The sequence below is a fragment of the Mytilus edulis genome, chromosome 13, assembly GCF_963676685.1.
Source record: "Mytilus edulis chromosome 13, xbMytEdul2.2, whole genome shotgun sequence".
NCBI classification, from domain to species: Eukaryota; Metazoa; Mollusca; class Bivalvia; order Mytilida; family Mytilidae; genus Mytilus; species Mytilus edulis.
This window is the reverse complement of record NC_092356.1, coordinates 59129017-59201105: the sequence shown is the minus strand read 5'-3', so window position 1 is coordinate 59201105 and position 72089 is coordinate 59129017. Positions and strand designations below refer to the sequence as shown.

At 33.5% G+C, this 72089-nt stretch overlaps 1 protein-coding gene and 1 long non-coding RNA gene across 2 annotated transcripts; both read right to left on the bottom strand.

The window, feature by feature from the left end:
- Positions 1-39542: 39542 nt before the first annotated feature.
- Positions 39543-50242, bottom strand: LOC139502261 (uncharacterized). The gene is made up of 4 exons (XR_011658765.1): positions 50147-50242; positions 40202-40387; positions 39925-40006; positions 39543-39643 (listed from the first exon to the last, which is right to left on the bottom strand). It is a non-coding gene; the product is annotated as an uncharacterized lncRNA (long non-coding RNA).
- A 3629-nt stretch (positions 50243-53871) lies between these two features.
- LOC139500439 (GATA zinc finger domain-containing protein 14-like) lies at positions 53872-56304 on the bottom strand. The gene has a single exon (XM_071289177.1). The coding sequence runs from the start codon at positions 56302-56304 to the stop codon at positions 53872-53874; it is 2433 nt and encodes an 810-aa protein (XP_071145278.1).
- Between the last annotated feature and the right edge of the window lie 15785 nt (positions 56305-72089).

Below are 72089 nucleotides of genomic sequence, written 5' to 3'. Positions count from 1 at the left end.
GTAAAATTTGATATCCTATGTTAATTATAAAATCATATTATTTTGGAATCTCACGGCATTTATACTTGTGTGTTAGCGTTTACCTAACAAGGAAAGCAGGAAAAATTAGAAAGTGCGCGTGTTTCCAATTTAACGTCAGTTTTCTGCCCTTAATGGTAGCATTGTCCGTGGCCACGACACATGACCGTTGTCAAGACTTACTTGTCCGTGGCCACGGCTTGCTTATCCGTGCCCACGACTTATTTGACCGTGGCCACGACTTATTTGTCCGTGGCCACAAATTACTTGTCCGTGGCCAAGCCTTATTTGTCCGTGGCCACGATAAGTTATTCTTTGCCACGTTTTACTAATTCGTGGCCACGACTAACTTGTCCGTGACCACGATTTATACTTCTCCATGGCCACGACTTACTTGTCCGTGGCCACAATTTACTTATTCGTGGCTACGAATTACTTATTCGTGGCTACGAATTACTTATTCGTGGCTACGAATTACTAAGTCGTGGCCGAGAATTACAAAACTGTTGCATGAAATTGTTAAATATATATATATACTTATATACAAGGATCCGTGTTGAAGGCCGTACATTGACCTACAATGGTTTACTTTTATAAATTGTTATTTGGATGGATAGTTGTCTCATTGGCACCCATACTACATCTTCCTATATCTATATATATGTTGTGTACATTTTATTATTTTGTACAGGTTATTACTTGTCCAAAATATTTGTACAAGTAATGCCATCATACAAGTCATTACTTTACAACTATAATTGTACAAGTAATTACCTGTAAAATTTTTGTGGAGAAAAAGATAATAACTTGTACAACTCACTATCTGTTAGTTATATGTGTTTCTTCTCATTCAAAAGTTTCTCTCTTTGGGTTTGTTATTCTGGATTTTTTTTTTTGACAATTTGTTGTGTGTTTATCTTTTTTTTTTTTTTATGGACTTGTGCAATTGTATTTTTACAAGTAATACATTGCATGATGGCATCATACAAGTAATTACTTGCATAAAATGTTTGTACAAGTCATAACCTGTACAAAATAATAACATGTACACGACATATATAATCATTATTAAAATGCTATTGTATTTTTATAAGACATACTGTATTACATGATCTGGGCCTTTGACACCTATCTTTAAGTCCAAACATTTAGTAAATTATTGTATGAATATGTTTATTTTTTTAAGTCCCACATATCATGCTATGCATGAGTCAACATTTATCAGGACATGAATGGGGTTTACATAGAGCATGGAAGTATTATATTGACCGTCATATAATACTTCCATGCATAGAGATAATAATGTGCAAAAATAGGTAAGGAGCGGGACCAAACCTATAGATAACATAATAAAAAAGGATGAAATATAAAGAATACGTTGATTGGGTTTTTTTTTTTGGTTGCCTATGACCAGTGGCAAATATTTCACGCATGTTTAGGACAAATATAATAGAGATCAAAGGATAAAGAATAAAGTGAATTGGTAAAAAATAAAAGATAAAGAATTATAGAAACGATGATAATAATTCCCAATCCCGCTTTCCGAACACACACACAACATAGCCATTACTGCCAATACTATTGATGCCAAAGTTAAAAACGTTAATATTGTTATACAATTAGACAGGCAAATACGAAAAAAAAATGAAAAAAAAAACATAGATAAAAAACTGTTAACCGAGTCCCTGTGATTTATTGTACATAAATGAAGCCGTTATTTTTGTCGTTTAAAATGTCTTATGCATATGGTGTATATATAGCAGTCATATTTACGATATTTGAGATCTAGAACAGTTCTGAAGTACGTGGTACCCAACACCTTCACTAAAAATTAGTTTGGCTCATTTAATTTTCATAAAATTTTGACAAAGTATTTACTTTGACCATTTGACAAAAGTATAAAAATTTCAGAAACTTTGAACCAACCATGTTATCAGAAAAATTACACTGGTTATATAGCATTTTGACAAAGACTAATTTTGATCATTGAGAAGTAGGGATGTCAAAACATCTGAAATTTAATACTCGGATACTCGATCATGATACTCGAGTACTCGCAAGTACTCGGATAAATCTGAAACGTCTATTGAAAAGTTTAGATTTTAGTAAGGATGCAGTGTTTTGTTACCTTTCATAACATATTAACGAAAGACAAATGTACTACAAACATTGCTTGATCCTCTTTATGTCATTTAAACAATGATTTACCGACCGCCGGTTTTTTTTTACAAATAACCTATCATAACAGCAATCATTGTTTGTTTGCCTGTTCATGAACCAAATTCCAACAAAATCAAAAATATTTGCATGTAAAGTCCGTCAAAGAACACAATGTATGTGTCATCTGTTCCTGATGAGTTGGTATTTTTTATGATACAACATATGTCCATTAATTTGTCAACAGCAATGTTGGACTTAAAATTACTTGTGCTTTTTCGTTTTGCTCAGTCTTACTTTTGCTGTGTTTTGTTTTTTTGAACTATCGTTTGTCTGATTTTCTTTTTTTATTTTAGCCATGCCGTTGTCAATTTATTTTCGACTTTTGGGATTGAATGTCGCTCTCGTGCTTTTGCCTATCTTGAAATTGTAAATTAAACAATTATAGATAAGCTTCAAATACAGAGCAATTAGATTAATTTAAATGTACATCTCATACCAATCACGTTTACATAGAAGTCTTGATTAACAAACAAAGGTAAGTTTGTTCGGCTTGTGGTGAGTTAATTTTTACTCCAAAGTGTTGATCCGTGTACAAACACCGTTAAAAATGTCTCTAATCAGTTGCATAGGATTCCCCGCAGTTCACTTTGATTTTGTTCTTGTTTGGAATATGTTCTAGTCAACAATTTCAGACGAAAAACTGTATGACTTTTTATTTTGTGTTACAAGTTGTGCACATGAAAAGGACGTTGCTGGTATTATTAAAACAAATAGTATCCACAAGATATACATATTTATGTTGTAAATTAGTTTTAATTAGTTTTTCGAAGGGGATATTTCAACGGAACCAAAGTGATTGGAAATGTGAAGAGAAATATCTCAAGATGTTTAACAGGCAATCATTAACAATTCAACGTAATTAAAACGTTTAGCTGATTTTAAAGAGTTATCTCCCTGTAGTGTTAGGTACCACCTTAAAAACACCGTAGACATCAAATGTGGGTTCGTGGCCTAGTAGTTAAGACCGATGGCTACAGTGCTGAAGGTCCCGGGTTCGATCCTGACTCGGGGCGCTGGAAATTCAGTACCATTAGTAGGGTGATTTTTACCCTCCCACACACATCTCTGAGACCTAGCTAGACCGGAGATAAAACTAGAATGGGTACTTTGGGGGCCTTGGTTGGTCAAAGTGGTCCCCGACTTTGACCTGGAGATCGATCTAAGGTAGCAATACACAGTTAGGAAAAAAACTTAAAATTGACACTCAAAATTTTTAAACACCCTCTTTCCCCTCCTGTTTAACAAAGAAGGCTTTATATGTGTGTTATGCATGTATATACTTATAGAAAGAGAATCTTCCATAGATTTGATTTCTAATGGTCATAAGGGTGAAATATAATCCCTCTTGGGTGTAACCATGGCAACAATCTGCATTTCTTAGATACAAAATATAGCAAAAAAGGGGGTGAACATGTCACAGAAGTCTCCAAAATTTGGTCTAAAGGAAAATTTCAATCAATTACAGTAATACCTTTCCTGAATCCATAAGTTTATATCTATCAAGTGGTCCCAAAAAAATCATATGCTTATCTGCTCGTTTTTCCATAAAATTGAATTGAAAAGATCGAGCGCAAAATCTTTGTTGATAAACACTACAATAATGAATGGACCTAAAATTATCTAAAAATCAATTTTATTGTACAAAAACTTTCATATTTAAAAAATTCACAGGAGCCATAATGCGAAACTAAACTTCTAACTGTGTATTGCTACCTATAGATATCTCATCGGTTTGTCTGTTCCTGCCGAGAAGCCCGGTGGTTTTCTCCGAGTTCTTCGGCTTCCTCTACCACAATAACAGACTGCCCTGTGTCTCCTAACACCCACCTGTGTTGGGTTGGGGATTGTCCTGGTGGTGGGTTGTATATACATACATTGTACTAAATTAAATATGATCCGGAACATTACCAAACGAGTATAATTCTCATATGGTCCAACCCGGTACGCGTATGTCGGACTATAATAGTATTCGCATAGTAGCTATGAACATACGTATGATTCATGTACTCAGTTTTATGGTCCGGAAAATATTTTTTTTTATCTTCCATATCCCCTGCGAAGACCGAATCCCTGGCCCGAATACCCATCTAATTATACTCGAGTGTCTTTCAACAGTAAACATATATTCTTGCGTCTGTCCCAAGTCCAGAGCCTCTGGCCAGTAGCGGATCCAGAAGTTTTCATAAGTGGGGGCCCACTGACTGCCTAAGAGGGTGCCCGCTCCAGTCATGCTTCGACTCAAAAACCAGTTGTTGGCATGACACGGGTTATGTTCTTCTCATATATGTTATGATGGTATGATATTAAACCCCTAACGGGAAGGATTGTGCCTGATGTTCATATGATGAAATCATAATCTTTCAGTCAGTTTAATTGAAGTCTGGAGCTGGCATGTCAGTTAACTGCTAGTAGCCTGTTGTTATTTATGTATTATTGTCATTTTTTTTTTTTGGTTACATCTTCTGACATCAGACTCGGACTTCTCTTCAACTGAATTTTAATGTGCGTATTGTTATGCGTTTACTTTTCTACATTGGCTAGAGGTATAGGGGGATGGTTGAGATCTCACAAACATGTTTAACCCCGCCGCATTTTTGCGCCTGTCCCAAGTCAGGAGCCTCTGGCCTTTGTTAGTCTTGTATTATTTTAATTTTAGTTTCTTGTGTACAATTTGGAAATTAGTATGGCGTTCATTATCACTGAACTAGAACAAAAATGCAAAATATGGATAAAAATCACTATTCATTGGAAATAACTTCTACATGGAGTCAGTTGACAATTTGTCTGTCTGTCTGTCTGTCTGGAAGCATATTTTTAAAGCCAAAAAAAATCAATAGAATCTAAATTTGAGTCAACACCAAATTAAAAAGTGTTGGGTATGTGTAGATAAACCATAGGAGGGGCTAAATTTCACGAGAAAGCTTTGTACTAGACTAATAAAGGCAAGCAGAGGTGGATTTAGAGAGTTTTTCAGGGGGCCCGGACCCCCTTTTTTGGGGAAAAATTGGTTGATTATATAGGGAATCACTGAATAAAATTGAGAATGGAAATGGGGAATGTGCCAAAGAGACAACAACCCGACCATTGAAAAAAACAACAGCAGAAGGTCACCAACAGGCCTTCATAATAACATGCGGACTGATTCTAACTGTTATCAACATAAGTGCTGTGGTACTTACTGTTTCTCTCTTTGTATATATGAGGGGGAGGACAGGGGGGTACCCTTCTCCCTTCTCCCACCCCTCTTCTCCTTTCTCCTACCCCCGTTCTCCTTTCTCCCATTAAAATAAAACATCTCCTTTTGAGATATTTTTTCTTGAAATATTAGAAATTTTTTTAAAAGAAGAGATATTTTATTTTTTCTCCTTTCTCCAACTTTTTCTCCTTTCTCCCAGCCTTCCTCTCCTTTCTCCTACCCCCTTTCTCCTTTCTCCCACCCCCTTTCTCCTTTCTCCTACCCCCTTTCTCCCTTTCTCCCTTACCCCTGTCCTCCCCCTCATCTATTATAGTTTAAAGTGTTTTCAAAAACTTAAACCAGATGCTCCACAGGGTGCGGCTTTATACGACCCCAGAGGTGGAACCCGGAACAGTTGTGGCAAGTATGGACACAACATTCAAGCTTGATACAGCTCTGAATTTGGATTGTGATTAAATAGATTAAATACAATGTAAGAGAGATCCATACAGTAAAACATAAGTTACTGTCCTAAAACTTCAAAAATGCTTGTTTTTGGCCCTTAATTCCTAGACTGTTTGCCCCATAACCCTTAAATTAGATCCCAACCTTCTACTTAATGGTATGGACATTGTGGTACAATTTCAGAATAATTGAAATACTTGTACACAACTTATTGTCCTGAAACTAGATAAATGTATATTTTGGGCCCCTTTGGGCCCCTAATTTCTAAACCGATGGGACCATAACCCCATAAATCAATTACAACCTTCCTTTTGTTGTTATAAACATTGTGTTAAAATTTTATTGATTTCTAATTACTTATATTAAAGTTATTATCAGGAAACCATCCGTCTTCGGATGACGCTAACGATGACGACGTGATACCAATATATGCGGTCGTATAAAAAGTCTAAAGAGCCTGTGTTGTACACCGTATTCTATTATAGTTAAACAGTTGACAAATATTGTAGACAAAAAGTAGAATTTATGACAAAATTTATAAGCTTCTGTCCAAGTTTGGTACAAATCCAGAATAGTTTAAGAAATTTATAAAAAAAAATTAAAACTTTAACCATAGTGAATGTATTTGTAAACTGGCAGAAAAATAAGTAATTCTAATACTGATAATCAGGATTTTTTTTTGTACAAAATTTACTTCCTGATACATTCTTATGATTGTATCCAAGTTTCTATCCAAGTTTGGTAGAAATCCAAGATATTTAAAAAAGAATATAAACATTTCGAAACTTTAACCACAGAGTGAATGTGATGTTTGTTGGCAGAAAAACAAAGACCATTTATAAATAAAATGCTGATACACAGGATTTTTTTTAACAAAATTTACCTCTGGATACTATCTTATGATCTTAAACAAGCTTCCGACCAAGTTTGGTAGAAATCCAGGATAGTTTAAGAAAGTTGTTAAAATTTCAAAAACTTTAACAATAGCATGAATAATCATGGAACCCGCCGACACAGAATGTAGGCATGGTAGGATCGCTATGTCTCGCTTTTACAACAAAAGTAACAGGCTTGACAAAAAATGCAAATACATATATAAATAAATTTGGACAGTCTATTTGATAAAAATTCAATATATAACTACGCAATAAGCATGGTAAGATTCAGTATTATATACCAAGGAACTCCATAAAATAAATTTTTGCTAAAAAAATAGAACAAAGTTTAATATGGACCCTGTGGACCAATTTATAGGTAAACAAGAATGTGTCTATAGTACAGTGATACCCCACTTGCACTATAATTTTTCATGTTCAGTGGACCGTGAAATTAGGGTCAAACCTTTGCTTTGGCATTAAAATAAGAAAGATCATATCACAGGGAACATGTTTCAAGTTGGTTGGACTTCAACTACATCAAAAAGTACCTTCAACAAAAAACTAAAACTTCAACCTGAACTTCACACTATGATTTTCTATGTTCAGTGGAAAGTGAAATTGGGGTCAAAATTTTGATTCAGCATTGATTTAGAAAAATCATATCATGGGGAACATGTGTACTAAGTTTTAAGTTGATTAAAATTCATCTTCATCAAAAACTACCTTGACCAAAAACTTTGACCAGAAGCAGGACAGACGGTCAGGAAAAAAAAACCCAGCAAACAGAATACCCTTCTACTATCGTAGGTAGGGCATAAAAATCAAAAATCTAACAACATTGTAAGAATCAGCATAATAGTTTAAGTTTTTTTTTCGGCACCTATTTAACCCTCAAAATTAAATCAATCCTAACATTCCTTTTTTGGTTGGGAACCTGTGGTACAATTTCATAACGATCCATAGACTTTTGCTCAAGTTATTGTCCCCAAACATGAAAATCATATTCCTAAATGGTTTGGGCCATAGCCATGATAGCCCCAAAATTCAATCATAACCTTCCTTTTGAAGTTTGGAACAATTTCAGAGGAACATTCACTTATACACCAGTTATTGATATGAGTTACATGGCTGTGATATAATCAAAGAGCTGAAAGTTCTGAGGAAAAATGACGCCACTGCCTCTAATATTGGGATATTTTTTATGCAAGTCTTGATTTTCACATACCCTAATAAGTTTAACATTGCAACATGTCTCGTTATCATATAATTGATATTCGTATATGTGTGTGTGAAGTGAAGATGACAACTGACTGTTTTTTTTTAGTACAAATGAATAGATCAAGAGTCAAGACTACCTGAATGATCTTCAGTATCCAATGACCACTAGCTGGTTTTTTTTTGGTACAAATAAATAGGTCAAGACTACCTGAATGATCTACAGTATCCAATGAGTACTGGCTGATTTTTTTGTACAAATAAATAAGTCAAGAATACTGGAATGATCTACAATATCCAATGATTATTAGCTGTTCTTTTGTACTAATAAATAGGTCAAGACTATTTAAATGATCTACAATATCCAATGACTACTGGCTGTTCTTTTGTACATACTAAATAAAGACTACCTGAATGATCTAAAGTATTCTAAGTAATGTGTAATTTTGTTCTTGCAATTACAATTTTCTAAATCAAGAATACAGACTACTAGTATCCTTTTCAAACCAAATAAATATGAAGAGCCTGTTGTAACAAGCTCTTATACCCCACTAGTCCTATAACATATGACTTCGCATTCTCATTCAATTTTTAACGTTTTTATACTGATATTTTCATTTTTTAAATTTTTTTTTGAATGCAAAGTGTGGCACATTGATAGTATTTTTTTTTTTATCAGAACAGTAAATAGATATAATAAATAATGCTCCCGAGGTCATATGTTATAGGACTGATTACCCTCATACTCATTAAATAAGTTACTAGTGACAGTTATTTCTGTTACTTGAAGCAAATTCTATTTCTGTAGATTTACACAATAGCATACTATTGTTATACTTGTTTTATTTCACCTTGAAGATTAGTCAAATAGGGATACTCCTTTGATTTTTTATTTCATGTCAGTCAGGTCACTTTATATGAAACTTGAAACCATTCTCTGCCATATTGATATTTTATAACAACTCTGCCCATGACCCATATAATTGATATTCATTCTTTAATCATATATCATAGTAAAGCTAGTTTTTTTATTTTACACTAATCCACAATCTTTCATGTCAAATTTTTGTCTCCATTTAAGTTTATGCCATTGAACCATCATGGTATTAAACACAATTCCAAGTAATTAATATGCTGTTATAGTGGGTCACCATATATTCAACTTGGGTGGCATTCCAGTTATTGAAATTTGTGTCAGATTGGATAATGAACTAGACCTTTAGGAATTGATCTCATAATTTAATATGGAGCCATAGTATGCAACCCCTACCCGGTAACAAAAATAAACATGTCAAGCGGCAAAATTTATCACCAGAAATTACAAGTCAAGATAGGATGGATAAGTCTCCAAAATGCTTGCCAAACTGGAACTACAACAAGATCTCCAGACAAGGACGAACAAGGCATTGAAGCCAAAGTTACTTTTTATGTGAAAAGTAGTTCAGGGGCTGATTCACGCTATTGAACCAGATGAATTCCTCTAAAAAGCATGACCGAAGAGAACCATAACTGCCGAGAAATTCAAAGAATACCACGCAACAATTATTGTGGAAAAGCAAGTGAAGAATAACTCTAACTGTGAGTGTATTGACATTCCATCAAGTAAAACACCGTACAAAATTCAAACTCATCCTTTGTAAGACAGTGATCGCACCGAATCAGCTAGACGACACTGTTTTGCACGCATCAAACGTAGAGAGCTTCAAATCTGTTCTCCCGCCCCGCCAATAAATGAATCCAGGTCCGTTCGCCCCCTACATGTTCGCGCCCAATTTTAATTGGTTTGATGTTTAATAACTTTGTAATCAAGATTTGGCAAGTAGTATTCTTATAAGTATAATTGTTTTCATGGTCTCAAAATAAAGTAAGACAGCATTTTTTTTTGTGTTGAATAAATCTTAATCATGTTTTGGATAGTGTATTGTTAAAAAAAATTATATTCCTTTCTAAATAAAAAGGGATTCTGTCAACGTTTTATTTTGTGTTGAATAACTGTTTATCATGTTTTGGTTAGTGTATTGCTATAACTTTTGTTTCATTGACTTGTTTCAAAATGAAGTGAGATTCTGACTACGTTTTTTTTTTTTTTTTTTGTGTGTTGATTAAATTTTATAATGTATAGTAATATATAATAGTGTATTGTTTCATTATTTCAGATCAAAGGGACCAAGCTGTTAAAAACAATTATCTTTTGTGTTTTTCATTTAAAATCTTCAATCTTTTACTCATACCAAGCTATAAATACATTCAGTATTTACACGAAAGCAATTAAAAACAACAATCATGATTTTCCAATTATTCAACTCGAATTTGAATTAAAATTGGGCGCGAACCTGTAGAGTGCGAACGGACCTTGGGTGCGAACGTGCGAGGTGCGAACGTTTAGGGTGCCAAAGTATATTGGGCGCGAACAGACCTGATACCCCAATAAATCGGCGGCACTCTCTCAAACCGTTGTATTAAACCCAGCATCGATATCGATAACTTATTCACATGTCATACAGATTCAGTCTGTTACAGACTGTTGTAACTTTGTAAACAAAGATTGAGTCGGTACTTACTTCTGTCTTATAACCAGTAGAAAGTGGACCAACACGGACACATTATATTTTCTTATAATAAAGGCAATTGTTTGTAAAACGAAAAGACTATCAAGTTTTCCCTGATTAATTATATATCTTTGTTTTTACAATATTTTAGTTTTACTTCACATAATCAATAAAGTTATAAAAATAGATTTATGAGTATCTTAACAACATCGTGTTGGTACACTTCGATCTTTTTGGTAATAAGAAGGAGCGGAGACCCTGTGTCATCAGATGATTCGTACGCACTGCCTTGGTATTAATTTCCGATTATTCAAAACTTCGTAAATCTGGATAAAGACCAGTATCTATCCAATGGATGTCAAGATGATTCTGATTAATACTTTCTTAATGGTTGTTAAGTGGAAAGGGTAAGAAAGGCTGACATTATTTAGGAGAACTATTTTGTCTAGAAAAGTCCAGAACCATGTCAATACGGATCTATTTGTTTATTACGTTAAAAGCGAAAGCTTGAATAAATATGAAAAATATAACTAAGGGAAAGCTCAAAATACAACTGTGGTAACAATAAACATATGAACAGGTCAAAATGTTTTATTCTGTAAATAAAGTATGTAAACTGGTTCCCGGTTGATTACTACACAATAATGATAATACAAGCAGATTCCAGTTTGTATGTAAAATAGTAAATACGAAACCAAGTGCGGTAGACAGAGAAATGTAATGGAAAGTAAATACGAACCAAGCGCGGTAGGCAAAGAAATGTAATGGAAGTTCAGGTCAATAGTATCGGAAACATGCCGCTGAAAGCGTCATTTTCCAAAAAATCCAATTGAGACATTTACTTTTATTAACAAGTAAAATGCATCTACTGTACATGTACATGAAGCTGTAGCCTTTTGCTAATGATGTTCATTTCCAGCATGATTTTCTGTTCTGCTAATCCACCAATCGTCTATGGAACTTTGCTGTATTATGCATACCAGTGGATTGAGAAAAGTGCAGCAGATTTTACAACAATGCTGACTGTCACCATGCTCAAACCAGTGAATTTGCATTTCATTGATACACAAAACTTGAAGTCTCAATCTGTTGAAAAATTAAAATCATCATTATAAACAACTTAAATAAAATTTACAAAAAAATACTGTAGAAGATTCTATTTATACATATATGTACAACAACAACACTTTAAGAATGCTCCAGTTATTTATTGGGATCAACATGTTTTTAATGGCTAGACAACACTCATTAGCATGATTAGGATGAAACAAATAATAAAATCCTGATGATGTACAAAATCCGGTTGAGAAAAATTAAAACCTCACAATCTTTCTATAAATAGCAATCAAAAGAGAAAATGAATGTAAGTTAATATATACTGATATATGGAAGTAAACTATAAAAAAATAAATAAATATATTTATCATATGTTTAGTAGTAAATACAGTAGTTTTGCATATTTGATAAATAGCCTGCTGATAAATCAATATCGCGCAACTTTGATGCGCACCCTATATCGCATACCCTTTATCTCACCCCTACTTTTTTTTTTGCTTAAGAAAAATTTTCCTCAAAAAGGTCAATTTTTTGAATGACGACATTGTTTGGTATGTGACGTCACGAATGTCAAGTTTTCATATTGTATGCGACATCACGAACGTCAAGTTTTCATATTTTTTGGCACACTAAACATGCTAAATGCAACTATAAAAATACAAAACACACAAATAAATACAATAATAAACAAAATATTATTAAAACAACAGCACGCAAAATGTAAGGTACCCATGGTGCTTCGGATAAGTACATGAAGTAATTGAGCAGTTCTTTTAAGGCCTTTGAAACAAGACAAAAGTAGAACTGAAGGTAACCCAGTGCTATGGATCAGAAAACAGTTCATATAATATAATACTCGTCTGTTGAAATATATGATAAAGCGTATTTACTACTAAACATATAAAATAAATTATTATCAGTTGTTTTCTGTCATGTCTGTGTAAACTTTGTGTGTTCAATCAGGAACCAATTAAGGTTCATTATAAGGAATTGAAAAATATGGCTGTGTTTACACCTCAAAAGTTACTATGAGTACAGACAAACTGCAACGTCTAGGAAAAATTTAAGGCATGGCAGGAACTAGATATATACTAGTATATAAGTTAAATATAGTATACGTTTCAGAAAATTAAAAACTTACTTGGATTTTTATGTGCAGTTTTTTTCCAGTCTGTAGAAGATAGCAAAATAAACAAACATCTGAGTTTCATTTGATACAGTCAACTCATTTACAAAGTTTAAATCACTTGGGGGCCAGGTGAGCTAAAAAAACCATAAATAAAAACAAAAATTGTCTTCATATCAAATTGTTTTCACGGAAAGTGTCTTGCAAGAAGCAAGTTCTCTTCACTCTCTGATGTCGTCCCTGCATGTTTTTCGTGATCCATGTTTCTATCTTACTTTTAGTTTTCAGAGTGGATGGTCTATTGTTTGTACTTCTGTGTCCCGGGGTTTGTCTTTTGTTCATTTATTGTCCTTCTTTATGACTATAGCTATAGTCTGGGTGTTGATTTTTGTCGAGCCTTCGACTTTAGTTGAAAAAGCGAGACTAAGCGATCCTACATTCCGTCGTCGTCATCAGCGTCCACAAATATTCACTCTGTGGTTAAAGTTTTTGAAATTTTAATAACTTTCTTAAACTATACTGATTTTCTACCAAACTTGGACAGAAGCTTGTTTATGATCATAAGAAAGTATCCAGAAGAATATTTTGTAAAAATAAAATTCCATTTTTTCCGTATTTTACTTATAAATGGACTTTGTTTTTCTGCGAGGAAACATTACATTCACTCTGTGGTTAAAGTTTTAAAAATTTTAATAACTTTCATAAACTATCCTTGATTTGTACCAAACTTGGACAGAAGCTTGTTTATGGTCATAAGATAGTATCAAGAAGAATATTTTGTAAAAATAAATTTCCACTTTTCCGTATTTTACTTATAAATGGACAGTTTTTCTGTGAGGAAACATTACATTCACTCTGTGGTTAAAGTTTTTAAAATTTTAATAACTTTCATAAACTATCCTTGATTTGTACCAAACTTGGACAGAAGCTGGTTTATGATCATAAGATAGTATCAAGAAGAATATTTTGTAAAATAAATTTCCACTTTTCCGTATTTTACTTATAAATGGACTTAATTTTTTAGCCAGAAACAAAACATTCACTCTGTGGTTTAAGTTTTTAAAATTTTTATAATGTTCTTAAACTATCCTGGATTTCTACCAAACTTAGACAGAAGCACAACATTTATTAGATTCATAAACTATCCTGGATTTTTTACCAAACTTGGAAGCTTCTTTCCATCAAAAGACAGTATTGAGAGGGAAATTTTTTATTGATGTTTTCCTCATTTTGTTGAGTCTGCGATTAACAGCAAAAGTAGGCGAGACACTGGGTTCCGCGTAACCCTTACAAATTTTTATTTTTAAACGTGTGGTTTTGCAATGTTGCATGTCCACCGATGTCCAGACATTGTGCTAGAAAATATTTGAAGAAATACGATGCTACTGGACACAGAAAAAAATGGTCATTTCTGCATGGCGTTGGCCGCGTCAGTTCATACCCCAAATTGATGTCATGATTGCGGCCAAGTGTGGATAAATTTGGGCTAGTGGTTTCAGAGAAGATTTTTGTAAAATTTTACAGACTACGACGGATTATAAACCACGACGGACGCCAAGTGATGAGAAAAGCTCACTTGGCCATTTGGGCCATTTAAGCTAAAAATGGCTACAAAAGGGGTCATAAACCTTACTGATTTAAGGAAAATGATGAATGCCTTCTGTGTGTTGTATAAAATGTGAGTTTATATATTACATGTAGTGATGCTGGGGGTGTGTATTTTGAGGTGTAAAAAGCTCCACGTGGACATTAGTCATTAAAAAATTATCATATCTGATACACATACATGTATAAATCATTGTCATATGAAAATATATGAACAGCCGACTGATCTTTGAAATGTTATAGTTTATTCCCTGCATCTAAAAAATATAGCTCAGACGATCGTCTAGTCTTCTTTTAAATTGTCTTCAGTTAAAATTCGCAGATAAATTACTTCCATGTTGTCAATCGCCGATCCAATCATGACACTTATTTGATTGCATCCAAAGGGAAATAACTGGAAATGGTATTACAATGTTCTAAAAGATAGCTAGCAGAACCGATCTTAAATTGCGACAAGTTTTAGCTTTCTAAAAAACTATAGACTGCTTCGCTCTACACTAATTTAAGGTTATATGTGTGCATGTGGTTGTTAAATTAGTATTGGAAATGTGGTATTTTTAGATATTGATTGATATTAAATGGCTGTACTTTAAGAGTGTGCGTTTTACACCCATGCTTTTGCAATGGCCACTCAAAAGATATATAATCTTCTACATTTTAAAAAATACTTACATTGTATTTTCTGAATTTCATCTTCAAGTTGAGATCTTGCATTGGTCAACAGTAAACATTTGGAGCAGTAATTCTGATGTTGATGGTCACATTTTTCTTGAAGCAGAACATTTCCTGGATTGCTCAATGCATACTTGATACAATGGGTTTGGCATGAATTAGACATAGTTACATGGAACTTGTACTCTGTTTTTAAATATAACTTGAAATTTGCCAAGGCTGTTTTGAGGGATGAAAGTACTGTGTTATTTGATCCCAACCTTTAGAGTTTCTGTCATTCTGATAAGATTTTCAATTGCAAAAGTGCCATCAGTAGTAATATTATCAAGTCCACATAAATTAGACCGTTTTGCTGCTGAACAAGTAGTCAAAATTTTGAAAAGAGTACTGTCTGACAGAGGAGTAAAATCAGCTTCTGTGCATACTGTCTTGTACATATGTATCAGTGCAGAATGACAAGTTCTTCGTACAACTTGGGGTATATTTATGACATCTCCATTATCAAATTGCAAGTCCTTATTTCCAAAGGAACAAATTTGCATAAAATTAGGATCCAGAAAAAATGCCATTGCATGCTTCAGTTTTTCCTTATCCATCTTATCTCTGTAGTTTGGGGTCTTTTCAGTTTGTATTGTCCCAACACCAAAGCGTGTTGCATGGCTTCTACTCTGGTCAACTTTCCATTTTGACATTCCAGGTTTTAATTCTAGCAGCTGTGATTTACTGTTTAATGATGTGGTTGATATTATTGAAAGTAATTGCATTTTTAATGCATTACTGTCAGCTTCATCATATAATCTCAGTATCAAATTCAATAATTCATCTTTGCTCTCATTTTGCTTGTCAACAGCATTATTATTACAGATGTCTTCCACGAGTAGATCAAGAAGTTTTGATGACTGTCCAGGTGCAATATGGTCAAGCACTGTACAAACTGCTTCTGAGGCTTTTCTTCTTACATACCTGCGATTGAAATTAAAAAGGAGTTAGTATTACAAAATAAATGGGAATGGGTCTATGAGACACAGATGATGCCCCTGCTTGCATATTGTATGCATAACTCAGGAACAGCTAAAAAAAAATTGTAATCTATATTTTGTGGTACTAAGCATTGTGTATTCATAACATTTGGTTGAGGCAAATTTTAGTTAACTCAGAGAACAGGTAAAAAAAACCTGTTTTTCCATTTGTAAAGGGGCATAACTCTAGATTAATATAAGTGACATGACCAAAATTCAATCTTGATCTGTATTTTGTGGTAATAAGCATTTTGTATAAGTTTCATAGCATGTGCGATTTGGTTGAGACAAAATAAAGTTCAAGAATGGATACGAGGATTTAGCAATTTTTGAATTTGTAAAGGGGCATAACTCTAGAACAGTTAAAGTGACACCACCAAAATTCAAACTTGATCTTGCATTGATAAGCATCGTGTATAAGTGTCATACCATTTAGTTGAGGCATTCAAAAGTTTTAGAACGGAAATCAACTTAGACAAGGGTGTAACCTAATGCCCTTCTTTTTGAGTTATTGTCGAAAATTGGAAAACTACCCACAATTTCATGAATAAAATCCCACAACTCCATGAACTCAGCAACCTTAAATTTAAAATTAATAAAAATGAAAAGGGAGACAACATTAATAAATTTAAACAATTAACCAAAGTTTCATGAAAACTGCTCAAACATTTTTGAGTTATTGTACTAAAAGTGGAAAATCCCACCTTTTGTAATGAATAATAACAAGGCAATGTAAAATAGAAAGTTAATAAAAATGGAAAAGGGAGCTGACGTCAATAGATATAAACGATTTACCAAAGTGTTATGCAAATTGGTTTAAGTAATTTTGACATGTTGATGACAGATGGACAACAGTATACCATATTATTGCATAGCAATATAATATTTCTCACAAAAAGTAACCAAAAGTTAGCGTGCAATAAATTCTAATATTGCACTAGTGCAATAAACGTCAAAATTCATGACATCATCAACGACAAAATCTTAGTTTAAACCAATTTTTACTTCCAAATATCATATTGCTATACAATAAAAGGGTTATTGCATGAATATTGGTGAATATTGTCCCTCGCAAGCTCGTGTAATATAAAATTCTACTCGGGGCAATATTCCCCAATATTCATGCAATAACCCTATAATACTTCACGTAAACAGGCATATACAAATAAAAAGAACTGTCCTTGGACAGATGAGAAAATTATAGATCTTCTTTGCCCTGTTCAAGTAAAAATAATTCAGGACTGTGTGTATAGTTATTTTCCATTAAAAAAAACTGTTGTTATAAATGTTTATTTAATCCTTGGCTATTGCTCTGTATGAAATTTAAATATAATATATGCAGTCAATGATTATATGATTTATATGCCATGAATTGTTTCTATAATGACATCTCTGTTGTTTAAGAACTCTTAAAAAATACCTATTAGTACTATCTTGTACACATTCCAATGGCTGTTGAAGTATGTATTTGATAGGACTCATGTGTCCACTACTTAGATTTTGAAGTGGCTCATTCAAAACATGTATTCCGCTGTTGAGATGCTTTTGACCATCTGAAGTTAGGCTCCAACTGGATTCTTGTGACAATGATGGTTCAGACTGAAAAACAAATGTTTACAATTTTGCTTTCTATCAAATTTTGACAACTGTTAACCATTTCAAATACTAAGAAATAAAACATTTTAATGGACATAATAGTTGTTGGTACATATGAAGGGACAGGTTTTAAAATATTCAAATCAAGTTGAACTCCATGAAATATTTATGTGCCTGCTGTAGGCCAGGAACATTTATATTTTTTTTAGTGTTCCTCATTGTTTAATTATGAAACCAAAACTTTTTTTAAAGCTTTTATGATGAACAATTTTTTAATCGAATCTCTTATCAGATTTCATCAAATTTTTTAAGAGCTTATCAGACTTAAGAATTATTTTTTAATTTTGTGGCAATAGGGCCTAGCTGGCAATGATTGATCACATTTTCTTTGAACCTCAGTGGTCATTAAGTCCACTCACATTTAAACCAGCCTTGCAGTAGTTTATTAAATAATAATTTGTATAAAACCTTCAATGCGGCTTCATTGGTCGTGTGGTCCAATTATTAATAAAAAAAAAATTTAAGGGTCCCTGGAAACCAGTGTCTCGCCTACTTTTGCTGTAACCACAGAGTGAATATTTGTAGATGTCACCGCCGCCGCTGCAGGGCTCACACTACTTCAGAATTATAGGGAGAAGTGACTTCTCTTTTTGAAACTGATAGGGAGAAGTGGTGAGATTTGAAAGAGAAGTGCTCATTCGCGCGGTGCGATACAATGTTTGGATTTTACAATAGTATAAAGGGCCATATGTAAATAATGTTCTTTTTATACTGTTCAATTCATATCTGAGTAAAAAAATTACAATTAAAGTAACATTTGAAATTAAAAGTTGTTTAAGCTTGTGAGAAACTACCAACTAAATATCTAGCACTAAAAAAATAAAAAAATATTTAAAAAAATGTAAAGAAATTATAATATATCAATTACAATTTAATTAAAAATTATCTTGTGTATGACATTCAGTGTTTCTCATAAAAAAATATAAAAGTTATTAAGCTGGGCCATAATATATTGATATTAGTATAATAGTCTCAGAGTTAAGCAACTTTAATCAATAGTTTGAAACAATCCATAAAAAATATAAGGAATTATATACACCAAACAATTAGATGTAACCAAAAGTCTCTTAATGCGTGTGGAATGCGTAATTTTTCCCTTTGGGATCAATATTCTTCTGTCAGCTGTTCCATCCGTGCGTCCGTAGTAATTATTGTAAAAGTACGGATTTCGGTCATAGCTGGTCCGGTTCAGATCCGGAGATTAGAAATCGGTCAATGGCGGACGAATGCAAGAAAATTTACAAAAATAAACAATGTTTGACAAGTTATTTGGAAAGGAACATGACGTTTTTAATGCAATAAATGGATTAAAATTTACTGGAGGCAACTTTTATCACGTTTAAATGAAGTAACAAACTTATTTTGCCACCGAAATTGAGGTTGATGTACGTTTTCGAGTAACAAGCACTGGTTCTTGCGGAAATGCACGAAGTGATAAAAAGTTGTATTTTTATCAAATAACCTGCTACACACTGCGAAGACAATGCTTCAACCTCTTTTCAAAAGATAATGAATCGTTTATGTCTGAATTTCTTTAATTATCAATAAAAATTTGATGTTTCATCAACTTGGTAAAAATTGAAAATGTCCGATGACGGAAGCGACTGAAAGCGACTGTCGTCAAGAACAGGGCGACTTGTTTTCGCTTTTGGGGGTCGGGTAAAGCGAAGTGACGGTCGGGAAGGCGACTTCTTCGCCCAAGTCGCCTGGTAGCGTGAGCCCTGCGCTGTAATGTAGGATCGCTCAGTCTTGCTTTTTTGACTGAAGTCGAAGGCTCATTAAGAATCCCAGATCCTGTCTTATTTTACTTGATGTTGACTGTGTAGACTGTGTAGTATTCTTTTTTTTTTTATATTCTTATATATTCAATGTTTTAATTTGTTTTTTGTCTCATGGACATTTTTTCCCCATTACAATATTGAAATGTAAATAACATTTTCACCAAACTTGGGTATGGGAACACTATATTTACCTGTGATGATACTTCATACAGTCCTGGTGTATCAAAACAACTGACAATTTCTCTGCGTGGTCTTTTCAATACAGGCTCTTCATTCTGATAAAATTCAATGTTTGCATTCATGAAATTAAGAAAATCCCTAAACATTAGACATACATCATTATTGATTGAATCAGCTAGAATATTAAGCAAGCTTGCTGGGGCAAGCTGATGAAGTGTATAAATAATAAAATGTCATTATAATTTTGGTGGCAATACGTCTATTTTTTTGTTGAAAAAACAAGTGAAACTGCGAGCTACTGCTCACTGATGATACCCCCGCCGCAAGTGGATAATATTAATAGTGTAAAAATATGCAAGTGTTCGGTAAATAGGAAGTTGTCGAGTGATGAATCTGAAAACGCATCACACGGTATAGCTGACTTATATAAATCCTGAAACCAAATTTCAGAAATCCTTGTATTGTAGTTCCTGAGAAAAATGTGACGAAAATTTTCAACTTGGCTGTCATGTGTAAAATCATACAAGCAGTGATGTCGTTAGAAGCCGGCAGCCGGCGATTTTCGCCGGTTATTGTCCTTTTCCCGCCGGCTATTTTTGCATGAGTAAAAAAAATTAATAAGATAAAAAAGATAATCAGGTTAATATTAAAAAATAATTGTTCAATGCATCAGCTTCCACGATTAAAGTCGCGATAAACAAGGATGTAAATCAGTGTTTAACTTTGACTAAATATAGTTCACGTAAATGCAGTCCGCTGATTGGTCGTCTATTTAAAGTCGGTAAGTATTGTAATGTTTGCAAGGATAAAAAGAGAGACGTTCCGATGGACATTATGACCCTGTTTGGTTTTTGCTTCAAGAGAAGGAATAAGCCAAAGATGACAATAGCATGTTATGGAAATTAATATATCAGTCAAATAAAAGAAAGTATAATATATATAATGTTGTCAAGAATCTGAAAAACAGCACCTTTTGAAGTTCACATTTCAAAGCCCACGACCACGTGGTGTCCAGAGAATGAAGGTCAATAACGAAAGTAGAATATTGTCGACCACAAATAATTTTTAAAAATATCTTTTATAGTTCAAAAGGATTTTAGTTTTCTGATTACTGAACAGTTAACAAATAAGAGAAAATAAAACGACATAGCTTGACAACATGTTTGAAATACGTGTACAAGTCTTATATGAGAAAAAAGGGGGTCATTTGTCACTAAGTACGTACGCAAATAAATCAGTCAAGATATTTAATAAATTCGATTATTTTTGAAATAAAATTATAATATTTCACCTATTATTTCACAGGCACTTGCCTGTGTATTATTTACATATATTCAAGAACAGACTTCCTTAGTTGTCTTATAAAAGACACCTTCCCAGAAAAAAATATAATATAGATTAGCCTTGCCAGGACTACGGATTCTCATTTTAAAAAAAAATCAATGTGATTGAAGTCAACAACAAAAATAAGACAAAATTAACATTTTCCCAAGCATCTAAATCACTCTCAGGTATGCTCAGAATGCAGGAATTTTAGTCTAAATTTTCAAATCTTTTTGGGGATAGCCAAGGACGTATATTATGTTAGTTATACGTCCTTGGGATAGCATACGATTTTATAAAATATAGCACCTCTGTAACAGTTTTAACTTTGAAATCGAAGCTCCAGCTGACTACTAGTCAGTGAATATTGTTTTTAATTTTGTAAAAACAAAACCAACACTTTTTTAATATAAAATTAAAACATAATGTTCTCAATGTTACAATTACAATTTTCATTTAAAACTAAATTATTCAAGTGATAATTCAAACCAGAGACAATATGTTTCTATTCAAACTAAGATTTTTGGATTCTTTCAGTTCAAAAATATTTACTAGCAGTCAACCTGCAGGAAAATGCACAAAAATGTATATTGGTCCATCAAGATGATCAATGATGTGATCACATGTACAGAAAATTTACCCATCATGTTGCTAATTTTAGTTAATCATTTACATTATCTTCAGTAAAAAATGATGTTTTCAGAGGTCTGAATAAGGGTCTAGGACACCCCCAGAATGCAGGATTTTGCACCATTTTAAAAAAAAATCCTGGGGCCCTTGAGCGGGCCCCAGACCCCCCGCCGTAGTAGCGACGAGCAAGCTCGTCGACGCGAACGGCTTCGCCGTCCGCATGTACTTGCCGCCTATTTTAGAAATTCAGCCTGCTTCTTCAAAACTTAGTGACATCACTGACAAGTGTTCGGTAAACAGGAAGTTGTCTAGTGATCAATCTGAAAACGCATCACACGGTATGGCTGACATATATAAATGACAGAAAGGGTGGATGTGTAGTTCCTGAGAAAAATGTGACGAAAATTTTCAACTTGGCTATCATGTGTAAAATCATACAAGTGTTTGGTAAACAGGAAGTTGTCAAGTGATCAATCTGAAAACGCATCACACGGTATAGCTGACTTTGATAATCCTTGTATTGTATTGTAGTTCCTGAGCAAAATGTGACGAAAATTTTCAACTTGGCTATCATGTGTAAAATCATACAAGTGTTCGGTAAACAGGAAGTTGTCAAGTGATGAATCTGAAAACGCATCACACGGTATGGCTGACATATATAAATGTTGATACCAAATTACAGAAAGGGTGGATGTGTAGTTCCTGAGAAAAATGTGACGAAAATTTTCAACTTGGCTATCATGTGTAAAATCATACAAGTGTTCGGTAAACAGGAAGTTATCAAGTGATCAATCTGAAAACGCATCACACGGTATAGCTGACTTAGATAAACCCTGAAACCAAATTTCAGAAATCCTTGTATTGTATTGTAGTTCCTGAGAAAAATGTGACGAAAATTTTCAACTTGGCTATCATGTGTAAAATCATACAAGTGTTCGGTAAACAGGAAGTTGTCAAGTGATGAATCTGAAAACGCATCACACGGTATGGCTGACATATATAATTGTTGATACCAAATTACAGAAAGGGTGGATGTGTAGTTCCTGAGAAAAATGTGACGAAAGTTTCATGGGACGGACTGACGGATGGACGGACTGACGGACGGACAGACAGAGGTAAAATAGTATACCCCCCCTTTTTAAAGCGGGGGTATAAAAAAACAGTTTGCAAAACTACTTTTAATCATGCAAAATATTGTGATAGTTACTAAGCTGTATATATATATATATATATATATATATATACGGTATGTATGTATGCTGCTGTACTATTACGTACATAGTATTGGGTTTACACATTGATATCGTAAAATATCAGCCGTTAGCCACATTGAATGTGAACCTTTTTAGTGATTGAGTGCAGCAACAAATTAATAATCAAAGTACTGAAGTACTGAACATTGGATGACCCAAGTTCTTGTGGATTGTCCAAAAAGTACTTGTCTTAGAAAAAAAATCACATCTCTATTCCTGAGAGTGAGTCTCTCGTGCGTGGATGATAAAAGCCACTTTACGCTGGCGTATTGGGGAGCAGCCATGTGTGTGTACAAATATATATATATATATAATTTCAATTTTTCTAATAGAATGGATTTGGGTAGGCATTTGTATCTTCCTGCAAAAAATCTGTAATCATCCATGCAGAGTTATAGTTCCTTGAGATTGCAAAGATACTTACATTCTTAAGATACTCTTCTGCATGCATGTACATAGATATTAATGTTTTTTTACTTTATAGCAAGCGGTAATGAATGTTTGTTTGCACTTGATGATGTTAAAGCTGTGATATTAATAGAATTTCGGAGCAACTGAGCAGACGACTATAGGAAGGAGGATAAATGACATCATTGCCTAATATTTTCGAAGATTATTGACCTGTAAATGTTTCCTTTTGACATAATCAAAGAACCTTAGTGAGCACGCTCACATACCCCACGTCCCCACATTGTCATTGGAGAAATTAAATAAGTGTAAGAAAAAAAAAATTGTATAAGAAAAAATATTGAATAATAATTTCCTGTCAATATATATGCACATCAACATAGTATGTCCTTATTATCTACAAAATTTCATGAAATTCTGTTGTGTGGTTTCAGAGGAGTTGAGATGACAAACTGTTGCAGAAGTATATTGAAGCAAATAAGTTCAAAGGGGCGTAAATCCTAGAAAAAAAAATTGAATCGTAATTTCCTGTTGATATGCACATCTACATAGTATGTCCTTATTATCTACAAATGTTCATGAAATTCTGTTGTGTGGTTTCAGAGGAGTTGAGATGACAAACTGTTGAAATAGTACCTTAAAGCAAATAAGTTCAAAGAGATGTAACTCCTAGAAAAAAAATTGAATCGTAATTTCCTGTCGATATGCACATCTACATAGTATGTCCTTATTATCTTAAAAGGTTTCATGAAATTCTGTTGTGTAGTTTCAGAGGAGTTGCGATGACAAACTGTTGCAGTAGTACAATAAAGTAAATAAGTTCAAAGGGGGGTAACTCCTAGAAAAAAAATTGAATCGTAATTTCCTGTCGATATGCACATCTACATAGTATGTCCTTATTATCTAAAAAGGTTTCGTGAAATTCTGTTGTGTAGTTTCAGAGGAGTTGCGATGACAAACTGTTGCAGTAGTACATTAAGCAAATAAGTTCAAAGGGGCGTAACTCTTATAAAAAAAATTGAATCGCAATTTCCTGTCAATATGCACAACTACATAGTATGTCCTTTTCATCTGAAAAGGTTTCGTGAAATTCTGTTGTGTGGTTTGAGAGGAGTTGCGATGACAAGAAACAGGACTGACGGACGGACTGACGGGTCAAAAACATTATACCCTCCGCAACGGTATAATAAATTATGACTAGGAGGAAAAGTTGTCTCATTGGGACTTATACCATATCAGTCATCTTCTCATATCTACATGAATATACATGTAATCATGATAATAAAAAAGTTTTAAGTGCATCATCTACAAAAAGTTTGAAATAAATTTGTTTGTAGACCAGAGAAGTTTTACATATTTTGGCAACATAGTAGTGTGTACAATAATGAAGGTTTATACCTTTAATAAGCTATCTGGCTTGAAGTCTTTATTTTCTTCTACAGGATCTGCTCTACTTGGTGCTACAAATATCTGAAAAATAAAATAGAAAAAATATTCTTCAAGGCCTTACAAACATTGAAAATAACTAGAAAAACAAGAATATGTCCATAGATCACATGAGCCCCAATTGCACTATCAATTACTATGTTCAGTGGACAATTTGGCATTGAGATTAAAATATCATATCTTAGGCAAGATTGGTACTAAATTTTAAGTTGATTAAATGTACTTTATCAAAAACTTCTTTGACCTGAAACTGTAACCTGAAGACAGACAAACAGACCAATGGACAGACAGATGAACGGACAGACAAAAAAATATAATGCCCTTTGTCAGGGCATAAAAACCTACAATCATAAAATATTTGAAGAAATGTTTACATTAAATCAATATCATAACAAGCTGATCACTAAAATCAATATATCCGTCTAATGTGCAACTCCTTTTGACAATGTTTGACAGGTCTCAGAATAACTTTTGTTCATTGTTAAAATGTAATACATGTACATGTTACTTACATGTATACTAGTCCTGACATTATATTTTATTGTCATGAAAAAAGCATGATTTTATAAACATGTAATGTAAAACTGGTCCCGGGTTAGAAGTAAGGTTGGGATCCTGCTAACATTTTTAATTTTGACTCATTCTGAAGTTATGTGCCTGTCCCAAGTCAGGAGCCTGTAATTAAGTGGTTGATATATGTTGCTGTGTAACATATATTGGTTTTCCTTAAAAAAAGAAATTTTACCCTAATTATAGGCCCTTATTTTTCTAGTATGAATGGTTTTACATTTGTGATTTCACGGCTTTTTATATCTGACTTTGCTGTATGGGACACGGGGGGTCTCAACATGGGATTTTGGGTACAGGTGTGCAGCTGGGATTTTAAAAACACCCCCCATTCATATATTGAATAATTGTGAAATCCCTACCTATACATATATTTCACAGCGAAATCATAACCCATTCATATATTTATCAGCTCAAATAGTACCTATATGCATATACAATCTTATTATACATCAAAAACACTTTTCAATTACTGTAAATTCAGAAACTATTGCGTGCATTTATTATTGCGATTTTGTCATTTTAGAATTAAATGCGATTTTAATTTTTACGATTTTGAGAAAAATCTTGTTAAATTCATATAAAATATTTCAAAATGCGAGTTTAAATTATTGCGTTTACAACTCAGTCGCATTTTTCGCAATAATAAAAACCTCGCATTAATTTCTGAATTTACAGTATACAATACACTTTAATTTATATGAAACATTGAACTTTTCAAACAATAACAAGTAAAAACACTGTTTTGAAGGTGCAATAGCACAAACAATATGACTTCACAGCTGGTTATAATTATGAGCCAAAAACACGCAGTTTTGAGGAAATAAACCTGTATTTAATGAATTTTTTTTTGCTCTATGAGCAATCAGTTGAAAAGTTAAGCAAATTCTGCACAATTTTTTGAAAAATTTAATTTAACAAACAGTTATAGAAGTTCCGTGTTGAAGGCCGTACTTTGACCTATAACTGTTAACTTTTTATACATTGTGACTTGCATGGAGAGTTGTCTCATTGACACTCATACCACATCTTCTTATTTATAAGTAATAGAAAACTCTTTGGTGGTTTTGCACCTATGTAATGTAGTGGATTTGCTTCTGTATCCTTGAACTTCGGCGATTGTCCGATTCAGAATGTGACGGGATAACAACTTCAGCAAATCTCCCGTCAAAGTCCTGAAATGCATGTTGATGTGAAACTGATCTCTTCTGTCCTGTAGCTCTACCTTCTTTTGTTTTACCATGGTTTGTGTTCATTAACTTTTCGACTGATTGCTCAATAACAGATAATTCTTCTGCAGAAAGAATTAATACACCAGATTGAAATGTTAAATTGACATGGCATATGATATCAGAGGCTGTTATTGAGACTATTTCAAATATGTTAATCTTGTACGTGTCTTCACTTATCCTCTCGTACTTTGAAAATGTAATTTGTAAGTCGTTTAAAAAGTCTGCCGAAAAAGAAACCGTATCTTTATGTCCAACTGCCTTTTGTTTTTAGCTACAATTGTTCTTTGCATCCTTTGGATGCGTCCAATTTGAAAAGTCTTTGCTGTCCTATCAACATAGGCGAAGTCCTCAAAAAGATTAATGCCGTTGTCTGTTCCTAATTGTGCCGATTTGGCCATATTTGGTAAGGCAGCCTGTCGTACACGCACTAACCTGTAACAAATATAAATCGTCAATTTTCGAAATTAAATCCATTTTTGGAGGCTTTTTTTAAGTTTCAAATGCACCTAAAATTTGCCTAAATTAAATATTTCATAAATATTTAAAAAACTAGTTGTCCTATGCATGTAGGAATTCATACGCATGATGCCATGAAAGAGGGTTTATACATAAAAAATATTGGCCTTCTTTTACTTTAGGGATCCCAACCCATAAAGAACTCTACAAAACTATTCTTAACCTCAAACCTCAAACCTTGCCGTAACCCATACTTAAACCTAACACTAGCCCTAACCCTAACCTAAAACAACCCCTAACCTAACCATAACCACGAATGCTCCTTAACTCTAAAGTATAGGGACCCTTAAAGTAAAAGAAGGCCAAAACATTAGATATGCTATGTTGCCAATGACCAAATGAGACACCTCTCCGTCCAAGACCCAAGTTATTTAATGTATGCAATTATAGGTCAGAGCATGACCTTCAATGTTTCGGTTGTCATGATTCTCACAAATCAAATCAAGACAGCCCCAAGCATCGCTTTACTCTGTACTATTGATTAAAATAAACCACAGTTCACCTCCTTGCTCTCTACCCGCCTTTATTCATATGTTTTGCATTGCGACCACAGGAAAATGTTATTATAAATTTGTAAGTCATTTCCGTATGTATTTTAAAAACAAATCGATTATTCCATTGGTTTTTTTTAAAAGGTGTATGCATCAATGACCCACTGCAAGGACCCCTCATCAATCTTTTTGTAGGCAGCTGACATTTTTGCCGGCATCGTGCTATTTTGCCGGCTATGATTAAAATTTCTTATTTTTCCGCTTTGTCAGTTCTTTGTGTATAACGACTTATACATTGTATATGAGTGAATTTGTAAAATTATTTTTTAAATTCTAAGACAATCTGCATTGGTTTTGTTTTTGATTTTTCTTAAAAGGAAGATTGCTTTAGAAATATGCTATTTTGCCTGCTATAATTAGATATTTTGATAAATAGCCACTGCCTTTTTGTATGGCTTATATTTAAGGGCATGAAAGATATCTGACAAAAATTAATGTATCTGTAAGAATTAACTGCATACCTGTCTTTTGATAAATTTGGGTCTTCATTTAGAAGTTTTACAAGAGTTGTCTTATGTTGGATGCCATGTTCTGGAACATGTGGAACCAGAAGTGTTGCGTCTATTCTTTGTCTAAAAAATATTAATTGTCTCTGAATTAAGTGATCTTTTGTACATCTTTCATTAATAGTTGTCATGGTTGTATTCAGTAAAAGTATGTGAAGAATCTTATCATAATTCCCATGCTTAACTATAACATTTATATAATATAAAGATGTTTTTACTTATTGGGTTTGTTTTTTGTGCATATAGCACTGGCTAGCAACACACATTTTCGGGTACTGATGGGGGTGATTCAAGCATAGCTGGTGACAGAATCACACCTGGCAATAATTTGATTGGTTGATTCTGAGTCCTTTGATAACGTTGTGCGAGCCTCATGTAACTTCTTTTAATGTCTTATTTCCTCAGTGTTTGTTACAGTAAAGGTTATCTTTCTTCTTAATTAATTCAGCGTACTCAAACATAAATAAATATAAGCAACAGTAGTATACCGCTGTTCACAAAGTCATAATACGATAAAAAGTGAACAATCCGTGAAACACACCAAAACCGAGGGAAACAACCAACCACAAGAAAACAGCAAACACATAATTACACAAAGCCTAACACCAAAACACAGAAACGGACTGTCTGATTTACAGTTGCCAATTCATGACTTGGCACAGGACATTATTCCGGAAAATAATGGTCGATTTAACCTGGTTTTATGGCCAGTCAAACCTCCCGCATGTATGGCAAGTGTAAAAAATAACACATACATCACACCACTGTAGACTAAAAAACAGACATATCAGTAACATTCACCACAAAGAACAACTGTGACATAGATAAATAATGCGTACATTACATGTGTACAGGTTTTATGAGAGAGAGAAAATGCATTTCCCATGACACGGTAAATCACTATCGCCTTAGAATTCCTGAATATATATATATTAAATATATCAAATTACCGTTTCTGTAAAGAGCTCGGTATACTGTCATCAATATTAACGCTATTCTGGTCAGAGTGTTCTTCAAAATTGTCGATTGCTACATCTATACATTCATGCATTTCCATGAATTCTGAACTTGTTGGTTCAAAAATGTCTGAAATACATTGATAAAGGTTACATTAGATACAAGTAAAAAAAATCATCTCTGTTTTATATTAAGAAGCTTTGATTTTTGGATAAAACAATACATTTGTAGTTGTGTTTGCTTTTATTGTTTTAACAAGTATCCAATCAAAAAAATAGAATATCGAATAATATTAAAAAAATGACAATCAACAATGATATTAAGGTGTTGTTCCATGTCACGATTTTTTCTTCTTAGACATTTCCATTTTCGTGAATTTCTAAGACATCTACATTTTGTATTCACATTATGTAATGAATAAACTTGTGCAATTTAAACCTATGCTATAATAGTCTGTTTTTTTTTAAACATTCAATGGAACTGAGGTCGTGTTGACAAATCTCTTGACTACGGATTTCAAAAAATGTTTTATATAAATAATATATTTTTATATGTTTATTAACTTGTATTTGTTCTTTTTGTCAAAAGGCAAGAAATCATTTTAACACCTATGCATAATTAATTCCACAGAACAAACTATTGTTTAAAGAACATGTAGAACTATAAATTATTGTTATTGGAAACAAGTGACTAAAAATTGTTTCATGTATGATGACATATTGATCGCAAAATTTGTCTAAAAATAGTTCGATCTTACAATTTAGAACCTGAAGAATACTTTTAAAAGAATTATGACCATAGTCTGTCATATATACTTTCAGGCACACGTGTTTTCAGGTGCCTTAAGTCAATAGACTGTTTTGAACATAATGTACTTACTCATTGGCGTATATGTAGAGTTCTCATCTTGACTATCATCACTACTATCATGTATTTCCTGAGTTTCATCCGTAGCAATACATGGATCCAAATCGTCGTCATCACAATATTCATCAGAATCGTGATTGTTGTTGTTACATGTATCCCCTGATAGATTTTTAAACAGTTTATCATGGTTACAATTATCAAAGGGTTTATAAAACCATCCATAATTGTCATCAGTATCGTCGTCATCATCCCCATCATCATCATCCCCATCATCATCATCCCCGTCGTCATCACTCCGTCGTCATCATCAAACCCTAAATCTATGTTGAGGTCACGTGGAATTATTCCAAGTTCCTTTGCAAGATCTCGGGCACGACGTATTCCAATTTTCCATGCAGAAATTTCTTCGCCTAAAGCAGGGTAGTCTCTCAAGGAACATGTTACTCCTCCAGGATACTGACTTTTCCATACATTCTCCTGCTTAATGTGGGCTTTGGCAAACTTTGGGGCATTATCATTAGCTTCAATCTGACTTAGTCAAATCATATGGCTTACATTGCGATACATTTGACCATATGGATACACATGATGGTTGCCTACAAACTGGCCATTCTTTGAAAAGAAGTCTTCGCAACAATCTGACCCTGTTAGATGGAGTAAGCATTGGCTGTTTGGAAAATTATCTCTGTAGAAGCAAATAAGCATTACTGCAAAGTGAACTGAAATAAATATGTCGCAATATGTTTCTCGGGACAAAAAATTGGAGGTCAGAGTAAGTGCTTGATTAAGGTAAACATAATTCCGCCAAATTCCTAGAAAATGTGTGACAAATCCTGCGAGAGAGATACGTTCAGCAAGCGAAGCTTTCGGACTGAAGAAAATGTCAACATACTGATGTACCACATAAAGAAAGGCCTTAGTTCCTTTGACTGAAGGAATAGGAGCACGGTCGTCACTTCCATTAATTAGATCATTGAGACAATCTTGCACCCTCGGAAATGATAACTCCTGTGCTACTTTCCAGTTTTGACGATCACGATCTCTCCGTACATGATCTCGTGTCAACCCGTGCACTAAAACAGGGAATGATCTCATAACCAGCTCAATTTGGTTCATATGTACAAGCAAATCTGGTCCAATATGTAGCATTCTTGATGTATGATCAAGGTGATTTATGATTTTCTTATGGTTATGTATTACGTCTTGATCTCCAATTTCTCTTATTACATAACCATTTTCAACCACTTCTTTCCTAGCTGAAAATATGAAACCAAGATGTCATCCAATAGGTCTGAATCTGTCTCCTGCGGTACATGTCATGAGTTGTAAATGCAGTTTTCTTCGCCTACTGTCACCATCAGAACTATTACCTATAAGCGGTCCTAATTCATGTTCCAGATGTAGCTCATACAAATTTTGTACCTTTTGCCACTGATGGTATACAGTATGATGAGTGAATTGGTTGCATGTTGGCATAAGTAATGCTACTAAATGTGGAATCTTTTCATGCAAAGGATTAAGTAATATAACTCTTGCATATTTACCAATAATGTTCTTGTCAAATGCATTTACACGGTCATAAGCATCACGGTCGTTGCCAACTTTTATGTGATTATTCTCCATGCATTTGTGGTTGTCTTTAGGTCCACAAAACCCCAAAAGTTCATCTCTATCTTGGTGATACATAACAGTACCAACAATAGCTGTCTCATCTTCTGCCGCTAAAACAGGAGTTCGTGGTATTTTGTAAATTTCCATAATACCCTTTACTAGTTTTGAATAGTAAACAAAGTTTTTTTCTTGTATTCCAGGAGCCATTTCAAAGTGGGCAATTTCCGCCATCGATACATGGTATTCAGATTTGGCCCTTCCAAGTTAATTGCAACAAAGTTTGCCAGTTTCGGACCTCCCATGATTAACAGCGCTTTGAAAATTTTTCGTGTACTAGACTTATATCGTTTCCCGTGCGGTCCTTGCACATGGAAATTGTTGGCAATCGATTCAATTGTTTCAAGGAAAACATTTTTGTTGTCCAAAATTCCCTTTTCCTCAGCTTTTACTAGCTTATGGTAAATTGCCTTAATGTCACCTCTTGAACTAAATTCTGTCAATTTCTCTCTAAGTGTTCTTGTACGTAATTTTAATCAAATGTGTTTGTTTTAAGAAAAAATGCATCTGAACGACACTTTTTAAGTTCTTCAGATTTCTTTTGAAGTAAATTAAGTTGTTCTGTTTTAGTCATGTAATCAAAACGAACCTTTGTTAAGTCCCTGTTCCCATCATTTACGTTGAGAGTACGTAAGAGTAACCTCTTTTTGAAGGATGGCAAAGTAGGTATACCTTTGCACAGCTCACATATGTTTCCTTCTTTCATCACATAACCAGTACATTTAACATGCTTAAATGTTCCTTTAAATTCTGTTGTATGTTTCTTTAAATTAACAGTTACAAACGGCAAAGGATACCAGCTTGTTTTGCTGTCGTCTTCTCCTACTTTAACATCATTGATTAATAATTTAACATTGAAAGACTGTTCCTCTCCTGATGCCATGAGATATGTTGTATTATTTAAATAATATCCTTGACACTTTGTCACATCTAGTCAACTGGTTTTCTCTTCATTCAAGTTACCTTTAATGAAAAAGCTTGCAATGTCTCTAGTTTTGTTAGTCTGAAACTTAGCCTGTCGTTCCTTATGGTCTCTGCTGTTTGCATGTTCCCTGGCTCTCTGGACAGGATTTCCTCTGCATCCCAAGTTTATGTCAATTTTGCAGCAGCGACAATGTGCATTCTTTCGATTAAGCAGAAAAATTCCTTGTTCATCCCAACTGCATAAGGCAGATTTTACAGTATTGTGTTCTGTCTCCTACTTTCATGTTGCTAACGTGACGGAGACAAAAATGAGTAACGTTAGCGACATTTGGACATGTCACATGAGCAACAACATCTTTAAAAGTTAAAATGTATGCACACAGTGATGTTTAATATATGCCTGAAGTAATAAAATTGTACAGTCTGGTCTAGAATTTCTAAATATACAGAATGTCATTTGCAGGTGTACTTTATATCAAATGAATACACAAGAAACCAAAAAATTAGTAACGTTAGCGACATTTGGACATGTCACATGAGCAACAACATCTTTAAAAGTTAAAATGTATGCACACAGTGATGTTTAATATATGCCTGAAGTAATAAAATTGTACAGTCTGGTTTAGAATTTCTAAATATACAGAATGTCATTTGCAGGTGTACTTTATATCAAATGAATACACAAGAAACCAATTCGTAATAGTAACATTAGCAACATCTACTATCATGACATTACGTTTTGTTGCGAACGTCTTTTTGATGGACGGAATACATTTAAGGTCCTCTTGTAACGATATTACATACAACTTACCTTCTTTGCTTCCCCATCATGTGAAGGAACTGACTCTGAATCTATTTCTGCAAAGGGCGATATCGTAACTCCTATACAGGAGAGTTACAGATCTAAATATATGTTGCTCACGTGACACTGATTTGGACGGAAACCTCGAGCAGTAACGTTCGCAAAAAATAAAACAGCCAATGATATTGATTCCTCAAGTCCTTTGACCCCCTTACGTCATCCAAATTTAATATGATTGCTATTTTCAATTATTTATAAAACCCGGGATAAAAATAACTACAATAGGCTGTCTGAGAACCAACAAGAAAATTGCGATCGTGACATACCACAATGGACGGAAAAGTCGTGACGTTAGCAACAATATGATTAAATTACCTTTTTTAGCCTTTACCAATAAAAATCTGCCTTAAAGTTATGATTAAAACACAAAAGAAGACTTTTTATTAAAATATAAGTCCATGTTATTAGGCTCCACTTATAAATAATACTTCAAAATTCCACTCCAAATAAGCTGGATGTCAGTAAAGTAGGTCATGATGTCTATTCCATGTCCAATATTTTGAAATTGAAAACCCTCTAATTCTAACAAAAAACACAAACACAGAGTAATTTTTATTTTTATTTACTCAGAAAGACACATTTTATTCAATAACATAATGCATTACTCCATTACACAGTCTGTTTCACAGTTTCAGCAATTGCTTTTTTGATGGATACAAAAAAACAATAATTCCTTCTTATTGTAAAATCTGCCATAAACATTTGCCAAATGTCCCCTTGAACTGGCATGAAATTTAACATTTTGGATTTTCTTTCCAAAATCTCCCAACTTGTAATTTTTGTTGCAAAGAGAGCAAGAAAACATAGATTTTCCATCTTCCTCAACAACTTTAAATTTACAGCTTACATTGAATTTTTCATTTTCTTCTTTCTGTAGTTCACTAATAAGACTCTCCAATCTTGAAATCCCATCATGGAAAATGCTATCATTAACTGCAAAAGAAATAAAATGCATTATTTATAAACACTTAAATAGTAACAATAATGCACGCTGTGTCGTGCTAAGAATACTTCCTCTCTTGATTTAAATGGAAGTATCGGCAGACAGTAGGTCGGTGTCTTTATTATAATCACACTTCATATATACAAAGTTCATGGGACGGACTGACGGACGGAGTCGCTCGCTCGAGTTTTACCATATATTACCAATCAATCGATCTTCACGAAGATCTTATCAATCAAATCATGATTCAAAATAACAATGTAATCAACCATGCATGTTCAGGCATCAATCAACCGAGTACATTGTGTAATACGGGCCACATTGCCGTTTTACAGATTGCCAGTCAATCGATCGAGTTTTACCATGTATTACCAATCAATCGATCTTCATAAAGATCTAATCAGTCAAATCTTGATTCAAAATGACCATGTAATCAATCAATCAAGTACACTGTGTAATACGGGCCCCATTGACGTTTTACAGATTGCCGATCAATCAATCGAGTTTTACTATTAATTACCATTCAATCGATCTTCATGAAGATCTAATCAATCAAATCATGATTCAGAGTAATCATTTAATCATGATTAGAAATTTATTTATCAAGTACACTGTAATACGGGCTCCATTTATCTGTGTTACAGATTGCCTATCAATCAATTTACCAAGTACAATGTGTAATACTGGCCCCCATTTATCTGTGTGACAGATTGCCGATCAATCAATAAAAATAATGATTTTTGCAAAATAACCAACCAACTAACCAATGGGGAAAGACCACCACCATCAATTGTTCTCTGAACAATTGGTTGAAAACAATTGGTTATATCATTTTAAATGACTTCATTCTTTTTATTAAAATGAAATCAAGGAATTGTATATTTTTGATATATAATAAGATTCTGCAGTCATTTTCACAAAAAATCTTACGACTACAGTTGATCGTAAGTCATGAACAAGTCAGTATACTTATGATCAATCTTAGTCTTAAGTTTTTTTGTGAAACTGACTTCTGAACACCAGACATGTACAGTCTTATTTTAATCTTTATATTGACAGTCTTTTACACAGTCTTCATCAGATTATGTTACAATTGTCAGACTTTAAAAGGGTCAGTTAATGTTTATATTATGTAAACATAGTTTTTTTAAAAATGGTTTCACATTTCATCAATCTTGCAAAATTTAACCAAATATCACATAAATAAATTAGTTCAAAAGTCTTTTCTTTACAAAACATCATATTTAATGGAAATATTTAAATTGTAATTGATATATTGCCAAGGAGGGGGAGGAGGATTTTGAAAATAAATAACCTGTCCTGGCAAAAGCTGAAATAAATGGTTGAGCAGCGAAGCCGTGAAAAATAAATAAACTGGTTAAGCATCAAGTGAAAATAAATAACTCATCAGGCAGGATTTTGAAAATTAATAACAGGTTTTGAAAATAAATAACTTGTCCTGGCAAAAGCTGAAAATAAACAGTTACGCGGTGAAAAATAAATAACTTTGGATTGGCATAAAGTGAATATCAAAAGGTCGTCCCCTAAACGTGAAACGTTGTTTATTATGGACGAACAAATAAAAATACAACACTTGGTTGAAATTAAGTTTGCACATACCATTTGAAACTTCTTCTATGCAGTTTTCTTATAAATTCTCGAACCCACTCATCAGTGATGTTAATCCTACATCACTATGACCACTATGTTCCAAAGTGTCCAATTTGAAATGTTTGTTTGATTCATCTCCCGTTATAGCTTCCTCCTCTTGTTATCGAATGTGTTTTGCAGCTACATAGTCACAATAATCACATCTTAAAGTTCCAGTAAATTCCTCACATTCATGACAATTTAAACATTTCCCTCTGTCAATGCCTCGTATGTCTTTCATTTTGGCAATCAAATAATGACAAATTCTTTCAACAAATTAAAAGTGATTAAGCAAGACACACAATGTCAATGAGAATAGACGCAACAAATTAAGTGCAAATAAATCGATGTGTTACGCAACTCATGTGACGCAACTAGTGCAAAAGGTTCAATATCTACTGGGTAATTTACTGAAGATTATTAATTGTGACAGTGTAATTAAATTTAATCAATATCAAAACTTGTGTAAATAAGTTTCAGCAGATGTGGAAATTTTAATGACAAAGAGTTTGGGAAATTCAGTGAAGATCGTTGCACAACAAACTGAAATTTATGACCCATTGATATATCACAATCGGTCAATTACTACCTATTGATATATTTCCTCGGTAAAATTGCACCCCATTGATATATTTGACGGATCAAAAAAGGGACCCATTCCAGCAGCACATATGTATATACCTTTATATAGGAAGAGACCCCCCCGTGGTATGGGATTTGCTCATTTTTGAAGGTTGCGTTTAGTTCTCTGCAGAATGTCTACAATTTATAACCTTCAGGCCTGTTGTTTAAAATTAAAAAAAAATGTTTTGTGTCAATACAAATAAAATGTTTTGATTGTTTTGGTTTTTTTTGGTATGCATTTACATGTATATATATACACCATATCAGTATTTGGAAATCTGTTCCCCTTGACCAAAAAACCTCTTTTGCTTAAACTTATGAGATAATACAACAATAACTTTTCCATTGTGGTGTCAGATATATTATCTATCATGTCAGACGTTTAAATTTTACTGGAATTTTTGCAGTAATGGCAGATAAATAGTGATAAGGTGTATTGCTTTGATTATATAATACATGTACACATTTAAGTTGAACCTCAAAATTTGGCCAGATAAGATTCTTCCATTTCTCTGGTAACAATCTGTCTGCAATTTCTGCACAAACCTATATAAAAAAAAGAAATAATTTTGATACTTGCACTTTCAAGCTAATTTTTGAATTTATAAAAAAAGTACAAATGTGTGTGATAAATTTTAAAATTTTGTACATTTTATTTTAAATTTAATAAGTGTATCATGTCTATGGGCCTAGGGATAATATAATTTTATTACTACAATTGTTTTATTCTGTGAAAAACCAAATCATGCAATGAACAGATTGTCAAGAAATATATAAATAATAAACATGTATATGGGGAAATCATTGTTGCATTCATAAGTTTTGATTGTTTTCTAAATTTTTTACAGTAACACTTGTATGCAGGGATTGAAGTTTAAATTTTGGCACATTCATAAATGTATGACATGTCACAGAAGACCACATCTTAAATTTTGTCCCAACTGTATATATAGTTCTATTCAAGAAAAGCAGACATTTCAGTAGACCCTGTACCATATTTTTGTCTGTATTACATTGTATTATATCATAAAAAACAACCATTTTTGGAGTAAATGTGTACATGGTGTACACATATGGTTTGAAAGGCACCTAAATTACTCCAAAAATGGTTGGTTTAAATGATATAATACAGACAAAAAATATGGTTCTTCAGACCTTGGAAGTTCTATATTGACAATATATTACTTTCATGTTCAGACTTTAAAAAATTGCATACATGTAGCCACTAGTACTAGCAAGACAAAATGTAAACTTACTTAGATTTTTTTTTTTAAAATACATGTTTAGCATAGCTCCCCCCCCCCCCCCCCCCCCCTGAATATCTGAATAAGTTTATTCAACTTCGATGCCCTGAATATTAATATTTTCTAGAAAACGGACTCAGGGCAAATGTGTTATTAGGGCGAACAGACATGATACAGTTCAGACTGAAAATTAAGATTAATTCACTCTACCCCCACATTTGTCCCACATTACTCTTTAAAAAAATTGTCAGTACTACACTGCAAATTAAGGGCTTGGGTTCTGAAGTTTTATTAAGTTATCAAACAGCCTCCTAATTATCTTTAAACTTGAGATGATTACCTGATCCTATTGGAAGCACAACTCCTCTGGTTCTCAAAAGGTGGTGGCTTATCTGAGGCGTGACTGTCCGGTCGAATTCAGGCTTGGATTTACCCTTGTGGTCAGGATGACCACATAATATGCTGCTCCTCCTCCACTTCATACCGAGAGAATACCTGTGGTTCGGACACCCCAAATATTCTCCCATGACAGAAAATATTCCAGCCTGAAAGCAAATTAAATGTCCCTCATTTAAACTTGTAAATTTTCCCAGTTTGTTAGAAATTAGGTGATTTCTTATATCCTTAATGCATTCCTTTTACAAAATCACAGCGTTTTCAGCGGGATAGAAGATTGATGTATCACATTTTACATTACTAAAGCATGAGAAACTGCATCTCATCTCAACGTCTGCTTCCATAGTTGTTGATATGGAATATAAACAATAGACATTTTACGGTTTTCAAGTAAGAGAGCTCCATAATTTTACGGGAAAAGGGAGATAATTTCAGGCAAACTAACAAATTTTCAAATTTCTTTTTCTACACTTTTATTAAAAAAAACCACACTTTTACCATGTTTACATGATAAACATAGAAAAGTTATAAAACTTCAATTTGGTGTATAATTATACTGGGTTCTTAGTTGTTCATCCAAATAAGCATCATTCAATAGTGTGCAATTTACAAAGGAATGATAGGAACAACTAGTGATTTAATATCATTATTTTTATTTGTATTACTATTTGTTGGTGATTTTTTTTTGTATATTCTTATCTTTAATACTGTAGTGAAGATATTTATACACAAAAAACTGAGAATTGGAATATTGGATGAATCACTTTTTTTAAGATCTGCCTGGTTCTAAAAATAGCTGTACTTTAAAATATGTTATTAATAAAAGCTTTAATAACTGTCAAATCAGAAAGAAGTAAATATACACTTTAATGCTACATTAGTTTTATGCACTAAATGTGCATATTTTGAATAGTGCTTGAAAGCAAAAGGATTGATAATCTAAATAAATACACTCAAATTGAGCACTAACAACTGATAAGTGGCTTCCAGTGGACAAGTCAAACCATGGAAAAAAAAATTACCTGCCTGCCTGGTTTGTTTACAAAGAGTAGACCCGGGGGAGGGGAAACAGACATTCTTTTAAATGTGGCCTCAATGGTACAGAACATGCATATTATATACATATACATAAAATTGAGAATGGAAATGGGGAATGTGTCAAAGAGACATCAACTTGCCCATAGAGCCAACAACAGTGGAACGCCACCAATGGGTCTTCAATACAAAGAGAAACTCCAGCATCCTGAGGAGTCCTTCAGCTGTCCCCTAAACAAATATATGTATACTAGTTCAGTGATAATGTATACAATTATAGATAAATACTTACGTTGCTTCTGTGAAGGTAAACTTATCAACTCCAAATACTTTTCCCAGAGCATCTTTTTTACAGAACACGATACTAGGGTCATTCTGATTATACAACTGTCTGCTACCAATGTAATCCTTCAGATAACTACAGACCTTCAATTTACAGATAAACCAGTTGAAATTAAGAATGCAAGTTTTTATAGTGTCAAAATTGATATGGTAGCATTTTTACAATAACATGAATAATAAAAACTTGACATAAATTTCTTCATTTATTATTATGTTTACAGTATTTAAATATGTTGATTGCAATAAAGATAAAATCACTACTGAAAATATGAATAAAAGCTTTAATTATTGTGAAACCTGGTGCTGTGCAGTTTTGGCATTAATAAAATCATGGAAATAATTTCTGAATTCAGAGAAATTTTTACCTCTTTTCTGGTTAACACTTCCCATGATGCACCTACTTGTTTAAGTACAATGACGGTCAAGAAATTCACGTCTGGGTCTGACCTACAAATATAAGACGAACATTAATTTTGACATTTGCTTTCAATACAATTCTCATGTTTACAAGTTCTACTATAGATAGATAAAAAGATTACAAATTAACAAATATCCAGAAAACATAATTCCCTCTACTATAGTAGGTGAGGCAAACAAATCTCCAACGTTTTAAGAAACTGCCAACACTCTCTGATAACTTACCATAGGATAATTGACTTCTTATTCTTCAGTTGTTATGCAATGGGACTCTGTGAGTTGCTTCAAAGTAGATACATTTGATCCTGCAGGTGTGCTGTATGAATCAGGAGACTGTCGTACAATTAAATTTGGATTATTGCACACGTTTACTTGGCTTGATGTTACTTGACCACTTACAGTGTAATTGTGCTGAAATAAAATGAAATTATGAAAATATTTAAATTGAATTAAGGATGCACACCTCTGAGTGATTTTTGGGTTTATAAGTCTTGTAAAGACATTATAAATCATATGGTGGTGCACTTCTTTTTTAGCAATGTTTAGCTACAGCCCTTTTAAAGTACCAAATTTTCATGATTTTCCCATTTTTCATCAATTTTTACCTATTTTTGGGCTATTATCATGAAAAAAATACCCAAATCCACAATTAAACTTTTTTTCATCATTGTTCATACTTTCAATTAAGATGAAGAGGACCAATCTGCAGTGGCGGATCCAGGGGGGGGGGGGGGGGGGGGGGGGGGGCGATCAATGCATTTGAATGGGAGCATATAGTTAGAATCCACCCTTTACTCTGTGTTGGGGAACCCCCCCTTTAAAATGGCTGGATCCACCACTGAATCTGAATAAGTTTAAATTAAAATTACTATACATAGGTAGGTATTAATATAAGAAAGTTTTATCATATTTTGATGCTTTTTGAGTCAAATTCACCATGCTGTCGATTTTGTAAATTTGTGTGTTTGAAGAACAAAATGCATATTTTTTTAACTTCTTTGTTATAAATGATTGAGAAAATACATATCTAAGAAATTTGAAAAGAAAAAAGAGATATGGGATGTACATGCTTCTGGTAAAATCATTTTTTGTACCCCTCACCCATTTTCTAAAAATTTTGCCTAAAAAGACTGACTGGATAATGTTGATTGGTAATAAAATTTTAAAAATTGATAACTCAACCAGATGCTCCGCAGGGCGCAGCTTTATACGACCGCACAGGTTGAACCCTGGACGGTTGGGGCAAGTATGGACACAACATTCAAGCTGGATACAGCTCTAAATTTGGATTGTGATTAAATAGTTGACACAGCATAGGTTTCTGACACAGAATGAATGTGGTCTAATGAACTTAAAAATTTGTTTTTGCCTTTGAGCAAATGAGAAAAATTTAACCCGCCCCCCCTTTTTTTCACACACCCCTTTCCCTTTTTCCAAAACTGATCTCAATTCAAATTTCTAATGGAGTTTGCAACAATAACTACTCATTTAAATACATCATAAAATATTAAAATGTAACAAAAGGTGCTTGTTATCACTGAATGGTAAAGATTGTTTTAATTTATCAGTTGGTAGTAAAAGTGAATATACATTGTATATTGTATAAAACAATGATTTAAGTTGACTCAATTACTATTCTGGACAAAGAAAGATAACTCCAATCAATTGAAAATTTCTTGCTATTGCACAATATTGTGCAATTAGATATTTCTGGCTATTGCGCAATACTGTGCAATTGAAAATATTTACTATTGCACAATACTGTGCAATTGAAGATTTCTTGCTATTGCGCAATACTGTGCAATTGAAAATTTCTTGCTATTGCACAATACTGTGCAATTGAAGATTTCTTGCTATTGCTGAATACTGTGCAATTGAAAATTTCTTGCTATTGCACAATTCTTAATATAATAATTTTGGATCCTGATTTGAACAAACTTGAAAACTGGGCCCATAAACAAAAATCTAAGTACATGTTTAGATTCAGCATATCAAAAAAGCATAAGAATTCAATTTTTGTTAAAATCAAATTTAGTTTAATTTTGGACCCTGTGAACTTTAATGTAGACCAATTTGAAAACGGGACCAACAATTAAGAATCTACATACACAGTTAGATTTAGCATATCAAAGAACCCCAATTATTCAATTTTTGATGAAATCAAACAAAGTTCAATTTTGGACCCTTTGGGCCCTTATTCCTAAACTGTTGGGACCAAAACTCCCAAAATCAAACCCAACCTTCCTTTTATGGTCATAAATCTTGTGTTTAAATTTCATCGATTTCTATTTACGTAAATTATGGTGTGAAAACCAAGAATAATGCTTATTTGGGCCCCTTTTTGGCCCCTAATTCCTAAACTGTTGGGACCTCAACTCCCAAAATCAATCCCAACCTTCCTTTTGTGGTCATAAACCTTGTGTTTAAATTTCACTGATTTCTATTTACTTATACTAAAGTTATTGTGCGAAAAACCAAGAAAACGCTTATTTGGGCCTTTTTTGGCCCCTTATTCCTAAAATGTTGGGACCAAAACTCCCAAAATCAATCCCAACCTTCCTTTTGTGGTCATAAACCTTGTGTCAAAATTTCATCAATTTCTATTCACTTTTAGGGAGCTACCATTTGATTTTTATGGGGGGGCTAGGATGAAAAATTTTGTCCTGCATTTTTTTTAGCTGTAATCTCTGTCCTGCCTTTTTTATTTTTCACTCTGTTCGGTCCTGCCTTTTTTTTTTTAGTTTATCCTGACTTTTTTTTACCTAAATTGTCGTCCTGACTTTTTTTTTTTGCAAGTGTCTCATCCTGCCTTTTTTTTTTACTCAAAACTCCTGTCCTGCCTATTTTTTTCAAATTTCATCCTAGCCCCCCCATAAAAATCAAATGATAGCTCCCTTACTCAAGTTAGAGTGCGAAAACTAAAAGTATTCATTAAAGATGTATGAAGATTTGGTCGTAACAACTTGATATTTTTTTTTATTTTTTTACAATTTCAGAATTTATACTGTTGCTATGGAAACAAAAATACATATATTATTATATTTTGTAAGCATTTTTAACTCTAAAATTGTCATAAAAATAAACCTCATCTTTTGTAGTTACAGAAAAGTTTCAACATTTTGAATTTTTATCATTTGAGAAGAAATTTCACGAAAAATACGAAATAATGCTTTCTGTTGCCATGGTAACTGAAAATTTTATAATCAAATATCAGAAAACAACAGCAGAAATTGAACCCCTAAACTTGTTTTATCAATAAACTAACAATTCCTATAAAAAAGCTGACTTATGTAGATACTATTGCAAGTAAAAAGCCCTCAAAGCAGTTATTTTCATTTTTTTCTGTTTCGTTACCATGGTAACTATGGATTTTTTTTCAATTTCCAACACAAAAAAAAAATCAATTCTTATACTCATTTAAGGTTCTTATATTTCTTTATATGTATTTAAAATTTTACATCAAAAGGTTGAGGCATTAAAAAGTTCTGTTATTTTCATTATTTGATTTTTGCTTTTTTAACTGTTTTCGGTGCCATATTACTGTATTAAAGGTATCATAGAAACGGTCTAAAAATATAACATATTCAACACATTCAAAATGTCGTACCTCAAAAACTATACATCCAATCTCCATGAAATAAAATGTAGTTTCTTTCTTTTTAAAAGATCTTTCAAATGCATTAAAGATAACTTAAATATGACTAATGAAATATTTGGCTGCACCAGGCTACCAACGTGATAGCAATATACGACGAAAAATTAAAATTTTTGTGGTCGTATAAAAACTACTCATTGTAATTACACAATCGTTTGATTATAATATTTTTTTAAATTCATTAATATTTTCCCCTTGTATCACATATTGAGGTCTTCAATGCAGCCAGAAATTCCCTCATCCTTCAGATGTCCCCTAAACAGTCAGGGGACTTACTTAAACAAGTGATTTTCTAAATCACTGATTCAAGTAACATTATTTCCATAAAGGTTGGAAGTTAGAGTTGTCTTTCTTTAATAATCACCTATTTAAGTAGTACAAATAAATCACTAGAAGAAGTGATTTAATATTAGTGTACATGTAGCTTTAAATATAGAATACTAATGATCACGGGACTAATTATGTTTCTAAACTTATCAGAACCAACATCTGTACATGTGTTGTCTAGGATGACCAGGTCATTTCAGGTGATGACCTTGTACTGAATCTAGGATAATGACATAAAAATCACTTGTTTAAGTATCAGACCTTAATTTCCTTCCCAAAAATCCTTTCTTTAAGTATCATTCTTTTAATAACCCCCACTAATTTCAACACCCCCGAACAGTGAAATTTTTATCGCGAACAGTAGAATTTTATTACATAATCTGAAAGATGAAACCTTGAACTTCACAGGAAAAATACTCCCACTGCTGTGAAAAATCTTTTAAGAAAGTATCAGTTCATTATGTAAAGCCATTATTATAGCATTTTTTCAACTAAAATAGAATTTTCAGGTAAATGATAGCATCAAAGGCATAAAACTTGCTACTTAAAAGAAGCAAAAAGTTCATATGTTTTAATTTTACTAATTAAAAGATGTTATTTAAACCTATGTGTTTAAAATTTTGAAAAAACTACAAAATCCCAATTTGTGACAAAACCTCGAATTTGCTACTCAAATAAGTGATTTAAAAATCACTTATTTCAGTAAGTCCCCTGACTGCTAAATAAATATATATGTAAACCTCAGGTCTGTGTACGACCTCAAATCTGTGTCTGTTTCTCAAATTTATGCCCCATTGTGACGTCCATCGCTAATCTATGTCCGTAAAAAAGATTCGGCCTCAAATCTGTGTCCGATTTTCAATCGTGACGTCATTTGCAAATCTATGTCCGTTAAAAAAGATAAGGCCTCAAATCTGTGTAATGTTTTAAATCCTTTTTCCAGTTTGTTTCGCCATGTGCACATTTATGCCCATCTAATAAGTTTGGCATTGTAGGTTTTTTGTTTTATAAAACGTTTATCAACATCATAGTTTACGAACGAACGAAACTCTCCAACGTATTGTTATGGAGTAGTAATTTTGTAAAAATAAAATCCACGATAAATTTCTTCCGATATACCCGTGTGTTTAAAGACAACAGTTATTAATTTCTTAGTCTTTTTGCAACCTTGTATTTTATTTTTGTGGGTAAACATTAGTGTTCCAATTTGTTTTCTATTGTTGAATGTTACATATTCTTACGTTGAGTTTCGTTTGTTTACATGTCGTATATGCTTTTCATTTATCTGCCTAAACCATTTTAAAAGATCATTGTTATGTAATGTTAATGTTAAAAACAATTGGCGCGTCTGGTTTGTATTTGATTGATTGTTTGATGTTAAACGTTCAGTGGCAAGTATTCCATGAATTTCACGACAAGATTAGTTAGCGTTTGATAACGGATTGAAAAGTGATTAATATGACACAAGTTTAGTATTTTTCTTTTATTATATCGACACATCCTTTATAAATATGGAACGAATAAAGGAGGATTGTTTGGGTATAGACTGTCTCCTAAAATAAAGCACCTAACAGGATAGTCTTAAGGTGCACTAGGTCCAAGTAGTCCGACTTGCTGATACGCATGAGCGTATGTATGAGCGTCATTTACATGCTCAAGAGTATCTTGGATAAATATGTCGTGAACACTACTATTTATTTAAAAGAAAATTATCTTTTAGGAAAAGGTTACAGAAATATACAGGAGCACTCGACCAATCGTAAAGTAATAGTTTTCTGTATTCTTGTTGAAAGGTGCATATTTTTATAAATGTCCTTGGTCTAAATATTTTATATTCTTTCACAAATTTTTTCAATAAATAAGATTTCCAACTGTCATTGATTGAACCATAAATCAGTGTTCCAGCTAGGCCGTTTTCAGAGGGCGCGGTGCCCGCCCTTTTCCGAGTGGCGCCCTGTGCCCTTTTTACAGTTTCCAGGGCGCCCTGCCTTTTTTGAAGATCGATTGCGTATTGATATGATACGCTAATTACTAAATTTTACCTGGGGAAAAGATTATGACTTTGTTTACCACCCCAAGCTAATCAATGGTTACAACTGGTGTCATAATCTGTTGTTATAGGTAATCCGTTTATCGGATGGGTCATTAATGATCATCAACATTAATTCGTTCAAATAGAATCGGTCAGTCAGCAATTATCTTTGAAGAAATGTGCATACAACAACTTGGGCACAATTTGCGATGTTTACCGTAGTTTCATGGAAGAAACGTCATGACAGAAAGTTAGAAAACCATTATAAACTCGTTGAAGACATTGTTTTACTTGTTTTCTGTAAAATAAACAGAAAATTCAGACGTATTTGTCATTGACTGCCTTCATTTTTGATACGAAAATAACAAAATTGACCGCCATATTGTGATCATATTTACATCATATTTACGTACTGTTTATAATCCTCCAAAGAAGGAGCACACCCGAATGAAGAAAGATAACTCAATCTGATTTTTTTCCTAGCATTGAGTAACCCATTTACATATTCTAAAATGTGTCTCCATACTTCTTGCTTAAGAATATATATGTTTAGGTATTTATTTTGAGTTATGGGAAAAGTTAAAGAGGGTCTTAGTAGCAGTGTTGGTAGGGTGCCTTGGTCATCTTTTTCTGTATTCTTTATTTTTGATACTATTTTTCACTGTTGCTTTATATCCTAAAATTGTGAATTTACTGAGCACAGCTGTTTTGTGCTGTATTGCCATCAAGCACAGCAGGGGTAGAAAGGTGAAACTGGTAAAATGTGGTAGACCATAGAAACAGTATGAAACAGATCTCCTTTCAAAACATACTGCATATAAAGTTCAACTGTGCCAAGCAATGATAAAAAAACTTGTGTGACAAGCTGCTTGACAAGTTTATCAGCCTTAAAAGTAGAAAGATAGAGTTCTACAAATGTATATGGGCTAAAGATGTTGTTCTTGTATAACCTGTGATTCAACGAATAAACACAAATGTTTGATTAACATCTTTTATTAAAATATGCCCTTTTCATATTATCATATCGCGCGTTAAATGCCCTTTTTCAGGATTGACACCCTGCCCTTTTGAAAACCTAGCTGGAACACTGTAAATTGTATATTATATGATATATATCAAGTCAGTATGATATGTCTACGACTCTAAACATGCTAAATGGTCTTAAAAAATACAGCATGTATATATTCTTTTTTAAATAAAAGACATTTCAAAAGGAAGAAGAACACAGCCGATAGTCCAATATTATTAAATAAATTATTTCTGCCTCTTTTCTCGTTATGGCAAGTAACGTTAAGTTAGGGCAATTTTCGTTCGTTCCTAAGGCCAAAAAAAAAAATAGGTGTGTTTCCTGTTGCATGCCCCAAAAAATTAGGGTCGGTAGGTAGGTATTTTTTTTTTTATTTTTTTTTTTTTTTTTTTTTACTGGCCTGCTTCGGTTGTTTTTTGTGTATTTTTATAATCAGTTTGTTATTCTTTCAGGTTATTTTCATCAGTTCATTGTATAAAGTATACAAGATATGAATAGTCCATGTTCAAAAGTTGCAGAAGACTTGGCCAGGACTTCCAGCTTATAAAATTTTCAAACTTTTCAGAACTGATATGCCATCTGTACGGGTCAGGCTATAGTCTTACACAGAAAGCCCATCAAAGTCTGTCTCAGCAAAGACCTGTTTTATAATCATTGCAGTTTCTTTCAGACAATTTAGTTCACAGAACTGATGCCAGCTTTTCTACAAATACCAAATATTAATAACATGATAGAGGGATGGGTGAAAATCTTTGAAATTTTGATTATATACTAGCTGTTTAAAAGAAAATCAATTACAAATTGAGTTTTGGGGCTATGGTTGAGCAAATATCAGATATTAAAATTAAATTTAATCCAAAATTGAACGTTTGGCTTCCCTCTTGTATTAGAAAAGACTGTCAGAAGTAAATGCCAAAACATTGTAAACTTGTTATACTGTCAATTTTATTCCTATAAAATTCTGAACAAATTATAAACAGATGGCCATAGCAGAAGCCATGCCGTTGTTTGACTTCAATCTGTATCACACAAATGCTTACTGTATTAAAATTTTATTTGAAATCAAACGTTTAAAAGATGCCATTCAAAGGCTATACTAAACAAAAACCGTTTCCGGAAAAAAACGAAAAAAATCCGGATTTTTTTTTTTTTTTTTTTTTCCGGGGAAAAAAAAGTTAGGGTCGGCGCCAAAAAATTAGGGTCGGTCGGGCGACCGGAAACACACCTATTTTTTTTTTGGCCTAAGATGTTGAGAAACCTCCAATAATATAAGTCATTTCCCTTAATTTAATATTAAGTTGGTATGTGTTCTCCATGTGTGTGCAAGGGCTCAAATATAGTTTATGGTTAAGTAAATCTGGCTAAATTATTTCGCGGGTATTTTTAATATTGTTTAAAGTACGGTCTTATGACTTTTTTTATTAAGTCATTTCTCCATGTATGTGGTTAAAATCTTACATGACTTATGTGTTAATATTGTATGCCGCCTTCAAAAATGAAACTGCACATATTTATTTACTAAAAAGAAAAAGGGTAAAGGATGAATATTTGGAACGTCTATGACGCAATATTAAAAAGGACATAGATTTGCTGAAAGGACATAGATTTGAGGCCGGACATAGCTTTGAAGCTTACATATATACTAGTTCAGTGATAATTAACATTAACAATGTACACAAAGCAATGGATGCCGGAAGTGGTATTTTGTGAAGTTCTAGAATGTTTTTAGACAATAGGAAATCAGGATCGAAATGAGCATTAGAAAATTGGCATTTTTTAGCAATAATTGGGAACAACAATACACCTTATCGCTATTTGTCTGCTATTACTGGATATCACACAGGTTCCCATAAAATTTTGACTTCATAAAGCAAAATATCTGACACCACAATGAAAAAGTGATTGTTGTTGACGTCAAAAGTTCAAGCGGCCGGGTCAGCCAGGATTAGCGATAAGGTGTATGAAAACATACCTTAAGAAATGTTTTTTTATTCAAAAGTGCAGAAAAAAACGTATTTGACACTGTTTTTCTACGCTGTAGTGACGTCAATGCGTAGTTTCCCCATGTCTTACATTATGTAAGTTCAACACAAATACCTAACGAACTGACAAGATGACCGATTTTAGACTACGGTTGGATACCCATTCCGGTCTAGGTCCCCGAGATGTGTGTGGGAGGATGAAAATCACCCTACTTATGGTACTGAATTTCCAGCGCCCCGAGTCAAGATCGAACCTGGGACCTGTAGCACTGTAGCCATCGGTCTTAAATACTAGACCACGAACCCACATAATTAATTTTAAACAAAAACTGCCCAAATTATCCGCATAGCGATTATATTGCCTTCCAACAGAATTTCAGCTGTAAAATCTTGTGAATATGAGTTAATAGTAATTGTATTGTAACTGTATGTAAAAAAATTGTTTGTATCCATGTATCTATGCAAATCAATGTTCTTTTTCCTTATTCATGTATGCTCTGTATGCCCCTTGTGGGCCCTTAAGGAGGCTCGCGGGTATAAGATTTTCAGAAAAAAATTAAACATTAATTTTTCATTACAAATTTTATTGATTACCTTAAGTAGCTGTTACTTTATCATATGGTACAAAATTCATTCCAAAAAATCAATTCGTGTTGGCCCCAGCTGACTTTTAAAATGTAGATGCCATTGAAAAAGCTTCAAATTATCTCCCTTTGGTGCAAAAATGCCATTTTTTGGCATAAAAATTGAAATATCTTTTTTAACTCATCGGTGACCTATATTTTTTATTGTTTTCGAATAAGCTGTACATAGACTAAATAATTGTAAAATTTTAGCGATTTCTGTAATTTAGTTATTTTTTTATTTCGATATCAATTGCCGCTATTTCTCCTATTAGTTCAACAGAAAAAAAGGACATTAACAAAAATGTATGCTCCTTTCGAAGGCAGATTGTGAGCGTAAATGAACGGTGACCCCATTTTTTTTATTTCATTTTTCTATTAAGTATAAGATAAAGTTCATTTATAGAAAAATATAGAGAAATCCTACATTTCATAAATAAAAAAAAATTCAAATAATTTTAGACCCGCGAGCCCAAAAATTATGTTCTGTTCTGTTCTGTCTCTGCCCACATTTCAGTCCTAACCTTTTGAGATATGATGTAACATCCCTGTGGCAATCAAACAACTTTACTAAATAATTTTGCGCCATGTGGATGTAATTTACTGAAACTATACTCTGTAGTGTATGCACAAAACAAATCAGCATCCATGTTGTTGTTGTTGTTGTGTGTATCTTTCCTCCACTGTTTGGAGAACTGTAGTGTTGAGTACTCAGCACTACATATATATGCACTGTCCCACAATTACTCAAAACTAAAAAGAAGAAGTCTATATACACTAAGAGTGGGATGGTTTCTACTGTGTTTCAATCACTCAATAATTTTAAAGTTATGATAAATGTCAATGGTATGCAGGCAAGTAATTCAAGCACATTACTTGTAGTGAATGTCCAAAGCGGTACTACGTGCAATATGGAGTGCATAACATAATCCTCTACTAATACATTCCAGTCTATTGTAAAATTGAGGTAGCACTAGGTGACTAGACGAACAATCCAGTATGATCTGTGTAAGCTGAGTTGGTTCTGATGTTATTTGTTGGTATAATCCCGGTGACATTTCCTCGATAGCTTTGCTTAGGGCATCTATAAAGGGTTGTCTAATCGAAGTAAGATGCTGGCATTGAACTAAAAAGTGAGTTCTGTCTTCAGGACCTTGCTTACAGAGCGGACATGTCGGTTCTACTTCATATTGGTTGAACTTATGTCTATTTGCTTGTAGAGTATACACTCCAAGTAGCATCCTACATTTTATAGAGGCTTTTGTTATAGCATGAGTGTTTTGTCCAGCACTACTCCATAGCAGGTGTGTCTTGCCAATTGAGAGGCGGTCAATATCTACATATTTCAGAGAGGATTTAGATGCAGCTTCTAACTTCAGTTTGTTATCCCAATAACTATTTACAGTTCGTTTTACAAGTTCTTTCCAGGTTAATTTTCCCGGTGGGTTTTGAAGAAGGTCGTAGCATGAGGGTAGATCATATTGTTCCAGTATGGATTTCACCATGATAAACCAACTATTTGACGATTTTGATTTTGTTGCTAGTTGACGCCATGCTAATTGATGTTCTATAGAATCAAAATTTCTTATGATGTTGCCAAAAGTTGTTAATATCCTCCTATGTATCTCTGCTTTAATTGGTGGTTCACCTAGTAGCAAATAGCAAGCGGAATCAGCAGCCTTGTCTGGTAAGTGCTGTATCTGTTTAAGTAGCCGCTTATAGTATTGATTGATGGTAGTAAGATCCTTTGGTGCTAGTCGTATGGCTTCCAGTCCATATGTCAAACGTGGTATTATGTAAATACGAATTAAGTGTATTGAGACACATGGGTTTAGACCATTAATACCGTGCAATCCTGCTCCCATCATTGCATAGGTTGCTCTACGAGCAGTGCTTATACGTTCCTGGACCACTGTACTTGAGTCAAATCGTGATTTGCTATCTCTGGTTATTCCAAGATGTGTGGCAGTTTCAGACTGCTGAATCAGTGAGCCGTTGAGTAAAAATTCATGCGTGTCCTGATTTCCAGTTACTAATACTGTAGATTTTGTTTCGCTTAGAGTGTAGTTTTCTTGCAGTGCATAGTTTTCCTGGAGGTCTAACATGGCTTGTAGCTCATATGGGCAGTTTGATGCTAGGCATATGTCATCTGCGACAGTAGGAGTCCCACAGTAAATTGACCCAATGTAACATCCTAGTCCATTTTTTTGTAAAAGGTCCAAGAGGGGGTTAATGAAGATTTTGTAGGCTGTGGGTGACCACACACCACCCTGTCTAACACCCTGCTTCTCTGGAAATGGACGAGAGAGACCACCACTCCACTTGACTTGGGATACTAGTTCGTTGTACCAGGCTTTAAGCATAAGCCACTTATCTCCCTCAATTCCAATCTGATATGATTTTCTAAGAAGTGAGCTGTGCCATAACTTGTCGAAAGCTTTCTGGGCATCTAATAATGCAAGGATAAGCAATAGTTTATTGTCTTTTGCCTCCGCAAAAAGTTCGGTTATTATGATGGCAGCAAATATTGGTGAGATTCCTGCTGTGAATCCACGTTGCAGATAGTTTTGTATTTTGTTAATGATGGTACTATTGTCATTCAGGTGGAGTTTTTCCATGACCTTGTTGATAACACTTGTGACGGTGATTTTCCTATAGGAGTTTGGATCAGTGGCTGGTTTACCTTTGTTTTTGAACACGGGACTAACTAAGCCCATTTCGAAGAGTTCCGGTAAAGTACAAGATTGAAATATCAAATTTATGAGTTTAGTTAACATGACGACCAGAGTTTTTCCACCATATTTAAGATGTTCGCTACAGATGCCAGCGCTGTCAGCAGCTTTTCCATTCTTCAGTTGACATATTACTTCACTGACTAATTCTTCACTTACAATGATTTGTGATTTTTGTTCAGATCTAAAGATGTCTTCCAAAAATAAACAATCAAGTTCAACTTGGTTTTGATAGCTGTTTTTGTTGTAATGTGGAGTTGCGAGTTCTTCAAAATAGTCAGCCCATCCATTCCGAATATCATTGGGCGTTGATAGAAGGTTCTCTTCTACTTTCAGGCATGTAGTTTGTACGGATCCATCTTTTCTTTGATTGGCAATAAGACGATAAAAGGTTTGCTGATCACCCTCATGGGCTTTCATGATTTTTTCATATTTTGACTTGCGTAACATTGCCTCATGCTGTCTTTGGGTAGAGCGAAGTCTCTTTTTTGCCTCCTTCATGTTAATAAGTGACATACAGTTTAAATTTAATGGACGCCCGTCACATTTCCACTCCCAGAATTTTTGTTTACTAGCTTTGCAAGCTTTGTTTATAGCTGGTGACCATGAACGGGATGATTTTGGTTTGCTCTTACTTTTTTGAGTCGGAGCACATGCTCTTGCTGCAGTGTCAAGTATGGCACATAATTCGCTTGTTACATTTGAGAGTTCACTATAGGTAGACTTTTCCGGTTCTAAATTTATTTCTAAAAGTTTATTTGAGACCATATTTTGGTACTTTTCCTTGTTTATCTTTTCCCATTTTACTCTTGGCGGTAAGTTTGAGATAATAGGTTCTGAATTATAAGTATCCAGGTCAACATTGATGCAGCCAGCAACTGGGTCGTGTTGAGACGTGTTAAGTGGGTGACGTTGTAGGACTTTAAAGTTGGTAACTAGTCCTGGTGTACTTTCCAGGATGTAATCAATCTGTGTTGAGCTCATACCACTAGGGTGAAAGTAAGTGTTTTCCTGTCCTAATCCATTAGGGGTATAAAAATTATGTTCTTTAATAAAATCTAAAAATAATTTGTCTCTACTGTTTGGTTTATCTCTTGCAGTACTAGCGTTCGTATCACCAGCGATAACTATGTCACATGACGATTTATATTTCGAAATAATTTCTGAGAGTTCATCAGTTGTTTCACGGTAGTCTCTATCAGCGTCGATCCCTCCTCTACACGGCATGTATACACCTATTATTAATAGTGGTTTAGGTTGTACATCCACCTTAATGACATTTATGCGCATTGATCCATCAGATTTTTCGGTGACAGAGCTTGAAATTTCCCTTTTATAGCATATTGCCGTCCCACTCATCCCTCTAGGTCTCTGGAGTGGTGATATGGGATTTGTATCATCTACACATTTAACGTGACATTTGTATTTATTCAAAAAATGTTCCATTTCGTCCTTTTCAAAGTTGTAAAGCCAGTGTTCCTGTAGAATGAGAATGTCTGACATTTTTTCCAGTAATGTTAGATACGGTTTACTGGAGCGGAAACCCTCGACGTTGTAGGATACCAGCTTAAGTTTACGAAGTTTGTTGGAATTTGTCTCATGATTTTCTGAGGAAAGTGTGGGTTTGCTACCATCATCTGACTTTGATGGACCGTTTGCGGATGTCGATATATGACTGGTGCAACATGTTGTTGTTGAGTTTGCATGGGTTTTATCTGACAATGGCTGTAATTCATCCACGGTGGTTTGGTTAGAGTCGGTGCATTCACTAAAAAAGACTGATTTGTTGGGCAAAATGTTGCCTGTTGCTCGCTTTGCATACTATCCGAATTCCCTGTTAAAGGCTGCTTGGAGTTGTCTGTGGGTAGGGAGTCATTACTAGTAGCATGCGTAGTATTTAGTTTGGCTGGTTGTACATTTTCGTTTATGATGTTAGACGGATGGCCACTATTTGTCGATGCTTGATTAAAGTTCTGAGGAGAGTTATCATTTCCTACGTTTCGAGCATTTGGATGGTTTACAACAATCGGGATCCCGTTATTCCGTGTCTGGAATGTAGGTAGAGTTGCACTATTAAGACTATTTTGACTTGAAGTACCGTGGGTTTGAGCATTGTTTTTACTGATGTTCAATTGTGTTGTTAAATTTTCAATTTTTACTAAGTTTTCAATGCTGTCCATCCGACAGGCATTACGGACATTCTCAAGTTCAAGTTGACGAATTCGCTGTTCATATATCTGCATCATTGGGTTATTTTCACTTACAGTACAGCTGCATTGGCGTTGTAAAGATGGGTTGTTTCTAGGCTGGTTTTCATCATTGTTGTGTATACCCTCTAGTAAAAGTATTTTTGTTTTTTGGATGCGATTCGACTCTTCCATATCTTTGCATTTGTCTTCAAGCTTAGCTATGAATGCTTTTGCCGTTACAAGTTGTTTCTTTGTTTGATTAAGATCAAGTTCAGTTTTGCTTAATTTATTCTCAATAGCACGGAGTTGCTTTTCCTTATTTTGTAGTTCGGTACGAGGAACAACTTCAATATTTTGTTGAGACATGCTGTTTTTTGTCACTAGATCTGCACAAGAGGTTGGAGTTTGTTGTACAGATACGCTGTCATTGGCTTCTTCTGTGTTACTAGAAGTGGCTTTCTTTGGTCTTCCACGTTCCAGTTGAGTGGAGTTAGGTGTTACATCTTGGGTATTGATAATGGTTTTATCAGTCGTTATTGGTGCATTACTGATTGCATCTGGCGTTGACATGCTGGCGTCATCTGATGTTGAAATGATGATAGACGATCTGTTGACGGCTTGCTCACAATCGAGAAAGTCTTGCATGTGTACACAACCACGACAGGTGTATGGACTATTTGAGGTCTCAAGCGCTCTTGATTCTTTAGGTTGAATGTTCAGGCATACGTAGTGGAACCAGTAGGTACAAATACTACATTCAACTGAGTTGGCCTTGCAGAATACATTACATATGGGGCATATTGCATAAGAGTCTGTATCCTGTATTAGTTCAGGATCTGTTGTTACATCACTTAATATAGAAGGACTGTTAATGGTTGATTCATTTGTTGGCTTATGTTTGGTACGAACACTCTCACTTTGAACCATGTTAACGGTAGTATTGTTGTTACGAGTACTCTCACTTTGAACCTTATTTACAGTAGTATTATTGTTAACACTTGTCTGTTGACCTGTAGTAGAACAATGTCCCAGGACAGGGTATGGAGTAGTAATAGCTATGGTTGTTTTGACTTTTGCCGGATTTGCATCCTTGTTACGCTCCTGATTGGATTTTGTGTGTTTTATTGGCGCAGTTGGCGTACCATAATTAGAGTTTGATTGTTGAAGATATTTACTGCAGGTTTGCCTTATTAATGAGTTCAGTTTATCGAAGCTTTTATTTTGACTAAGTAAGATAACTACCTCAGGTAAGATGTTACGCAAGAATAGTTCCAAAGCGTTGCCATTTATAAGTACTCTACTACTGGTGTTGTAACAATTTATTCTATATTGCTGTTTTTTGTGACTATTCTTTACTGATATTTGTTCCTCAACTAGAAGATTGTTTTTATCAGTTTTAGTAGTAATGTCATATTTGATATGTTTGGAGACAAGGCATCCTTTAACAACAGATTTAAATTCTTCATAGCACGCTGCTGTTAATTCAAGCACTAGATTGTCATGTTTCATTTCAACTCGGATTTGACTTTCCCTATTTGCTGCCTCTATTTTGCCTGACATTGCTTTATCAATATTTAGTGTGTATGGAACAGATGTTTCATTTTGAGCATTTGTATCATTATAACTATTGTCTATATTTGAGTTTCTTTGCTCTTGAGATCTACGCCTAGTATTTAAAGTGGCTACTTCGGTCCCCAGTCTTGTAGGGGTATAGGCAATTGGCGCATTTCTAGTTCTGTGACTACGTCTAGTTAATGACATAATGATGATGATTGAGTGATATGAAACCAAGCAGAAACAAAACCACTAAAACGTTATTAAAAATATACATGTACCGGTAAAAGTTCACTGGGTAAAAGTTCTATATACACTATGTAAAAATTTCCAAGATGGCGCCGGCAAGCCGGTGTAAAAAATTGTGATAAAAGTGTCAATTATAACTTAAAACGTCTAAAAAAAGTTCTGAATTAAAGGATTAAATGGACAACGGGTGCATATCTGTACAATATATTACACTGGTGTTGGTAAAAGTCAACTATAACGCATTAAAATGGATAAAACTTGTGCTGTGATAAAAACTGTGCATCCACCATCGAGCCTCGTTCCTTCGTTTTTTCTGTATACAGCGCCACCTATAAATAGTTCTGGAAGGGAGATAAGGTAAACTTCTTCTTTTAAATCTTCACATCCTTTGTAGGACAACCAAACCGTTACGGCGTGTAGAACAAAACCCACCACCACGAATGTGGGAATATAATATGTACACTATATCCTCCACTAATATATACAGGATCACTTTCTAGTTGCACGTATAGCTTGTAGTATGTATTCTTAGTTGCGTTTAATAGGCTAGTTACCGGACATATATACAGGGGGATTATATATGTTTACGTAGTAAAATAGTAAAATAGTTCAATTCTTAAAGATAAATGTTGTAAAATAAATTACTTCACTCACGCTCACGTTCGCACTGGTAAAAAGAATAACAAGCTTGCAGCATTAAAATCTAAAATAGTTCGCCTTTCACAACTATATATATAGACCTGAGACTACTATAACACAGTCACAGTATAGACTAAGGCTCTCAGTAAAAGCTAAAAACACTTTGTCTTTTCATCAGAGACTCTGTTTTCATCAAAATCGAATAAAACGTTCATAGTGTCTAAAAACTTAATCCACGCATAGAATTTGTCGTTTAAGAAATAATTCATGGAAGCCATAGATTTGTTGGAAATTTACACATGGCCTGGGCCGTGATATTCGAATTTTATCCTGAGCGTTAGTAAATTTACAACAAATCTATGGCTTTCGAAGCACGTCATATTAGAATTTACATCATAAAATCTAATAAAAAGGTTTTTAAGACATCATCGTATCTATATATTATAGCACTTTGTGCGACGTTTACGATCTAGGCACGCACTGTAAATGTAATGGCAATTGTCATGTTCTTATCTACATAGTTCTAAAACTTGTCTTCGTCTCAACTCGGACGATTTTATCCTCATCTAGGAAGGAGAGTAGCGGATTCTACCAAGGATTGCCGAATGAGAAAATGTTTTTTTTTTTTTGTATAACCTTCATCAGTTCAAATAATGATAACATAGAATTTATTGTCGTTCTTTGCAAATCAAAGAACTGTTGTTTTTTTTTACAATTTTGGTTTGGATACATAAAGGATCACAAAGGGAAACTGATATCTTTTTTCTATAATTCAAATAACAGTTTCATGATTTTTGTTTGTTTTTTTTTTTTTTTTGTTTTTTTTTATATGTGCTCAAGTGTTTCAGCGATGATCCTTTTGTGCTGGATTTTGTACTGAATAAACTTTAGTTAGTTAGTTTCTATACTAATTTTTTTATTAAATGGCTATCCGCAATATGTTTAATGAGATCATTTAGTCTGAGTTGTTTGGGTTGAGTATCAAGAAAGAAAACAAATTCTGCTGTGTGCAGCATAAACACGAAAATTTTGATAATTACATGGCAGAGGGAGAGGGCAGGACTTTTTAGGGACGTCGGGATCGGGTGTTTTTAAGCTCGGAAAATTTTGATAATTACATGGCAGAAGGAGAGGGCTTGACTTTTTAGGGACGTCGGGATCAGGTGTTTATAAGCTCGGGATTTCGGGATTGACCCTTTCGGGATCCAAGATTTATTTTTTCTAATTTCGGGATGTCGGGATTTAAATTTCTGTAAATTCGGGACCTCGATTATTTAGATCTAGAGTTTTTTTTTTTTTATTACAGACAGTTTTTGTACTAGTGTAAATTGATTTTATATTTTTATGTTATATATTAAGTAAAAATATGTTGAATTTATATGTAGTAGTTTTAGACAAAACCGATTGAAAATCTGATTGAAAAAAATACCATTTACCTGAATGGTCTCAAATATTAGATAGTAATAGATAGTAGAGAAACAACAGTCATATCACATCCCATATAATAAATAATAAGAGATGTTTCTGGAATTACGTATATCAAAATATTTAAGTTTAGTGCTTTTCGGTAAAATCCTATTTATTACAGAAATTCAACCTAAAACAAAGACATCTTTTTAAATAACAAGATACCTAAGTCGGAAGAATGAATATTCTAATTAATGATTAAAAAAAGGAAGCTGAAAATATCCAGTGGCGTAGCTTGCCTTCTGTTCATACCGAGGCAGGGGGTCAGGGGGGGGGGGGGGGGCACAGTTGCTGTTCAATGTTATTTCATCATAATAATGTTTATTATATGCCTTACTATCTATACTCAAAGCTATAAAAATAACAAAATACGACGGTGAAGGTATCACATTAGACAACCAATGAAAAGTCAGTTTCCTGACTTGCTAGCAGTTACAAAAAGCAGGAACATATGTACATATATATGTATATTGTCATACTGTTCCCAGCAGAAAGCCAGCTCAAATGCCTAATGTCTCCCAATATATTTCCAAGCCGTAGTACACTCTAATATAGTTGGCTGTACATCACACGTCATATCACAAGATATCACGACCTTGCTCGGTGGATAGAAGAAACCTGTACAAAATGTTCAATACAGAAAAAAAACGCAAACATTAAGGTTTATTTGTAATAAGTTTAGTGATGATAATATGTTTGGTCGTAGGTTACGAATCAACGAATTATAGATAATCACCACAAAATGACTGCTGGATTGAACAAACGAATTTCAGGATAAACAAGGAGAAAAACATATGCTATATGTAAAGTGTAGCACGGCACTTGTTTTGGTGGTGTATTCCTTCGAAGGTCTTGAAATTACATATTGAATGATTTTTAACTTTTTTTTCATTCACGATGAACATGCCAACCGGGGAATAACTAAGATTTACTTTATTCTGAAGTCTTCATTATAAATGAACAGCATTCGGTTGATTTTTTTTTTATATATATACAAACTGACATTATGTATTAACTAACAGACATATTTCTCTGGAATTAGTGATTCCTTTAAATATTTTAAATTCCCTGCTTGTGAAAACGTACTATGAATTTAAAATAGCGAGAATAAAACTTCAGAACCACAACATATAAATTATTTTCTGTGCACTATAATATATATATAAATGTAAATGCATATTTTGTTTTGTTTAGTACCAAAGTCAATGAACATAGTCGTAGGGGAACATGTCAACGGTTATAAATGAGGGTTTGAATGCTTAGAATGGGATTATCAAATATTTATTTTTTAATCATTGTCACCAATAATTTGATTTTCCTTTATTTTATAAGTTAGCACCATTTTAAATCCATATTCTTTCAAATTTAAATTAATTTCAGGACCGATTTTTCTGTTTTCTTAAAACCTCACCCAGGCCCTCATATACTAGAAATTATTCTGACACAAAATAAACTAATTGACCTAATTCAATGGTAAAGTGATTTGATCGGGTGACTCGTGAGTTGCATCCTCATCTATTCTACTCACTGTTTTCGCTTGCAATTAATTAATGGGGTAGGACAAAATAAATCTGTTGTCGATTTCGGCTATTGGTACTTTACGGAACGGAACGGAACGGAACGGAACGGAACGGAACGGAAAGGAATTTCATTTAAGGTATCCAAAGGGGCATTTATCAAAATTTCGAAAAATCTTTAAAACAAAACAAACTTTAAAATTTCTGTGTTTTACGGTTTTCCATATACAAATAACATAAATGTATACTTAATCTCATCTTCACAGGTGAAATGTGTAATAATGTATAACATCGGAAAATATTCTGTAGATGAATATGTCGGATTGTCCTGATAAATTATCATGAAATTAACGCATTTGCAAGTCATGCATTATGATATCTAGACTGACTTCACGTCGTCCTTGATTAGAGACAGTGATCAAAATGAATCTGATTTAAACTTTTTAATTTATTTTTCCGTTCCGTTCCGTTCCGCAAAGTACCAATTGCTCTGAGGAATTGGTATTTAACGGAAAAAACGGAAACAGACATCTTTAATGTAATTAAAGCAGTATGATAAAAAAAAATTGTCTGACACCTCTTTTTGCATGAGTGGTATGTGTTTAAGATAGCATTTTCGACTTGATCAATAATAAAAAATTTAACACAAAGGCAGGTTACACAAAAAGTCTTTCTCCTTCCATCGGTAATTATATTTTAAAAAAGAGGCCTTCAACAGCCCGTTCCGACGATGATTAGAGACAGTGATCAAGTTGAATCTGATGTAAACTTTTTAATTTATTTTTCCGTTCCGTTCCGTTCCGCAAAGTACCAATTGCTCTGAGGAATTGGTATTTAACGGAAAAAACGGAAACAGACATATTTAATGTAATTAAAGCAGTATGATAAAAAAAAATTGTCTGACACCTCTTTTTGCATGAGTGGTATGTGTTTTAGATAGCATTTTCGACTTGATCAATAATAAAAAATTTAACACAAAGGCAGGTTACACAAAAAGTCTTTCTCCTTCCATCGGTAATTATATTTTAAAAAAGAGGCCTTCAACAGCCCGTTCCGACGATGATTAGAGACAGTGATCAAGTTGAATCTGATGTAAACTTTTTAATTTATTTTTCCGTTCCGTTCCGTTCCGCAAAGTACCAATTGCTCTGAGGAATTGGTATTTAACGGAAAAAACGGAAACAGACATCTTTAATGTAATTAAAGCAGTATGATAAAAAAAATTGTCTGACACCTCTTTTTGCATGAGTGGTATGTGTTTTAGATAGCATTTTCGACTTGATCAATAATAAAAAATTTAACACAAAGGCAGGTTACACAAAAAGTCTTTCTCCTTCCATCGGTAATTATATTTTAAAAAAGAGGCCTTCAACAGCCCGTTCCGACGATGATTAGAGACAGTGATCAAGTTGAATCTGATGTAAACTTTTTAATTTATTTTTCCGTTCCGTTCCGCAAAGTACCAATTGCTCTGAGGAATTGGTATTTAACGGAAAAAACGGAAACAGACATCTTTAATGTAATTAAAGCAGTATGATAAAAAAAAATTGTCTGACACCTCTTTTTGCATGAGTGGTATGTGTTTTAGATAGCATTTTCGACTTGATCAATAATAAAAAATTTAACACAAAGGCAGGTTACACAAAAAGTCTTTCTCCTTTCATCGGTAATTATATTTTAAAAAAGAGGCCTTCAACAGCCCGTTCCGACGATGATTAGAGACAGTGATCAAGTTGAATCTGATGTAAACTTTTTAATTTATTTTTCCGTTCCGTTCCGTTCCGCAAAGTACCAATTGCTCTGAGGAATTGGTATTTAACGGAAAAAAACGGAAACAGACATCTTTAATGTAATTAAAGCAGTATGATAAAAAAAAATTGTCTGACACCTCTTTTTGCATGAGTGGTATGTGTTTTAGATAGCATTTTCGACTTGATCAATAATAAAAAAATTAACACAAAGGCAGGTTACAGAAAAAGTCTTTCTCCTTCCATCGGTAATTATATTTTAAAAAAGGGGCCTTCAACAGCCCGTTCCGACGGTGATTAGAGACAGTGATCAAGTTGAATCTGATGTAAACTTTTTAATTTATTTTTCCGTTCCGTTCCGTTCCGCAAAGTACCAATTGCTCTGAGGAATTGGTATTTAACGGAAAAAACGGAAACAGACATCTTTAATGTAATTAAAGCAGTATGATAAAAACAAGTCAGACCCTTCTTTTTTGAATGAGTGGTAAGTGTTTTAGATAGCATTTCGACTTGATCAATATTTAAATAAACAGCTGCGCCATGAGCGCATGATACGCCCGTCGTCTTGTGAAAAAACATAAATCTTTTTTGAATAACACAGGGTTGTACAGGATGTCATGCTTAGTATATCCTGACTCATTCCTTATTCCCGCTCAATAGGAAGATTGTACAAGATGTATTTGGAAACCCGACGCAACATTAGCCTGTTAAGTTTTAAGCAATAGAGATACAGCGCAACATGTGAAAAAAACCTCTTTTTTTACAAAAAACTCAATAACTCGAAAATATAAAAATGAATCATCACCAAAAAGTATACAGATCTTTAGATTAATATAACAAAGAAGTGTGTAAAGTTTTAAGCAATAATCATAAATCGTTTTTGAGATATGGTGCGACATGTAACCCCCCCCCCCCCTTTTTTTTTTACAAAATACTCAATAACTCAAAAATGAAATTTTGAATCATCACCAAAAAGTATACAGATATTAAGATTAATATAACTAAGAAGTATTTAAAGTTTTAAGCCATAATCAAGAATCGTTTTTGAGATGCGGTGCTACATGTGAAAAAAACACACCCCTGTTTTAGTTACAAAGTGCCGTAACTCAAAAAGTTGTAATCTTATTTTCACAAAAAAGTATACAGATCATTTTACCATCATAAGAAACAACTATGTTAAGTTTCATGAAATTTGGATAAGTCGTTCTCAAGTTACGGTGCGACATGTTTACACCGGACAGACGGACAGACGGACGGACGGACGGACGGACACTGGACATTTGTATACCATAATACGTCCCGTCAAAATTGACGGACGTATAAAAAATAACACAAAGACAGGTTAGACAAAAGGTCTTTCTACTTCCATTGGTAATTATAAATTAAAAAAGGGGCCTTCCGAAGATGATTAGAAACAGTGATCAAGTTGAATCTGATTTCCGTTCCGTTCCGCAAAATACCAATTGCGAGGAATTGGTATTTAACGGAATCGAACGGAAACAGTCATCTGTAATGTAATAAAAGCAGTCTTGATAATATCAGTGCAAAGTTTTTAAAAATTACTTCTCATCTTATTTCAGTTCCCTTATGTCAAATTTTTAATTCAAGCATTAAAAAATCAGTTTATCCATCATTATTCAAACTAGCTAAAGTCATACCAGTTTTTGAAAATAAATGTTAAAAAATGATGTATTTAATTACAGACCAATTGCATTTTTACAATTAGTATCTAAAATACTTGAGAGACACGTAAAAACTTATTTAATGAACTATACGGACACATATAATCTGTTGTATGTCCTGCAATCAGGTTTTCGTTCGAACCATTCCTGTCAAACTGCCATGACAACTTTGTTAGATAAATGGTTAAAAGCAATTGATGAAGGCGAATTAGTGGGAGCAGTATTTCTGGATCTTTGTAAAGCTTCTGATGTTCTTCATCATAAACTGCTCCTCCAGAAATTACAAAAATACAGATTTTCTTATTCTTCACTGCACTGGCTTACTTCATATCTAACTGATAGACAGCAGATTGTATACATTTCAAATACTTTTTCAGGTGTATTAAAAGTAAAAACAGGTGTACCTCAAGGGTTCGTTTAAGGTCCCATATTATTCTTATTATTCATTAATTTTTTGCCTTTGTGTAATCCAAATCATAACAGTGATCTTTTGGCTGATGATAGTACTATTTCTGTTACTGGTAAAAACAAAAGTTGTATAGCCAGACACTAAATACTGTGTTAGAAAATATTTCTCATTGGTGTGATGAAAACAAAATGTTAATCAATGTATCCAAAACAAAGAAAATGTGTTTATGTTCAAAACACAAACTTTCTGTCATGTGTAATGAACCTTTTAATATCTTCATTAATAATCAATATATTAATGAAAGTCAGCGTGAACAAGTCCTTGGTATTTTTGTGGACGCAACTCTGTCTTGGTCTGATCATATCAAATAATTTTTATGTTATTAAAAACTTTAAGGTAAATTCTTCCTTTAGCTCTACTAAAAAGGATCAAGAAATATTTAAATCATAATGCAAGAATTTTATTTTATAATGCATACATTCTTCCAAATTTTGACTACTGTTGTTCAATATGGGGCATCTGTAACACATTTTCAATCGACAGTTTGCTTAAATTACAAAAAAGGGAAGCTAGAATTATTTTAAATGAACACGATTTTCAAAAACCATCTGTTGAACTTTTTAAAGAATCTGGAATAATTCCAGTAAATACATGAAATAGAATATTATACCACAAGTCCTTATTAATGTATGAATAAAACAATGGATTGGTACCCCAATACTTGTCAAATCTTATTGTAACTACAAATAGCAAACAGTCATACAGTACTCGACTCTCATTTTCAGATAATTGTATTGTTCCAAAATCAAATACAGAATTATACAAACCAAGCTTTTCTTTTAGTGGTCAAAAGGTGTGGAATTCACTATCCAAAGAAATCAAAAAATCAAAAAAATGTATCGTCATTCAAGTATACTTACAAATCATTATATATTTTAACAATAAAACTCAAAACACTATCATGTAATCCGTTTTGTTCATGTATTTGTTTATGTAATTTAATATTTATACTATTATTCATCATTGTGTATTGCTAGATTGATTTGGTTTATATCAACCGTGCAAGGGCTTTTGTCAAGGTCGTTAAAAAAAAACCCGTAGTAGTAGATTATGTTTATTCATGTTGTTAATATTGTGTCTATAGAGAGCCTTATTGAAAATTGATTTAATGTTTTTTTTCGTAAATAAATATGTTGATTCTGAATAGAAAAAATAAATAATTTGGCCAGCAAAGGGAGAAAAAAAATTTTGACAGAGGATATTTACCATAAAAAATAATGTTAAATTTGAAAAAAATAATTTGTCGCGCCACTTCCCAAAAATAAAAATAAAATGCGCGCATGCCTCCCCCTCTGCAAGTTAAATGGTCCGTCCCTAAAGATCATATAAAATGTGTCGATACGTTGCTTATAAGGATCTGAAAACGCTCAATTTTACTTTCTGTTTAAAGATCTTTTGAGGTTCTCTTAATTTGTCGGATTAATACACACTTTTAAAATTTGAAAGCTTAAATTTTTATTAGCTGATGTAAAAACTACCAGGACAGAAAGTAAAACGGAGTGTTGTCAGATCCTTGTACGCAAACTTTTTAAGAGTAGACACGGGATTTGAATTTTGATTTAATTTGGTTTGAAAATAAATAAAAATTTATGTGTTAATCTTCTTTGTTTATCCTACTATAAATTTCATGATTCTTCTTTTGGAAATAAATTCAATCAACGATGACAGAAGGAATGTTCATGTAATATTATACTTGCCTGACGACGACAGAAGGAAACTGGAATCGCAGAGCCAATGCAGTGTAGTCTATATAAACATAGCAGACATAATGGGTATGATTACAAATGAGACAACTTTTATCAAAAGACGAACTAATAAAGATGTATACCCCAATAAAACATCGTATGCCTAATGGCATTCAACAATGAACAAAGCACATCCAATATAGTAAGTTATAAGAGACCCCTTTACTTGCACTCACTACTAAATGTAAACCAATAAAAAGCGAGAAAAACAGCGTTTCCGGTTTCTAGAAAAAAAAGCAATAAACAAATATAACACGCATAATTAAAAGCTGCCGATTTCAGATCTTGATCTATATAATGAGGCGCTGTTCAAGTCGCCGTGATCGCTCTATCCCCTCAAGAGCAATGGTGTAATAGTACAACTTGTTTATCTGTTTAATATTAGATCGCCCATGTTAAGAGTTGTGTACATATATTTGAGGTGTTCAGAAACAGCAAAGATAATTGTTATCATTATTAGAGAAGACTTTTTCACTATACAAATTTCTATTTAGTTGAGCACTCTTAAATAATTGTTAAAAGTTTGGCAAAAACAGATCCTCTCCTAAGAAACTTTTTAACAAGAGAAACGTTTTAAATAGCTCTGATTTCTTATGTTAGCATGCTACAATAAATATAGATTACATGGATGTTTGCTGGGCGATATTCATGCATTGGTTTTATACATTTTAGTCATTTTGTTGGAAGATTTGTTATTTTCATCTAAAAAACTTAAAAAGTTTACATCAGATTCAACTTGATCACTGTCTCGTCGGGACGGGCTGTTGAAAGCCTCTTTTTTTAAAATATAATTACCGATGGAAGGAGAAAGACTTTTTGTGTAACCTGCCTTTGTGTTAAATTTTTTATTATTGATCAAGTCGAAAATGCTATCTAAAACACATACCACTCATGCAAAAAGAGGTGTCAGACAATTTTTTTTTATCATACTGCTTTAATTACATTAAAGATGTCTGTTTCCGTTTTTCCGTTAAATACCAATTCCTCAGAGCAATTGGTACTTTGCGGAACGGAACGGAACGGAAAAATAAATTAAAAAGTTTACATCAGATTCAACTTGATCACTGTCTCTAATCATCGTCGGAACGGGATGTTGAAGGCCTCTTTTTTAAAATATAATTACCGATGGAAGGAGAAAGACTTTTTGTGTAACCTGCCTTTGTGTTAAATTTTTTATTATTGATCAAGTCGAAAATGCTATCTAAAACACATACCACTCATGCAAAAAGAGGTGTCAGACAATTTTTTTTTTATCATACTGCTTTAATTACATTAAAGATGTCTGTTTCCGTTTTTTCCGTTAAATACCAATTCCTCAGAGCAATTGGTACTTTGCGGAACGGAACGGAACGGAAAAATAAATTAAAAAGTTTAAATCAGATTCAACTGGATCACTGTCTCTAATCATCGTCGGAACGGGCTGTTGAAGGCCCCTTTTTTAAAATATAATTACCGATGGAAGGAGAAAGACTTTTTGTGTAACCTGCCTTTGTGTTAATTTTTTTATTATTGATCAAGTCGAAAATGCTATCTAAAACACATACCACTCATGCAAAAAGAGGTGTCAGACAATTTATTTTATCATACTGCTTTAATTACATTAAAGATGTCTGTTTCCGTTTTTTCCGTTAAATACCAATTCCTCAGAGCAATTGGTACTTTGCGGAACGGAACGGAACGGGAAAATAAATTAAAAAGTTTACATCAGATTCAACTTGATCACTGTCTCTAATCATCGTCGGAACGGGCTGTTGAAGGCCTCTTTTTTAAAATATAATTACCGATGGAAGGAGAAAGACTTTTTGTGTAACCTGCCTTTGTGTTAAATTTTTTATTATTGATCAAGTCGAAAATGCTATCTAAAACACATACCACTCATGCAAAAAGAGGTGTCAGACAATTTTTTTTTATCATACTGCTTTAATTACATTAAAGATGTCTGTTTCCGTTTTTCCGTTAAATACCAATTCCTCAGAGCAATTGGTACTTTGCGGAACGGAACGGAACGGAAAAATAAATTAAAAAGTTTACATCAGATTCAACTTGATCACTGTCTCTAATCATCGTCGGAACGGGATGTTGAAGGCCTCTTTTTTAAAATATAATTACCGATGGAAGGAGAAAGACTTTTTGTGTAACCTGCCTTTGTGTTAAATTTTTTATTATTGATCAAGTCGAAAATGCTATCTAAAACACATACCACTCATGCAAAAAGAGGTGTCAGACAATTTTTTTTTTATCATACTGCTTTAATTACATTAAAGATGTCTGTTTCCGTTTTTTCCGTTAAATACCAATTCCTCAGAGCAATTGGTACTTTGCGGAACGGAACGGAACGGAAAAATAAATTAAAAAGTTTAAATCAGATTCAACTGGATCACTGTCTCTAATCATCGTCGGAACGGGCTGTTGAAGGCCCCTTTTTTAAAATATAATTACCGATGGAAGGAGAAAGACTTTTTGTGTAACCTGCCTTTGTGTTAATTTTTTTATTATTGATCAAGTCGAAAATGCTATCTAAAACACATACCACTCATGCAAAAAGAGGTGTCAGACAATTTATTTTATCATACTGCTTTAATTACATTAAAGATGTCTGTTTCCGTTTTTTCCGTTAAATACCAATTCCTCAGAGCAATTGGTACTTTGCGGAACGGAACGGAACGGGAAAATAAATTAAAAAGTTTACATCAGATTCAACTTGATCACTGTCTCTAATCATCGTCGGAACGGGCTGTTGAAGGCCTCTTTTTTAAAATATAATTACCGATGGAAGGAGAAAGACTTTTTGTGTAACCTGCCTTTGTGTTAAATTTTTTATTATTGATCAAGTCGAAAATGCTATCTAAAACACATACCACTCATGCAAAAAGAGGTGTCAGACAATTTTTTTTTTATCATACTGCTTTAATTACATTAAATATGTCTGTTTCCGTTTTTTCCGTTAAATACCAATTCCTCAGAGCAATTGGTACTTTGCGGAACGGAACGGAACGGAAAAAAAAATTAAAAAGTTTAAATCAGATTCAACTGGATCACTGTCTCTAATCATCGTCGGAACGGGCTGTTGAAGGCCCCTTTTTTAAAATATAATTACCGATGGAAGGAGAAAGACTTTTTGTGTAACCTGCCTTTGTGTTAATTTTTTTATTATTGATCAAGTCGAAAATGCTATCTAAAACACATACCACTCATGCAAAAAGAGGTGTCAGACAATTTATTTTATCATACTGCTTTAATTACATTAAAGATGTCTGTTTCCGTTTTTTCCGTTAAATACCAATTCCTCAGAGCAATTGGTACTTTGCGGAACGGAACGGAACGGAAAAATAAATTAAAAAGTTTACATCAGATTCAACTTGATCACTGTCTCTAATCATCGTCGGAACGGGCTGTTGAAGGCCTCTTTTTTAAAATATAATTACCGATGGAAGGAGAAAGACTTTTTGTGTAACCTGCCTTTGTGTTAAATTTTTTATTATTGATCAAGTCGAAAATGCTATCTAAAACACATACCACTCATGCAAAAAGAGGTGTCAGACAATTTTTTTTTATCATACTGCTTTAATTACATTAAATATGTCTGTTTCCGTTTTTTCCGTTAAATACCAATTCCTCAGAGCAATTGGTACTTTGCGGAACGGAACGGAACGGAAAAATAAATTAAAAAGTTTACATCAGATTCAACTTGATCACTGTCTCTAATCGTCGTCGGAACGGGCTGTTGAAGGCCTCTTTTTTAAAATATAATTACCGATGGAAGGAGAAAGACTTTTTGTGTAACCTGCCTTTGTGTTAAATTTTTTATTATTGATCAAGTCGAAAATGCTATCTAAAACACATACCACTCATGCAAAAAGAGGTGTCAGACAATTTTTTTTTATCATACTGCTTTAATTACATTAAAGATGTCTGTTTCCGTTTTTTCCGTTAAATACCAATTCCTCAGAGCAATTGGTACTTTGCGGAACGGAACGGAACGGAAAAATAAATTAAAAAGTTTAAATCAGATTCAACTGGATCACTGTCTCTAATCATCGTCGGAACGAGCTGTTGAAGGCCCCTTTTTTAAAATATAATTACCGATGGAAGGAGAAAGACTTTTTGTGTAACCTGCCTTTGTGTTAAATATTTTATTATTGATCAAGTCGAAAATGCTATCTTAAACACATACCACTCATGCAAAAAGAGGTGTCAGACAATTTATTTTATCATACTGCTTTAATTACATTAAAGATGTCTGTTTCCGTTTTTTCCGTTAAATACCAATTCCTCAGAGCAATTGGTACTTTGCGGAACGGAACGGAACGGAAAAATAAATTAAAAAGTTTACATCAGATTCAACTTGATCACTGTCTCTAATCATCGTCGGAACGGGCTGTTGAAGGCCTCTTTTTTAAAATATAATTACCGATGGAAGGAGAAAGACTTTTTATGTAACCTGCCTTTGTGTTAAATTTTTTATTATTGATCAAGTCGAAAATGCTATCTAAAACACATACCACTCATGCAAAAAGAGGTGTCAGACAATTTTTTTTTATCATACTGCTTTAATTACATTAAAGATGTCTGTTTCCGTTTTTCTCCGTTAAATACCAATTCCTCAGAGCAATTGGTACTTTGCGGAACGGAACGGAACGGAAAAATAAATTAAAAAGTTTACATCAGATTCAACTTGATCACTGTCTCTAATCATCGTCGGAACGGGCTGTTGAAGGCCTCTTTTTTAAAATATAATTACCGATGGAAGGAGAAAGACTTTTTGTGTAACCTGCCTTTGTGTTAAATTTTTTATTATTGATCAAGTCGAAAATGCTATCTAAAACACATACCACTCATGCAAAAAGAGGTGTCAGACAAATTTTTTTTTATCATACTGCTTTAATTACATTAAAGATGCCTGTTTCCGTTTTTTCCGTTAAATACCAATTCCTCAGAGCAATTGGTACTTTGCGGAACGGAACGGAACGGAAAAATAAATTAAAAAGTTTAAATCAGATTCAACTGGATCACTGTCTCTAATCATCGTCGGAACGGGCTGTTGAAGGCCCCTTTTTTAAAATATAATTACCGATGGAAGGAGAAAGACTTTTTGTGTAACCTGCCTTTGTGTTAAATTTTTTATTATTGATCAAGTCGAAAATGCTATCTAAAACACATACCACTCATGCAAAAAGAGGTGTCAGACAATTTATTTTATCATACTGCTTTAATTACATTAAAGATGTCTGTTTCCGTTTTTTCCGTTAAATACCAATTCCTCAGAGCAATTGGTACTTTGCGGAACGGAACGGAACGGAAAAATAAATTAAAAAGTTTACATCAGATTCAACTTGATCACTGTCTCTAATCATCGTCGGAACGGGCTGTTGAAGGCCTCTTTTTTAAAATATAATTACCGATGGAAGGAGAAAGACTTTTTATGTAACCTGCCTTTGTGTTAAATTTTTTATTATTGATCAAGTCGAAAATGCTATCTAAAACACATACCACTCATGCAAAAAGAGGTGTCAGACAATTTTTTTTTATCATACTGCTTTAATTACATTAAAGATGTCTGTTTCCGTTTTTTTCCGTTAAATACCAATTCCTCAGAGCAATTGGTACTTTGCGGAACGGAACGGAACGGAAAAATAAATTAAAAAGTTTACATCAGATTCAACTTGATCACTGTCTCTAATCATCGTCGGAACGGGCTGTTGAAGGCCTCTTTTTTAAAATATAATTACCGATGGAAGGAGAAAGACTTTTAGTGTAACCTGCCTTTGTGTTAAATTTTTTATTATTGATCAAGTCGAAAATGCTATCTAAAACACATACCACTCATGCAAAAAGAGGTGTCAGACAATTTTTTTTATCATACTGCTTTAATTACATTAAAGATGCCTGTTTCCGTTTTTTCCGTTAAATACCAATTCCTCAGAGCAATTGGTACTTTGCGGAACGGAACGGAACGGAAAAATAAATTAAAAAGTTTAAATCAGATTCATTTTGATCACTGTCTCTAATCAAGGACGACGTGAGGTCAGTCTAGATATCATAATGCATGACTTGCAAATGCGTTAATTTCATGATAATTTATCAGGACAATCCGACATATTAATCTACAGAATATTTTCCGATGTTATACATTATTACACATTTCACCTGTGAAGATGAGATTAAGTATACATTTGTGTTATTTGTATATGGAAAACCGTAAAACACAGAAATTTTAAAGTTTGTTTTGTTTTAAAGATTTTTCGAAATTTTGATAAATGCCCCTTTGGATACCTTAAATGAAATTCCTTTCCGTTCCGTTCCGTTCCGTTCCGTTCCGTAAAGTACCAATAGCCGTCGATTTCCTTTTACTCTGACAAACTTGAATTACAGAAAACTACCGTAAAGGGTATTTCCAAGTAGAGGAGGGAAAGTTAATTCAAATGTTCCCATAAGTCTTGAATAATTCGTAAAGGGTATGAATCAATAACCACGCC

Bases quoted from the DNA above. Each gene is read 5' to 3' on its own strand.
- LOC139500439 (XM_071289177.1), bottom strand. From the start codon at position 56,304: ATGTCATTAACTAGACGTAGTCACAGAACTAGAAATGCGCCAATTGCC.